This window comes from Abrus precatorius, unplaced genomic scaffold (genome assembly GCF_003935025.1).
Source record: "Abrus precatorius isolate BTA unplaced genomic scaffold, Abrus_2018 Scaffold3, whole genome shotgun sequence".
Taxonomy (NCBI): domain Eukaryota; kingdom Viridiplantae; phylum Streptophyta; class Magnoliopsida; order Fabales; family Fabaceae; genus Abrus; species Abrus precatorius.
The window spans coordinates 13,824,566-13,896,654 of NW_020874373.1; the positions used below are offsets into that span (position 1 = coordinate 13,824,566).

At 28.3% G+C, this 72,089-nt stretch overlaps 5 protein-coding genes across 17 annotated transcripts in view; 2 read left to right on the forward strand and 3 right to left on the reverse strand.

Moving 5' to 3' along the window:
* Positions 1-656: 656 nt before the first annotated feature.
* On the forward strand, positions 657-7,738 carry LOC113861615 (ELMO domain-containing protein A). 5 transcript variants are annotated; one of them, XM_027494558.1, is made up of 11 exons: positions 657-812; positions 992-1,067; positions 1,359-1,523; positions 1,637-1,739; positions 2,544-2,656; positions 3,380-3,448; positions 3,934-4,049; positions 4,716-4,770; positions 6,692-6,812; positions 7,178-7,314; positions 7,408-7,654. In XM_027494558.1, exons 3-11 carry the CDS (start codon positions 1,386-1,388, stop codon positions 7,504-7,506), a joined length of 951 nt encoding a protein of 316 aa, XP_027350359.1. In that variant the 5' UTR covers positions 657-812; positions 992-1,067; positions 1,359-1,385; the 3' UTR covers positions 7,507-7,654. The 5 variants fall into 5 exon arrangements, with proteins under 5 accessions (XP_027350359.1, XP_027350361.1, XP_027350362.1 ...); XM_027494560.1 differs by lacking the exon at positions 992-1,067 and having other exon boundaries at positions 679-812; positions 7,408-7,727; XM_027494561.1 differs by lacking the exon at positions 992-1,067 and having other exon boundaries at positions 734-807; positions 7,408-7,635.
* Positions 7,739-17,803: 10,065 nt separating this feature from the next.
* Positions 17,804-20,755, reverse strand: LOC113861785 (protein DETOXIFICATION 21-like). The gene is made up of 8 exons (XM_027494811.1): positions 20,447-20,755; positions 19,378-19,919; positions 19,196-19,282; positions 19,005-19,061; positions 18,677-18,915; positions 18,436-18,554; positions 18,256-18,342; positions 17,804-18,148 (listed from the first exon to the last, which is right to left on the reverse strand). The coding sequence occupies exons 1-8, from the start codon at positions 20,705-20,707 to the stop codon at positions 18,065-18,067; spliced, it is 1,476 nt and encodes a 491-aa protein (XP_027350612.1). The 5' UTR covers positions 20,708-20,755; the 3' UTR covers positions 17,804-18,064.
* Positions 20,756-24,245: 3,490 nt separating this feature from the next.
* On the reverse strand, positions 24,246-28,824 carry LOC113862940 (protein DETOXIFICATION 21-like). The gene is made up of 8 exons (XM_027496254.1): positions 28,446-28,824; positions 27,616-28,154; positions 26,760-26,846; positions 26,425-26,481; positions 26,109-26,347; positions 24,765-24,883; positions 24,455-24,541; positions 24,246-24,350 (listed from the first exon to the last, which is right to left on the reverse strand). The coding sequence occupies exons 1-8, from the start codon at positions 28,707-28,709 to the stop codon at positions 24,276-24,278; spliced, it is 1,467 nt and encodes a 488-aa protein (XP_027352055.1). The 5' UTR covers positions 28,710-28,824; the 3' UTR covers positions 24,246-24,275.
* A 13,372-nt stretch (positions 28,825-42,196) lies between these two features.
* Positions 42,197-47,916, reverse strand: LOC113861937 (protein GrpE). Of its 3 annotated transcripts, XM_027495052.1 has the most exons (5): positions 47,750-47,848; positions 47,456-47,715; positions 43,873-44,391; positions 42,560-42,813; positions 42,310-42,512 (listed from the first exon to the last, which is right to left on the reverse strand). In XM_027495052.1, exons 2-4 carry the CDS (start codon positions 47,696-47,698, stop codon positions 42,577-42,579), a joined length of 999 nt encoding a protein of 332 aa, XP_027350853.1. In that variant the 5' UTR covers positions 47,699-47,715; positions 47,750-47,848; the 3' UTR covers positions 42,310-42,512; positions 42,560-42,576. The 3 variants fall into 3 exon arrangements, with proteins under 3 accessions (XP_027350851.1, XP_027350852.1, XP_027350853.1); XM_027495051.1 differs by having other exon boundaries at positions 42,204-42,813; XM_027495050.1 differs by having other exon boundaries at positions 42,197-42,813; positions 47,456-47,916.
* Positions 47,917-68,840: 20,924 nt separating this feature from the next.
* The window catches only part of LOC113861340 (probable ADP-ribosylation factor GTPase-activating protein AGD14), an 8,402-nt gene continuing 5,153 nt past the window's right edge, over positions 68,841-72,089 (forward strand). For 4 of the 7 annotated variants that reach the window (XR_003504198.1, XR_003504197.1, XR_003504199.1 and 1 more), the window contains exons 1-6: positions 69,210-69,570; positions 70,063-70,124; positions 70,852-70,939; positions 71,030-71,091; positions 71,194-71,290; positions 71,624-72,025. Coding sequence is in view for 3 of the 7 variants with exons in the window: in XM_027494101.1 (XP_027349902.1) it covers positions 69,475-69,570; positions 70,063-70,124; positions 70,852-70,939; positions 71,030-71,091; positions 71,194-71,290; positions 71,624-72,025 (807 nt within the window). In the remaining 4 variants the exon portion in view is untranslated. Of the gene's footprint in view, positions 69,571-70,062; positions 70,125-70,851; positions 70,940-71,029; positions 71,092-71,193; positions 71,291-71,623; positions 72,026-72,089 lie in introns of all 7 variants that reach the window. The other 3 variants (XM_027494099.1, XM_027494100.1, XR_003504200.1) reach the window with 3 other exon arrangements.

The following is a 72,089-nucleotide window of genomic DNA, read 5'->3' on the forward strand; positions in this document are numbered from 1 at the left end:
ATAATCAGAAGGTTCTAATATTCTGAATGCTCTGAATCTGTAACATTTGTGATCATTTGACACCTCAGAGAGTAATTTAAAATAACATGTACAAGTTTGGAACTTTCAAATTAGGTTCTTTGCAGTACTCATTCAAAGTTATTAAAATTTTATTTCTAACTAAATTCTCAAATTAAAAAAGATACGATCTAACTGAGTTAAGGCACGCTAAACAGCAGACTTTGCCGTTTTCAATACAAAATATCAAACTGTACCTTCAGCACTTTGCTGCAAGTAATTTGTGACTTGTCTGTATCACGTCACTCGTAACGAATATTGTCAATGTCAGTGCTTAACGAGTATTTATATGATTAAGGGTGTAAGTATGAGTCAACCAGTAGACTTGAATAAATGAACCCAAATCAAATAAACTTGTTTTAGTTTGGTTCGGTTTTATAATAAAAATACGCACACCCAATTAAACCAATTCCACTTTATTAAATTCTTATTTATGATTATTATTATTGTTACATCTGTAAACATCTATAATAAATATAAATAATCAATAACAGTTGGTAAATAGTTTTTTTAGGAAGTGACACATAATATTAATACATATCAATAAATCACCAACTAAAATAGAGTATAATGCCCAATTTTAAGCAACTATAAATTCCATTCCATAGAAGCAAGAATTACAAGTTTCATTCATTTATTATTAACCCTTATTGTCAATGCATTTTCTTAAAATCGAATTGTTATTTTGCCTTGGCTCAAGTCAGTAGTTTGCACACCCAGAACGCGTTCGAGCTGGCCACGCTACTCTTGGTCTGGTAACACATCACAACACACATCATCCTTTCTATTCTTTTTTTTTTTTTAATTTATCCTTATCAAGCACGAAAAGCATTATCTTTAGCAACAGAATTAAGCAAACTTAATTTTTTTTAAACCCCCAATTGTTTAGTTTTGTATTTCCATTCAAAGATTCCTTTCCCTCCTTGAAATTCAGGTATTATTTATATCACCCTAATTCTGTTGATTCGCATTTCAAATTGTTCGGTTCGGTATCAATCGAGAGGAAACAGGTGCAATTTTTACTGTTATTGTTATTGGTAAAATTGTCACTTTAGGGTTTATGTAATTTCTTTTGTTAATTGCGTTCTGTGTTGTTGGAGTTCAATTCTATTAGTTCATGTTGTTTATCAACATCTGAAACGGATTAGAATAATGCTTGTGACAGGGGTTATTGAAAAATTATGGAGTGCTAGCTAGTGTGATGCATGAAAATGATGGATTTTTGTTTTTGAACATCGATGATAATGTTCTTGAACTTGATGGTTTTGGGCTCTTAAAAATGGTCCCTTTTTGACTTGTAGGCTGACCTATAGTAAAAAATCATATTCATGTCTTCAAGAACGTTGAGGAGAAGACTCCATCATGGGGATGTTGATGGCAAAAGGCAGGAGCATTTTGAGACTTCAGGATTAGATTCTTTGAGTGAGCCCTTGCTGGTGGAAGATGATTATATTGAAAATAAGAAGGTGTGAAATCGTGGTTATCTTTTTTTTTTTTCCTGGGCAGTGGGGTGGGGTTGAATTCATTTTTCTTTTATCTGTTTTTACATTTTATGCAGTTACATTTTTCTGTCATACAGATTTGTACTCTTGAAGATTTATGGGACGATGAGAGGAAGAAGGCACAGTTCCATTGGACATTCATATTTTCAAACCTCATTGCAGAATGGGCTCAGTGGTTAGGTATGTGCATGACTATTTTGGTCTGCCTCTCAGATACAATAAAGCTGGATATTATGAATAGTCGAGTAGTAGGTTGTATCACTTTTGTCAGTATATAGCAGTACCTCCCCATTTATTCGTCATGGATGGTTAGGCATGTGCTGTCTGACACATTTTCCCTAGCTTTCTCAGAGGAGGCCCTGCATTTACTGCTGAATATGATTCTTGTGATAATTGTTCAAACATTCTATGCTAGGTGTTTGTAAACATATTTTTCATTACTTGATGGTTATAGGGCGAACAAAATCCAATGCTTTTGTTACTCTTCAAAGTGAAAAAGGTCTATGATCTTTCTTTCCCTCGAGGTCTTATGTTTGGAGGAAGAATCAATCTTTGGGCTGTGAACTTTGCATAATTAAGCTCTATTTTAAGTAATTGTTGACTGAACTGATGGAGAAAGGTGATTGAAAATAAGCTAGGAATGGAGTTTGGTACACAATCACATGATGAATGGTGTAGTATTATATATTGGGTTTGAAATCTTATAAAGCATAGAGACAGAAAGGAACATTGCTTTTGAAATTTGTAGTTTTTTGAAAATACATGAACTTTCATTGGAGTGATTGCTTATATTATTAATTTCTCAGAACCATGTTTATGGTGCTTAGAAAAAAAGTGGACTTGTTCTATTGAGATTAGATAGTAAATGTCTTGGTTTCAAACGTGTTTTCTCTGTATCTGTCCTCTTTGCTGACTGGTGTACAAGTAAGAAGACAAAGCATGCAGCGTGTCATGATTTTAATGGTGATTTTTTTACCTTCGCAGCAAATGTTGTACTAGGATCTGGATCTCTTATTGGGCGTCTCTTATCTTTTCCTTCTACTGCTCTAAATATGCAAAATAATAGGATGCTTCCTTCATCTCTAAGCCCTCTGCAGGTATGTCTAGTGAAATCTTATTTTGAATGTTTTTACAAAAATCAAGTAACTGAAGTCTACTTTAATCCTTTGGCAAATGAATTCATATGATTTTAAATGCATTTTCTACAATACAAATGCCATAAATTTATGAACCTTATATGAAAGACAATTGATCTAAAGTGAGAATTTGATAGAGATTTCTCAGCACACCATTTGAATCAATCTCCATCAAACCCCAGGTAACTCAACCACCCCCCATTTGAAAATGAAATGGTTCCAGGGAAATTCTGATAATAATCTCAATTATATGATAGCATATTATCACTGGACTTAGTTTAATACTGCCACACCGTGTCTTGAATGTCTGTGGTAACACACAGGTGGCTAGTGGGCAGTGGATATTTCTTTGAAATTTAATGAAATGTATTTGGTTGGATTGTAAATGGAGAATTTTGAAAGAAAAACCTTTGAGATTTGAAAACCTATTCTCCTCTTTTTTAATAAATATGTTTACTCAAACATCTGATTTCATTTTGGGTCCTTTTTTGAGCTTCTGTATTATTTTTTTGAGCTTCTGTAGTATTTTTTTGTTGTTCTGATTGTTGTGGTGTTTATTTGTTTGTTGTTTATTTTTAGAATACAAGTTATTTATTGCCTCTTGTTGTTTATAGCTTCTAACTGTCTGCTTTTCTTATTTATAGCTACTTGTAGTTATTTCACGTGTATTTTATTTTTTTTTAGGAAGAAAGACTAAGAAACTTACGACAACGGCTTGAAGTCCCCTTTGATGGTTCTAAAACAGAGCACCAAGTATGTATTTAATGAATTTTTAAAACTTTCAAATCACTTTACTGACATTTGCTACTATATCCTGCATTCTAACTGTTTTATTTTTCACTTGTTCTGATACTGCTGTTGTCTCCATGAAGTGTACCTTTCGATATCGATAAACTGATGATCTATTTTATTCTGCAATCTGCATGCGTGATTGATATTCAATCTTAATGTGTTTGAACTGGAAACTAATAGTGGAACATGGGCATGGTAAATGCTTGACTTGCAAATGCTTGTGTATGAGGATAGACAAAATTTTTAAATTGAGTTGCCTCGCATGAACTGAAAAGTGGACAAGTGCAATGACTATTTGCTGCATGTCTATATAGTGCATAGGTATCTATTCTACCCATGGGATGCTTTTGTGAATCTAAAATATAAATAGTAAATAGAATGTGTAATGGACATTTTCTTTTATTGACAGTAGGATGACATTTTCAATTTTTGTTTTCTGGTTCCAGGATGCACTTAAACAACTGTGGAAATTGGCTTACCCTAACAGAGAGCTTCCTTCACTTAAATCAGAGCTTTGGAAGGAAATGGGATGGCAAGGTTCAGACCCTTCAACAGATTTTAGGTGAGTGATCAAAAGCAATATATTATACTTCAAAGAGAGAGGGTGGGGGCTTCAAGATGGAAAGGGTTTTTTATTCAGCAACAAGTCAAAAACTCAATATTATCTGAGACCATTAAGGCTTCGTTGGTTTAATGATAGGAACTTAGGAAGTGACTAAAGTTTTGAGTCTTTGACCCTCTTATGTCCTCTGTTGATTGCCATAATCATGGACTAACACACTGCCCTCATAGGTTGTACTTAATTCTAGATGTTTTGATAGTTTGATTTTGGATTTTGTGGGGTAGTTTCTTGTGTACTTGTGGAATAAATGGTTTCATATACACTCCCTTGGCATGTTCTTAATTCAAAAACACTTTCAAAAAGAAGATTTCAGGAACATTTGACTAATCTTTGTGTGTTGCAACACCTAGAAGAAAAAACTGTCCTATGAGATGCATAAGTTCCTTCATACAATATAATAATGAAACAGTCTGTACTGATAAATCATTTTTTTGAAAATATTTTATTTAGAAAATATCTCCTTGAACAAAATATTTTTCAATACTACTTTTGATCTTAAAAAAAATATTTACCTTAAAACTCTGTAATCTTTACTCAGTCAATTGTACTTTTTCTTTTTTGGAAATTATGAATTTGTTAATATGATATTCTAACCATGGTCTGCAGGGGTGGAGGATTTATATCATTAGAGAATCTCATCTATTTTGCAACAAAGTATCCAGTAAGTTTCTTTCGTTGCATTTGCATCCATGCCCATGTTGCCCTTTCCGAGTAGGTTTCACATTTCTTGTCAACTCATTATTATTTTGATCCTCCTTTTTCATTTTATATGCACTTAAAATTTGCTTATTCCATGGATTTATTTCTCAAGGCCACCCCCCACCCCAGTAAAAAGAGTGCGCTTATACTTTATTACTTTTGTGGTACAGTCTATTTACATCTTAACTGTCTTGTGGATAATTAAAATGGGCACATAATTGCTCTGCTTTGATTTAGAAATTACCAGATGCTTTATAATATTCCACTGATTAAGAAAATAAGTTATATATTTTATGCATATCTTTGTCAAGCTTATATATTATACACTATCTTTTCTGGAAAAAAGAATATATCTTATACAACAAAAAGAGGAAAATACTGGGAGGTGGATGAGATATTACTGTGAAGGAAGAAGCTATAAGAAAATGGACAATACTAGATGACACAGGCTTTCACACTGAATAGCTTCCTGAGGTGACATGCATCCACAGTCAATACTCTTTGGAGGCTAAAAAATGGAACAAAAATCAGTTCTCAGAAAATAGCGAGTCTAATAATTTTTTTTTAAAAAAAAAAATCCAACACAGCTGTCCAATCTCTCTGGATATCATGGAGTGAAGCTTCCTTAAGAAAAATCTCACTTGCAGAAGACCAAAGAGAAGCCATCAGTAAAAACAAACCTATCACATGTATCTGCAAGGGCAATTTCTATGGGAATTAACAAAAGCATATGTGTGGGCTATGAAACAGCCTTGCAAAAGCATACCTTCTACTCTACTGACATTCACTTGAAAATGATATGAAACACAGCTTTTGCCTATTATTCTTTCTGATGCTTTTCTAATAATCATGAAAAAATTGCTGAGGTTGAAAGGCAGACCCACTATTGACCTAGAACTCAACAGATTTCTCTATTTGAAAGTAGCCTTCTGAAAATGCAAAATAAATTGCCACCTTGTTCTGAATTAATCTCGAAACACATTTGGGGAAAATGGGAAATAGCTGTGCAAATCTGGTACATATCATTTTTGTCAATCCTATTGGGTATAATTGTCCAAACAAAGCGATCAGAACTTAGAAGAATTTAAGAATTAAAAATGGGCTTGTTAAGGAAAAAAACTCCTGATTATGAGAATCACTAAGAAGGTAATCTCTGACTCTAGATTCAGATTCTTAAAAAAATGAAAGCTTTGACGTATGATAAAACCTTGAAAAGCTTCAAAATTTTGGATGGGTGACTTGTAAAAAAGAATAATAAGAGGGAAGAGGAAAAAATTTTAGAAATAAAGTAAATTTCTTCTCCAAAATATCCTCTCAGAACTTAATATGGGGACCATCACTTTAACTCAAAGAAACTAGAGATCTAAATTACACAATTTCTTCTGCCAAATGATAATACTTCTGCTTGTAGCTTTGAGGGCATAACAAACAGTCACCAAAAACACCCAAAAACATATTCCCATTGTATTTGACAGCTGGACCATGTAAACACAAATGTAGGTGTTTCTGAATTCGTGTAGCAAATTACAGGCACATTTAAAGATAAAGTCACATTTGATTTAAAAAGACTTATTTTGAAAATTCTTATGTGATTTTGTTAGAACCATTAAAATTTATTTAAGAAACCTTTACGTAATATTCTTGATGTTGCACTGTTACATGTTCACCAAGTTTTTCTTGTGTTTGTGGTCCACTTATTTCTTTCAATTATATGTAAAATTTCCATTTACTGAAGTAGATTTTATGTTCATTATGCATATTTAAATTTTCTGCATCATACACTTGTTTGGGTGAACACAGCAGGTCTACACAATATGTTACACACTTTATTAAGTAGTATGATTTTGGTAAGTGAAACGCAATGCTCCTTGGCACTGTCATAGGATTCATTCCAGCGATTATTGCATAAACAAGATGGAACAAGGGCAGAGTGGGAATATCCATTTGCCGTAGCTGGAATCAATATTTCTTTTATGTTGGCGCAGATGCTGAATCTTCAATCAGGTAACATAACTTCTCTTAAGAAGAAATGCAGTGGTTGTCTTGTAATGATGGTATTGGTTGTCTTTTATATTAATAGGATCTTGTTTTCACCATGCCACCAGCCACCTTCACAGATCTAGGATGCATTTGGGAAGACAACTTGATTAAGCGTTTACTCAATAAGCTCTTTTTCCATGAGAATTTATCCTAAAATTTAACCATAAAACTTCTTTAAATAAGCTGAAAAATAGCTTATGGGAGCTATAAGCTCTTTCCATAAGTTCTTCCAAATGCCCCCTTAATATTATTTTGGGGGTTTCCTTATTTGTACTGAGTGTTGATGTTATATCATATGTAGATTAATGTGAGAACTGTTTTCTTCGCAGCATCTTCTTTGCCAGGAATCCGTTTCCTCCAGCTACTTGAGGAGGATGAAATGGCATTTGATATCCTTTATTGTGTTGCCTTTCAAATGATGGATGCTCAGTGGCTAGCAAAGCGTGCGACTTATATGGAATTTAATGTAATCTATCATTAAATTTTATTTGTTTATTGCTTATTTATTTTTATTATTATGTGATAGTCTCCTGATTCATTTATAATTTTCTTTCATTAGGATGTTTTGAAGTCCACAAGAACGCAGTTAGAGCGTGAGCTTGCTCTTGAAGACACCTCCAGCGTGAAGGATTTGCCGTCTTACAACTTGTTGAGATGATTAAGGATTGTCATTTAGTTTAACATTCTTCTCTCCTTTTTTATTTTGCAGAGAATGTTACATGAAGTGTATCTATCTAAAGCATTTGTCATAATATCTCTAAATAGAAAATGAAAAAGCAAGTGAAATATCAGATTAATCTTTCTGTCCATTTTCATCACCTTTGTATTTAAGCATAATGTATTTAGCATTTGGGAATTTTTTAAAGAAAAATTGTGTTCTCAATAATTACTCCAATTCGAGTCCATCATATCAAGTATGACACAGTTTGAGTAATGGAGTCGCCCCATTTGAGAAATGAATTTATACCATAATTTGCAAGCCACCCTTAGGTTTTTTCTTTTCACCACACTAATACAATTTTGAAATCTATTCACGGAAAAAAGTAATCCTTAAAACTTAATTATAAAAATGGGCTAATATTACGGTGCCCTTTATGTGATGCAAGAATAAGATGCGTCATATACCAAATTGTCACATTATGGTGTGTTAATCACCTTCAACGGGGTAGTTTTTTAAAAATTTGTGAAATTATATGGTCAAGATTACTCATTACAGTATATATATATTTTTCTAATAAATTTACTTCTTTTTTTAACTATAATAATAATTTTTCCCTTCAAAGGGCATCAGATTAGGTGTAGATATGCGTCACATCGCAGAATAGTATGGGGTGTGCCAATGATATAAAGATGTGTCACGTACTGATGTGGGTATTGGCAAGAGTCTGTTTGACAGCAATTTAAAATAACAGGCAAATTTCACTTTCTTCCACTTTGATTTCGACCATCTCGTTTTTAAAGGTAGCAAGTTGTCTCATTGATTTCTCTTGCTGTAGTATTAGAATGATATTTTCTGCATTATATTTCTTGATTTTATTGTTAACTTAAAATTGTGGCTATTATATTTTAATATAATACTTTTTATTTTTAAAATCTGTTTCTTCAGCATCGAAGTGGTGAGAAAAAAAAAAGGCAAATGTGATCTCTGTGTGGTAATGAAGTTATTTTTTACGTAAAATAACTATATAAGATTCATGTAAATTTTTTATTGAATTAAACGACTATGTTTTACAATATTTTCGTATATACCTACCAGCACTTATTCACCAGTTATTGTTTTCTACCTATTGGTCGGTAAAGTATTTTTCACTGTTATTTTTAAATAAACAATATTATCGTTGATGCAACGATACGGAGATGTTTAAGGTTAATAAAATCTGCGAAAGATAAATTTTAAGAGTAATTAAAGTGACTTGTTAAATTATTGAATAAATATATCAATGTCGTAGTAAACTGATTCTGTGAGTATTTTACGTTAATGTATATTTAAATTTTTTAAACCTATTTGATATTTTTAAAAAATCGTTTTCTTAGTAAATATGTGTTACGTTCAATATACATTTTATAATAAAAAAATGTTCAATTAATATGCATAAAAATATTAACAAATGATTTAAAGTGTGTGTATTTTTATAAACGTGTTTGTTTTATACTTTAAGTATGCTTATTTTTAAAAATAACATATTAATATAATTAAGAATGTATTAAAACAAATTTAAAATGCATGCATTAATATTTTAAAATGATAAAAATAAATTGAATAATTTGTGTATGTCTTGATAAATTTTTCAAACCTGTTTTATATCTATTTCATTTATTATTGTTCAATATTTGAAGTTAATATACAATATTAACTTTCATTTAATAGACTGCTATCTGTTAAAAAATTATTTAAAAAAAATAAATATATTTCATCATGTATATAAGTTGTGTAAAATTGCTGTTGAATTAAGTTGAATAAAATGAAAGTAAATAATGTGTATAGATACTGCTTTTTCTGATTAAAAGTGCATTCTCATTATAAGAAATATTGAAAGTAAAGATGAGTGAGGTGTGTGTTATGACTGTGAGTATCAATGTAGATGAATTAGTAAAAAAGAGTGAATATCTTCGTATTGGTGAATAAGAACGAGAGAAGATGTTAATGATAGTAAAAAGGGAGTGAGTTGTAATTTGATTACGTTACCCGTGGAATTGTCTTGCTCCCCAAAAAAGCCATTGCTGTCTTCTTTTCTTTCTTTGCATTGTAAAATCACTATATTTGTTATTGTCTTTTACTTTTTCTTTGCAAACATGCTCAATTTTGTATTTATCATTTCTCAGCATTCACATCATCAAAACCACAACCATTTACTTGTACCCTTTTTGTTTTATGTGCACTGTGTACGACGTGAAACACACACACATATGTATAAATAAAAGTTTCTTTAACTTTTTATTATCTAAGTCTAATTAAATTTAATCTAACATTTTTTAAAATTTTAAGGTTTATTTTAAATTCGAACTATTATTTATTTTTTTAATTTCATGATAACTTGTTCTTCTTTTTTATTTTATTTGTTTGTAATATTATAGGTTTTTTTTCTATTCTTTTGGACTTCAAGTTTTTTTTTTCTCAAGTTATGATACTATTTAAAAATTTTAAGAGTGAATGAGAACATTTTATTATCTAATAGAAGCAACGAGTATAAATATTTCAAGACTTTAAATATTTTTTTTCATTTTTATTAATATGAGTAGAGTAAGATATATAAACCGCCTAAATATGTTAAAATATACATGTTTAAATCATGTATATGCAGAAACAAAATTAAATTAGAACACTAACTTCCCATCATTTAAAATCAACTCGCACCATGCATAAACTTGTATGGTTTTAGTTTTTTAAATCCTAACTTACCTAAAACATGATGATGTTATTTTTTGAAGAGAGGAGTAGGTTTAGTGACCCAAAATAGATGAATGTGTGGTATTTATAAGGTTCTTCTCATCATAGAGTTGAAAACATGGAGACCTTTGTGAAAACATGAAAATTTGCACAAAATCAAAACGTTAGATTGAATGTAGTATAAAAATGGACCACATACAATTAACAAACTATGTTATTAAAAAATAGGATATAGAAATGGTGAGATGTGAATGAGTTTACACAATTTGCTAGACTCAAGAAGTTTCCAGGCCAAAACTTTAAAGATAAGGACTCAAAAACAAAATTGCTAATATTCTCCTACTTGGTCTATTTATCCTATTATCAATTATAACAAAAAATCAAATATATAAATCATGGTAATAGATCCTTTAATAGTGAGAATTATTCTTATGTATCACAATATATCAAGTCTCACAACACCAGCTCTTAATTAATGAAATCACATGTTTATTCTAGGAAAAATCTAAATGAGATTTCTCAAAATAAATGAACAAATATGAGCATAAAATAAATGAGAAAACACCAAACTGAATAAGCATTTTATCAAAATAATAAATGTACTTATAATTATTGTCACATTATGAAACTAAGTCTCATTCGTGCTATATAATCTTTAAAATTCTTTGGTGGTATGCCTTTAGTGAAAGGATCAACAATAATCAAATCAATGTTAATGTGTTCAATGACCACTTTCTTTTCCTTAACATATTCTCTAATAGCTAAATATCAATGTCGATGTGCTTACTTCGACTTTTACTTTTATTACTATTAGTCATAAATATTGCAGTAGAGTTTTCATACTACAACTTCAACAGCCTAAAAATACAATCCACAATTCTAAACCCAAATATAAAACTCTTCAACCATGGAACATGTAAGGTAGCCTCAAAACAAGAAACGAACTTAGTCTCATAGTGGAAGTAGCAATCAAGGTCTACTTTACATAGCTCCAAAATATAGCTCCATAAGCTTGCATAAAAATTAACTAAATGTAGATTTCTTTATATTAATGTAGCCAGCAAAATCTAAATTAGAGTAGCTAATCACCTCTAAACCATTAATTCATCTATACATGAGTATGTAATCTTTTTTTCCTTGAAAATATCTCGTTATTTTCTTTGCAATTTTCTAATGATCAACACCTAGATTACTATCGATTTTTTCCAAACTCCAACTACAAATGCAATGGCAGGTCTAATGCAAACCTGAACATATATAAGACTTCCAACAATTAAAGCATATAAAATATTTGTTATGTGTTCTTCCTCAAGGTTATTTTTTAGGCATTGACTTAATTCAAGTCTATTGTCCTTTATAATGGGATCTATACTTAGTGAACAGTCATTCATATAAACCTCACTAAAACCTTGTTGATATAAGTCTCTTAAGACAAATCCAAAATATCTTGAGATCTTTCTCTATGTATCTTAATACCCATGACATAAGATGTCTTACTCATATCCTTCATATCAAAGTTCTTTGAAATAAATTGTTTCAAAAATTAAATGAAGATATAACTTTATGAAATTTTAAATACCATTGGCAGAAAGCTTATTTTAATCCATATATAGATTTAATTAATAAGCTTGCAGACTAAATTTTCATCGTCACTAAAGAAAAATCACTCAAGTTGTATCATGTAAATCTCTTCTTTTATATCAAAATTGAGGAATGTTGTTTTTACATCCATTTGATGTAACTCAAGGTCAAAATGAACTACTAATATCATAATTACTTGAAGAGAATCTTTCTTAGACAAGAAAAAAAAAAGTCTCTTTGTAAGTTATTTCTTCTCTTTCAATGAACTCTTTGGCAACAAGGCTTACCTTATGTCTCTTAATATTGTCTTGTGTGTCTTTTTTTTGTTTTAAATATTTATCTATATGCAATAGCTTTTACACCATTACGCAACTCAACGTGATATCATAGAATCTATCTTATCTTTCATGACATTGTACCATAAATTCAATTCTTTAGAGCTCATAACTTGTGAAAAAATTTCAAAATCCTTTTTTACTCTAATATTATAGTCTAATTCTTATAAATACACTACACAATTACTAGGAATTGCTAACTTTCTTATTCTAGTAGATCTTAATGCTGCTTCGTTATCCTAATGAGGAACTTGTTGTCCAACCTATTACTAACAGGTTGTCCAACATTTACTTGTTGTTCTTCGTCAACGACTCAATTTAATTTATCATCTTTAACAATTTGTGAAACTTGAAACAGTGACCGTCTAACACACTCTTAAATTAGAAGGGTATGAATGACTATCATTTGATCCAGAGGGTTGAGTTTCGTAATAATTCCTTTCAAAAGCAATGTCTTAAAATAGATCACTCACATTAATTAAGTAATTTTCAAGAAACTTTACAATTCTAATGCTATAAGATAGACAATAGAATTTATACCTTTTGGATTTTTCAACATATCTAATGAAATACTCACCAATACTCTTAGGTTTAGTTGCTTCTCTTGTGAGTTATAAATTCATACTTCAAATAGGCATCCCTAAACGCAAATATGTCACAAACTAGATTTTTAACATTTGAATAACTTAAAAGGTGTCTTTAAGACAACATTTGTCGAAACTTTATTTAATATATATACACAATCATCTTAAGTGCTTCAATTCACAAGAATTGAGGAAGTTTTGCATTACTCCCCATGTCAATTAAAGTTTGATTCCTTTTATTTGTCACACCATTTTGTTCTGGAGAACCAAGTATAGTGTGTTGGACAACAATCTTATTTTCTTAAAGAAATTTTGCAAATGGACCAAATGTTTGTCCATTCTTTATGTATCTACCATAGTACTCTCCACATTTATCTGATCTCACAATCTTAATTTACTTTCTACATTGTAGCTCTATTTCAACCCTAAAAATTTTAAAAACATGCAAAACTTCATCCTTAAAATGAAGTAAATAGACATTTATCAAGATGATGAAGTATATTTGACTACTTGTATCCATATTTAGAGAATAAATATCTGTTTGAATGATCTCCAATAAATTTGACCTTTTCTTGGCACCAATTTAAACTTGTTAATTTGTTTACCTTTAATGTAATCCACACGTCTCAAAATCAATAAATTTAAAACACTAAATACTCTTTTGTTTACTAATTGTTTAATTTTTTTAACAAAGATGTCAATATAGAGAATTCCTCTTAAAATATAAGTTACGTGGTTAAAATAAAAAAAAAATAACAACAATAGTTATTTGTGACTATAAAATACCTGTTAAGCTAAAATTTTTTTATCATATTATAATATAACTAACTATTTTATAGAGTAGTGAATATTAAGTTTTTAAAAGAATAATAAAATAAAATAAAAATTACAAAAAATAATAATGTTAAGGTATATTAACACAAAAAAGAATAAATTAAAAAATGATTATATACGTAAAAATATTAGAATAGAATAACTATAACTAACATTATCTAGATTATTCAGTCATGTAAAAAAAGATATTTAAAAATAAGAGCAGATAATATGACTTTTATTCTAATAAAAAATTAAAAATAAAAGAATTTTAAATATTTTGATTAAAAAGATTATTGAAAATACATTCTCAGCATTGAAAGAAAATAAACACATAAGAATACAAATGAAAGGTAGCTTGCTGTTTGTACCTCAAAAGAGTACTGTGGTCCCTTCCAAACTCCGTCATGTACTTGACAATTCATCAATAACGACAACTCCACCCTCACAATTCGTATTCGATTGATCCACGCACCATGATAAATATTTTTCAATTAGTATCGGGCATCGATTAGGGTTCGAACTTGAATTTCACCTTAAGAATTGTAATTACAATCGCAATTTTATAGTCTAATTATATAAAATTAATATTAAAAAATTCAACTTTTAAACTTTATACTTTAAATAATAATTTTATCTCACTTATCTTTAAAATTAATTTACAATACAAGTATCTTGGTTTTAAAAAATGGATCAATTATAGAAAATTTGTAAGAAAAAGTACGCTGTTAACATTTTTCTTTTAAAAAAGTCTTTCTTGTCCACTAAAATTAGAAAATAACTAATTTCTATTAACCTACAAATATCATCAGTGTTAAATTTTCATTGTAATCTCAAAAGAAGTCTTTCTTATTCTAATAAAATTATGAGGTAAAGAAAAAATAAATAAATCAGTTTCTTATTTGTAAATGTGTACATGTCATCATTGTGAGGTGCCTTTTAAATGTTGCTAAAATTCAAAGCTATGCTCGAAGTAAATATCTTCACAATTCTTTTTAACCTTAAATTTAATTCTTCTAATTGAGAATTAGTTGTGACAAAGATAAAAACTCTACAACGATGTTCTGTAATTAAATTTAGTTGACGAAATTATAGAAATAATTATAATTGATTCTTAAACTTTTAAAACGTGTAAATTGGTACGAACTTTTTATATTAATCGTTTGTGATCAAGTTATTCTAAACGCTCCATTAATTAATTATTAGGTTAAATTATGTTGGCAACCCTTGAGCCATAGGAAAATTTATAAAAATGGTTCTTAAACTTTTTAAACTTATAAATATATCCTTAAACTTTATAATAACTTGTAATCAGGTTCTATTAAAGTGCAGTAAGATAAGTATCTACCTGCTTGAACTCTAACTTGTATTGGAGAGTCTCATCTCATCTCAAAACTTGGAGAAAAATTTACTATAAATTAGTCTAAAATAAAGAGTTCATTTTAAAAATTCATTGTTATAACTAAACTTTAAATGGAAGAAAGTCCATCTTATCCAAATACTCTTTCTTGTCACAACTTTTACATAGTTTGGCCATGACTTTCTTCAACGAGTTAGGGTCCAATAGTGAGCACTTGAAACTTTGTTTAATAAGGAATTTGAAAAGGAGAGGAGCTTCACACCCTTCTCCCAAAGTTGCTGAACTAGCTATTTAAAGAATCAGAGGTGGAGTTGTCATTCACTCATTCTCATACTTAAAATGTACCCAAAAAGCATATAATCATTACATCTTTAATACTTTGTACTAATAATAATGACAACAATAATAATAAAACAAAAAATTCTAATTACAATTAAGTGTAAAAGTGTATGATTGATAAATATATATAGGTCTTGCCCAAGTACTGCTATTTTAATGAGCAAGATAAACAAGACATCTATGGTCATGGACTTCAAAATATTTGTGCCTAATGTGACTACTAATTGTGAAAAAGATACTAGTACTAAAGTTATACTTATTTGTCATTTACATTTTCTCACGTTAAAAAGGCTTGCTTAAGTTATAGTACTTTGCCAAATCTGGAAGACACTAGTTTAGTTAATACTCTTAAAGAGGTAAAGAGTTGTTTGGCGAACATAATAAAATAAAAAATATAGAATATAAGAATTAGATGAAAATAAAATATAATAAGAAAATAATAAATTTTATTTTATTATATATTTAATATATACTAAAATACCAAAAAAATAACATTATATAATCATGTTTATTATTTAAGATAAATAAAAATAATAAAATAAGATATAAATTATATTTAAATGGAAAAATTATTCTTTTCTCAAAATTAATATGATTTCTAAGTATATTTTTTATTTAAATTTTTTTAATTTTTAATAAAATAATATATATATATATATATATATTAAAAATAATGTGTACATATAATAATAAAAATTTTATATTAGTTATAACAATTATTTAAATTTTTTATAATTAAAATTCTTTTTGGTAAGAAATTATAATTAACAACAAAAGTAAATTATTAAAAAATTTAAAATCATATTTTATAAAATGAGTAAAATATTTTTAAAATATACTTTTTAAAAATATTTTTTGTTAAAAAATGTTTATATAATATTTGTAAAAAATTTAAATTAAATTTTTAAATAATTATTTTTATAAAATACTTAAAAGGGTATAAACTATGAGTAAGAATATAATAGAAAAATGTTTTCTAACACATGTCACCCACTTCAAGAAAATAATTTGAACTATAAAAATAAAATATGATAACTTAACAAAATAACTATTTCTTTAACAAAGGTTAAAAATAAAATAGGATAAAATAAATTATATTATCATCTCCTTTTATCTCACCATTAAATAAATTTTAAAAATTAAAATTGACAAAGACTTTTAGGAAATCATCCCACGTTTTATTAGAAAATGAATTTGTTAAATTATATTTGATTGTGAGTACACTACCCGATATCTCATATATGCAATTCATTAGATCAATCAATTGACGCGCTCACCTTAGCATTTTCACTCGTGCTCTCTATTGGGTTATCTCTTATGGTTGATGAATATTTCAAGTAAATTTCTTTGTTCTTAGAAATGTAAGAAAACAATATTATGTTTCTAAAACTTGTGTTTGATGACATACTTTTATTTTTTGGTAGATGTTTTTTTTTTTTCCAAATATTTATGGATTAAGAAAGTTTTTAAAAAAAAGTGAGAAGAATTATAAGATATTTTCTTAAGCTCTGAATAACCTCTTTCAAAATGGGCTTAACGAGAAGAGAACAAGAGTGGTTTCATGGCAACAATGGAAGCATGGAATGTGGAACAAGTATTGTGACAGTGCATCTTGTTAATTGCATCATGCATGCTGAAGCAGGAGACACGTGCATGGCTTTGGTCTTTTAATAAACAAGCTTTTTTGTTTTCTTCTCTCTTTATTCTATACCCTTCCCATGCTAACAATAGAATTGCTATTTAAATTGCAAAAATTGAAATATGTATTTGTTCCATTTTTTAATTAAACAAATACATATTTCAATTTCAAAAATATGATTCAAATTAATTTATATTTATACTTCAATTATATTTAGCAAGTCAAAATAAATTTTCTTTTATTCAACTTAAACAAAATATTTATATATTTTGCATTTTCTTAGGTAAATATTTTAAAAAATTGAAATTTTCATTTATTTCTCAATGTTATAAAAAAATAAATAATTATTTCCTCAAACTAAACTAAATCAATCTCACACTAGGTTTATAATTAGATTATCATTAGTATCACATACGTGTTTAAAGTAAATGTCTGTAAATGCAAATAAAATTTTCAAACTTTCTTTTATTGTTACTCCTTCCTAGCAATTGTGAGTACTGTCCTTGCACTAATTACAAAATTTTAAAATTAAGCCCCAGAAACGTGTGCTATATTTGGATGAAGTAGAAAAAAATTAATTAATTACTTAAAAATAATGTAAGAAAGATATATATGAAAAATAAGATGATAAATAAGAAGATAAAACAGTAAAAAAAATTTACTCCTTTAGAATTTGGATAAATGAAAAAAGAGTAAAAAAAAGTAACTTATAAAAAGAATTCATAATAATAAAAAATTTAATTTTAATATAATATTCTTTTTTAACTATTTCACATTTTTATTATATTTTTAATATTCTGATATTATTTTTTTAAAAATATTTTCAATAAAATATAAAAAGATACTGTCACTTTTTCATACAAAATTTCAGCATTTGTTAGAAAAATTATCTTTTTGACTGGTCGAACAAAATATGCAAACAAAAACTTTCTTTTCATATATTTTGAGATCCGTACGTAATTTTTTTAGCTAAAATAAACAAACGATCCACTAAAAAAAATTATCGGTACGAGCGAAACTATTCAACCCATTACAAAAAATCATTGAAAGTGATAGAAAATCCACCAATTTTGATTTTAAGACCCGTGATTGAGAAATAACCACAAGTCCGAATTGCTATCTACCATTGTTTTAGCTGTATATCACAATACAAAGGACCCAACTTATGACATTGAAATTATTTGACATGTTTTGTTTCTCTTTCTTGATCAGTACTGTCCAGCTTGGACCACCTGCTAACACGACTTTGAGCTATGGTAACCTGCACAGCATTAGTTGAGCACGTTTAATAATATCAAATTATTATGCACTCTCAAGGGCATGTAGTAATTGGAAGCAATCTTAAAGGTAAATAAGTCAAATACATACCTGTTCATCCCAGTTAGTTTTGTAGGTGATTACTGTTAACACTATAGTTTGAATCAATGTTCCAAACAACATTCCAATCCAGATTCCCTACAGCAGTGGAAAAAGTTTGTTCAATAGATAAAGCAGCATAAAGATGATGTGCAATTTAACAGCAAAATGACCTATAAGTCAAATTATTACCTTGACTTCCAAATGGAAAACATTACCAAGCACAACCCCAACAGGAATACCTATGACGTAATAGCACCCAATATTCACATATGCTACAATGCTTTGCCACCCTGCTCCAATAGCTACTCCTGTTGAAATCACATAATTTAAAATTTAAGTGTATATGACAGATTAATGCAGTTTTTGTAATGTGAAAAATAATCAGTATTTATCAAAATACGTAACATAGAGAAAATGATGTAAATAATACCTGAGAGTACAGGTTGAACACTGTTGAGTAATATAGAGACTGATAGCAAAGGAGACAAGTCTCCAACAGCAGCGGCCACATCTTTATTTGAGGTAAATATGTAAGCAAGTCTTTCCCTAAAAAATAGGAAAAATAAAAATAGAAAGAACCCTATGGTGAATGATGTGAGCACTGTCACAACAATAGAGAACTTTGCAGCTTTGGCGCTTCCTTTTCCAAGCTCATTTGCCACTCTAACACTGTAAATTAAGTAAAAGTCAATCTTCCATGGTAAACAATAAACACACCATGAAAAGTAAAATAAAATAAAGGGGAACAATGTCATTACCTTGCAGCTGCCATGAAACCAAGTGATATCATCATTTCCCATCCATTGATGTTGAGACTGTAAATAATCAATGATAAAATTTGATCTTTAGCATGAAAAGAGCAAAAGTCTATTATGCATCAAGCCAATTATATAACTAACTACATGAAGTAGAAAGCAAATACAAATTTCAACGAGTGCAGAAGGGTTACCATATAGATAGAGCATCAATTTCAACCTCCGCATTTTCCATGTTACCTGTCAAAAGAACCAATATTGTGTTGTACCAGAGCTCAAGACTGTAAATATATGACAGCTTCAAGTTAGGAAGACATATATTCATTTTTGCTCAAGAAAACTAACAGTCATTGTATTTGCAAGAAAGAAATCACACCATAACATGGCACCAGCTGAAAGGGACATCTTGACAACAGGCCAAAGCTCTTTGAATGCTAAAAATGAGAAACCTTTCCAAGTATCAGAGCACCAACCACAAGTAACAAATATAAGTTGACCAATGTTGGGAATCCAGTATGCTAAACTTGTTGAAGTCATTGCACCAGCAATGCCAAGATTGAATTTTATGGTCAAGAGCCAAGAGAGGAACACATGAATAATTATTGAGAATGCGGCCAAGAAGGCGATAATGACATTCTTGCTTTGAGATTGAAGAAATGTTTGGCAAGTGAATGAGACGATGAAAGCAAACATAACCGGAATTGACCAAAGAGAAATGGTCCCTGCAACTTTTGCTATGCTTTCATCTTGGCCTAAGAGTGTCAAAATTGGGCTTGTGAAGATGAACACAGGAAGAAGAATAACTGCAGTTAGGAACAAAACTATCCACGATCTTTGAAGATACACTCCCATCATGCCATATTCTTTTGCACCATATGCTTGTCCACATAGTGTTGACAACGCACTAGCCATTCCTAACTACAAATCCCATTATACAAATTGTTAATTTGCGTTATCATAATAGCATTATATCCATCGAATAAATTATACCTGTAGGCCATACATAGATCAAATAAAAATATAAAATATTTTATAAAATGAAAGGGTACCCACTCCCACATATACGATTTTAAATATTGTTATAGCAAATATTCACAAAAGCTGCGACCTTTACAATAAAATCTATGCTTCTCTTATAACCCGACTTTTATAATCACAAGAATCACTAATATCACGCCAAAAGCAATTTTTTATTTCTGATTAACCCAAAAAAAATAACTAATCATAAAATTGATGAAACAGGGGAATAATCTCTCTTTGTTTTTTCTCAGGCAGAAAACAGAACATTTAAAAAAACAAGAATAACATACTGACACGGCAAAAGGTCGAGAATCAGAAACGCAGTCTGCAGATAACATGATACAACACAAGCATGCACAAATTGTTAAAAAGAATTATATTAAAAAAATAGTGAGAGCAAAAAAAGTTGTGAGAAAGAAAGATACCAGAATACCATTGGCGAAGCGTATAAGGACAGTGAATACAAGAGCAAAAGCAGCGAGTTCGGTTGAGCCAATATGACCAACAAAGGCTTGGCTTATAACATTGATACCAAAGGTAGAGAATCTAGTGAATATGGCTGGGGCAGCGACAACCCACATAACTTTGCTCTCATTCCACATCCTTTTCAGCAATGGTAGTTCCTCTTCTTCATGTTCTTCCTCTTGCGACGTTCTCAACAGCTTCTTCTTCAGGTCTTCCGCCATTATCGAACTGAGACGCCTTGGTAGGACTCTAAAGATGTTACGCCTCTTTCTATTGGAAAGGAGAACGAGTTGTGGCTTTATTAATAAAGTGGATTACTTTGATACTGACCAATCACTGGGCCCCACATTGCCCAAAAACACCGAACCTTTGGCAAGTCTACGATTCTCGGGACGGGACGGGGAGCTTTAATAATTCAAAATTCAGTTTTCATTTTAAAATACTACAACCATGTTAACATATATTCAATACGAGGTTTACATTTTTTCTTAAATATATTTTTAATTCATATATTCAGATGTATTTATTTTCATTTTTTTAGTGTTGGTATCTGCTTTAAAAGATTTAAAGTTAAATAATACATTAAAATTTGTTACCACGGTATAATAATTTAAGGTTGATAAGAAAACATGTGGGGTTTTTAGACGGAGAAACGTGTTGTGTTTTGGGGTGTTGTAGTGTGGAATTTAGGCGTGTAGAGGCAATATTGAAGAAGCTGGGTGAGTGAGATCACGCATGATGTCATTGTCTTCGACGAGCACGACATATGCAGGACAAGGATGGCGGCTCAGTTACATTCCTACTGCTCTGTCTCACGCCATCTTTAAAATAGCCATTCGTTTTCGCCACCGCGTTTGAACCAGGGAAAAGGCATCAAAAAATGCATATATAAAAACAATGTTAATTTTAAAGAAGAAGATCATTTTTAAAATATAATTCCCATTTTCCCTTCTTTTCTTGAACCCTGGTAATAAAAGCACAAAGCGACAACGTGTGTATATAAACTTATGCTTTTGCATTTAAAAAATCTAAACTTGGTGTTATTAAGCTTTTAAAAGACACGTGGGTTATAAACTTATGATAAGAATGTAATTTTGAATAATTTAAGTCAATTCCCCCTTATTTGAGAATAATAGTGGTTCACTCTAGCAGCGTTTGGTTGCAAAACAAAGACATTGAGACATAAACACAAAAGTACACATATTATGTTTAGCTAGTATTTCATTAGAAAAACAAAAATACAAAAAACATATAATTCGAGAACATCAGTGTGTTTTCTAAAAAAAGAGACATCAGTGTCTCAGTTCCAAAGACACATATGGTAAACTTATAAAAATAAAAATAAAAAAATACTAGTGTGTTTATTCTTATTGTTTCAATGTCTCTTTTTTCAGTGTTCAAAGACAATAATAAAAAGTTGTCATCTCTGAACCACAAGTGTTGCAATTATTTTCTCCTTGAATTTGCAACAATAATTTATATATATCACTTTTCTTTATTTAGCTCAACACTTCTTTTATTGTGTTCACAACATAATATAAAATACACAACTTAGCATCACAAATTTATTTTTTATTCATTGGGTACAACAAATAACAGAATCATTAACATATTTACTCTTAAATGTTAGTGAAAGAAAATATTTCTTTGATTATACAAAATAAAATCAGTATACAAAAATGCAAAGGAAAAGAAAAAGATAAAAAAAAAACCAAAAAATTGCCGTAAGAGAGGTACACAGCTAGCGAACACACTCTTGTTCCTATACACTTCCGTGCACAAATTGCATTCTTAATAGTAGACAACACCAAAAATTATAAATTGGTATTTAATAATAAACTTTATTCTATTAATTGAAGTCAACTACATCAGTCACACATGATTAACTTTACCTAATGAGATAAAAAAATTAATTATTATTGTTATTTAAATTTAAAAATACTTTTTTAACTCAAAACACAAGTATTAATTTTAAATCGTGTTTGTAACCAAATTTTTAATCCAATTTTTAAACACTTGTTTAATCATAAATTGCTTTTTAAATTTATTTTTAAACAATGAAAAAATAAAACTACACTAATTATTCAAAAATATACAATATGATTTTGTAAGATTTTATTTGAGAATCTGAAGGGAGCAAGGAGAAAAATATTCAAATGGTAAAAGTAAAAAATATAATAAAAAATAACTTAAAAATACCTAATTAAAAGTTTCATAAAACCTCTATTTTTCGCTTAGAAAATCTTAAATGAAAGTTATTCCGTCCCTGCATCCACGTAAAGAATAACAGAATGGCCTTCTTAACCGGGGTTCTAAGGTAGTCCATTTTCTATCCTTAATTAAAGTGTTTCAATTATATTTTATAAAATATATATTAGAAATACATATATTTCTTATTTTATAGATATAAAATATATTATTTTTATTTCACGGAGCTTATTGTCCCAGCAATGGAAAGCTGGAAAGTGGAGCTTGTGGTGTGGTTGTGGACTCATCTACTGATTGAAATTGGAACCCACTTTTTATGCCTGGTAAACTGCTGCAAGGACCAGCAAAATAATTTAATTTAGACGAAATAATTATTTATTATATTTTAAAAAATATAATAAATAGTTTTTCTAAAAAATGAATTAAATATGTACAAAAAATTACTTAATTTTATCTAAAACGAAAATGTAAAATATAAAAATAATTTTAAAACTTGATTTTGGTTGTTCTTGGAGAATGGCGATTGTCGTAAAAATCCTTTGATATCTGCTTTCGTTTTTTTGCCGGCTAAGATTTGAATTGACGTGCTGGCCTCCGCAAAACGACGTCATATCATTATTCTTTTAATAATACACATTCCCCTGTTTAACATATTTTCTTTTAAAAGAAAATAATTCTTTGATAACACAAAACACATTAAATACTTTCTTAATTTAGTAGTTAGAAGGATTTGTAAAATAAATTATTTAATAATATGGAATGACCCAAAATAGCAGTGGAAGGAAAAGGACTAGAAAAGTGATTGTTTGTTCTTTCCTTTAATTAGCATTAAATTAAATTTAATACGTACTAATTGCGTGAGTTGTTACTATCTCTTAGACGCCCACTTTAATTATACTATAAATATTCGTTAAATTATTTATGGGTTCTGGTGATTGGCAGAAAGAGCTAACATGATATCATTTATAACAATGGATGCGAATTGAAAAATAAAAATAAAATAATATTGAGAAATTGTGGTATCCATTTCACGTGCACACCAACACCACCTATCATACAGACAGTGCTATGACTCACTAGTATAAAACATTGGGGCAGTGTCTGTGTGAGGGAATAACAAAATTTTATATATAAATAACTTTTTTTTTTATTTTTTTTAGCCCTCTAAAATTTGAGTCATGTGTAATTTAATCTTTAAATTTTTAAAAGGATATATTACCTGATATTTTAATGTAAATATAACATTTAAACGTAAAGTTTAGGGTTTAGGTAATAAACTTTATAATAGAAGACTGCTTCTATTTGTTGAAGGGCATCATTTGAACTATAAGAAGAACAGCCCCTGAAGATATTCAAGTGATTGTTTGTTCCTCGAAAGAGGAGAAAGAGAATTTAACCCACGATTACTTAGTAAAATAATAAATAAAGAGAATAAAACAACGTGACTTCATGTGTTGAACAATTCTAGAAGAAATTTATCTGTGAAAAGAAAATAAAATGGGAGAAATTCTAGCAAAAGTCTACTAGTATATATTTATAATGAAGAGAGAAAGAACAAAAATATAAAATGGTAGATACTGTTTAGCTTGATCTGTGGTTTGATTCTTCGTTTTCAACCACAGCCCATTTGTTAACACGATTTCGAGCTATCTCTACCTGTAAGATTCATATATATATATATATATATATAAATAATAGCATCTTACCCAAAACATGGAAATTAAATCAATTTTACAATCATAGATATATATATATATTACCTGCTTGTCCCAATCAGTTTTAAAAGTGATTGTAATAAGCATCACAGTTTGAACAAATGTTCCAAACAACATTCCAATCCAAACACCCTGCAAAAGTAATACATATGAAAAGGCACTTGTCACATAGACTAAGATTCATTATATGATTTTATTTTGCTTCAAAAGTAACACAATTTAAAGTTCATGCAAATAAAATGATTTTAGTCATTGATTATCCCTCACAAAAGTCAAGACAAGATAGCTATCTTAGTTGTTCTTCACAGTTGTGGAAAGAGTTAGTATATGCAATTGCAAAAGATAAAATAGTTACCTTCACTTGCAAATGGAGAAGGTTATCAAGCACCACTCCTACAGGGATACCAATCAGGTAATAACAGCCTATGTTAACATATGCTACAACGCTTTGCCACCCAGCTCCAACAGAGACTCCTATTAATAATTAATATTTTTAATTGTACAATTAACATCATGCAAACAAATATAATAATAATTTTGATTAATTATGTACGTATCATTTCAGTTTTGCTCCAACGAAAAAAACAATGAACATAAATTATATTTGAGTGTTTTTCAGAAATATATTTATCTTGTGATTTTCGCAAGATCAACAACTAATTTTATCCGTCTATTAATAATTTTGTGGCTTTACAATAAAAAAATTAAATTGAATTTTAGAGTCAATAATATAGGTATTTGAAAATTCGTTCTTTTTGTAAAAAAAAAATAGAATCAATTATAAATAATTAAAAATAGTTATATTGGTAATATTAAATTTATATATATACAAAAGATAAAATATCATTAGAAGACATATTCGTAGTTATTCATAATTATTTAGAAGTTAGTTCATTTGTATAAAAAAAAATCATAGTCATATGTTAAATAAAATATATTTTAAAATAAAAATATAATTTAAATATCTCTCAAATAATGAGAATATAATTTTCCCTTAGTCTTGAATTTATATAATGTAGGTGGGCCGGAAAGGTGGTGAATAATTGCCACCAATAATCGATATACATACCCACACTTGGGGAAATAAAACTATAATTAATAAATGAACTAAAAGAGCAAAATATTTAAGACATAATAATAATAATAGTAAAGATATTCATAAAATAATTGAATTTAATATAAATTATAAAATAAAAATTAAATTAACTGGAAATAAAACAAAATTAAGTCCATAAAAAATTGGGTTTATTTTAGAAAAATGATTCCATTTAATTTAAAATCAAACTTATATGTATGTAAATGTAACTTCATATAGAAAAGTTACTTTTTACTTGTATTTATATATTTATAAAATGGTAATATATAAAAATATTTTTTTCATGATTTTACTCTGAAAATTATATCTTATTTTTATGTTCTAAAAGATACATTTTATGATTTTTAATGTGTTGATAAATTTATTAGTTTTAATTTAGTTTAAAGTTATTCTCGTGTCTCATAGTTTTTAATATATAAATTACGTTTTCTATAAAATATAAATAAATTGAACTAATCTAATCTAAACCTTGAAAATGTACAAACCAAATTATCTAATATAATCTAAACTCTTTTCAATTGATAATATGATTACTTTTTATCTAAAAAAATGGATTGGAACTAAATTATGAGCACCCTTTATAATAAAAAAAGAATAGAATACCGGAGAGGACAGGTTGGACACTGTTCAACAAGATGGAAAATGAGAGCAAAGGTGATAAATCAGCAACTGCTTGAGCCACCAGAGGGTGTGGAGTGAAAATGTAAGCAAGTTTTTCCCTCAGCAACAAGAACACCAAGAACAGCACCAACCCAATGCTCAATGATGTCAGAACTGTTATTACAATTGAAAATTTTGCACCCTTTGCGCTCCCTCTTCCAAGCTCATTTGCAACCCGGACACTGCAATTATACTCAATATCCACCCAATCATTCTAACATATTTTAAACAAAAATGAGATTATGAAAAAATCAAGTACCTTGCTGCAGCAAAGAAGCCTAGGGCTATCATCATTTCCCACCCACTAATGTTAAGGCTGCAAAAATCATACAATGATACTATGCTTTATTATGTTAACAGTTCAACTTCAATATTGTCAACAGATAAGGGGACCATATATCCCTTAAATCTTAACATGAAAGGGACGTTTCTATTGTAACTTCTAAATATCTATCATCATTTTTATTTAAGCCTTGTTTGTTGAACATAAACTTTTTCTCTTTTATAACTATGTTAATACTAAAGACATTTTAGAAGCAAAAGCAAGAATGAGGTATGGTACTGGTCCAAAAGAAAGGTACGAGACATATTTACCATATGGCAAGAGCATCAATAGAAACCTCCGCGTTTTTCATGTTTCCTGTTAGGAGAATCAAAACTGTGTTGTACCAGATCTCAAGACTGTAAAAGAACCATTGCTTTTTGTTAGTCCTACATATCTCTATTATTATCACTGCCATGTTTGGTTTCTTATTATAATGCATCAAAATTTAGGTTCACAGAATTTTTCGTATTTTCAAACTTATGGGGTCTTTCTTGTTTTCTATGCAGCACAGAATTATTGTCATATGGGACGCTTTCATGAATTTCACTAAAATTGAGTAATGATGTACCTTAGACACCACTTTGGAAATACAGTAACCAGACCTTGGACAGTTTAGTTTAAGAAAATGTTTACTTTTCTAATTTTAAAATAGATTTTTAAAAATTTATTTAAGAAACACTATAAATAATAAAAAATAACTTTACTGTTTTAAAATTGATTTTTGTAAGTAATCAAAAAATAGAAATGAAGTGATATTTTGATACTCACAAAAATATAAATAGAAAACATTTTCTTGGACTAAATGATCCCCTATTTTCCTAGGTCTTGACAGTTTAAACCAAAATGTTTAGTGCATGCTTAGATTCATTTATTTGAAAATACATTTTTTCAATTTTTTGTAAGAATTTTTTGAAAATAAACAATTATTTTCCTAAAATTTATCCAAATCAAACATGCACTTAATTACTAATGGATACCATATTGTTTATTTTACAGTTTTACTAGTGAGCAGATATTATGACATTGGGCCAGAAGATGAGATCCATGTTTTGGAAATATGTCCTGTTCCAATACAATTTATAAATAATCCCAAAAATTTATGATGTAAAATGCTTAAATTCTTACCATAACATAACTCCAGAAGACACCGAAAGCTTGACAACAGGCCAGAGATCTTTGAAGGCCAAATATGAGAAGCCCTTCCATGTGTCAGGGCACTTATTCATGATATACACAAGTTGGCCCAAGTTTGGAATCCAATGTGCCATAAGTGTTGAGGTCATAGCACCATTGAGCCCAAACTCATACTTAACAGTTAGAAGCCACGACATAAAAATATGAGATGAAATTGAAACTCCTGCTAGGTAGGCAATAATCTTGTTCTTGCTTTGTGCTTGTAGGAACATTTGGCAAGTGAATGACACAGAGAAAGCAAATACCACACCTATTGACCAAAGAGAAATGCTTCCAGCAACTTGAGCAATTCTTTTTTCTTGGCCTAGAGCCTCTAACAATGGAGTTGTAAAAATGTAAATAGGAAGAAGAAACATAGAGGTCAAGAACAAGACTATCCAGGATCTTTGAAGATACACTCCAAGCATTTCATACTTTTTTGCCCCATATGCTTGCCCACAAAGAGTTTCCAGTGCACTTGCCATTCCAATCTACAATTTTCATTTGAGAACATTTGAACTATGTGAATTTTAGATTAGACAGAATTTATTGGCAACTTTTCATGTACATTTTTAGTACTGTTTTTCAATTACAATTTTATTTCGGTAGCATACATAACAAAAATTGTCATTTAAGATTGATGCAAATCACTAAGATAAAATTCTAATTCTAATTTCAATTAAAAGATCATATCAAAAGTATCTAATGAATTTTGTGTGGATTGAATTTGAGAGGAGAAAAACTAGATACACAGAATTAGGTGAAGGAAAGAGAACGCTTACCAATACACCATTTGCAAACCTGACAAGGACAGTCATAACAAGTGCATAGGCTGCTAGTTCAGTGGAGCCAATATGGCCAATGAAGGATTGGCTAACTACAGTGATTCCAAAAGTTGAAAACCTTGTGAATATGGCAGAGCCTGCCACCGCCCACATCTTCTTGCTTTCTTCCCATACCCTTTTCCTCAAAGACTCTTCCTCTTCAACACCCTCTAAAGAATTGTTTTGCTTATGTAAAAGCTTCTCCTTTATCTCGTCTCCCATTTCCTCTACAACTATGGAGCTGCCAATGCTATTTTGACACCAAAATAATTCACATATTGCAATAGGTCATAGTCTCATTCATATAAATAACAAAATCACTGGACATTAATTCAAGACCTTATTGAAATATTGATTAAGAAAAAGTATTAGTAAAAGAAATAAAAATAGCATCCAATCCCCCACTTAAAGTAAGAAGGGGGACACCAATATCTTTTTGTCCTAGACATATATAGTCGCTTTCTTCGGTAAGGACACACGAGGACAACTATGCATGAACCTGCATGCCTGCTACATTTTATTGTTATTAATTCTTCCCATCTTTCTCTATACTTTTATTTTGACTAAAAGATCGCCATTGTAATTATTCTTGAGAAGATGTTAACATGTATCCTTATTTTAGAGGGAAGAAAAGGACTTTTATGGTGAGCATGAGTCATCATAAACACAAAAAATGCTATGATTTCTCTAATTATTCGTAGTATATCAATCAGTAATGATATAAAAGTTTACAAAATCAAAGTATTTTTTTTTTATAAATACATCCAAAGGCATTTAAAGTGTCATGCAGTACCCTAAACAATACATATCCAACGTGATTACAATACAACTATCATTTAGAAGTGTTTGTGCTCTTAGGTGTTGTCACTAGAAACACCAAGACAATGGTGGGCTTATTTATTTATTATCATTTTTTTGTTTGCAAATCATACCACATGCATCTAGCAAATGTATTTATTGTAGGCTTGATTACGTTGTTTTTTGTCTTTCAAACATAGACTGTATGCGATTTAGTGTCTAAGCATATTTCAAACTAATCAGATTTCTTTATTTTCAAAATTGTGTAAATTGATCCCTCTTTTGTTTTGTTTCTTCTTGAGGCCCTCAATTTGAGGGGGTTTTCATAAAATTAGAATATGGAATAATTGTAAAAGTTGAAAAAGAAGAAATCTACTGAAAAATTGATAAGATTTGATGGATTTTATAAAATGTGATATTAAGATTTGAAAAAGGAAATTTTCTAAGATATGTTTCAGTAAAATTTGATATTTTAATCAATTATTTTTGAGAAAAAATGTTTGATTAATTTAACTTATACAAATTTGGATAAAAGAAAAATATGAGAATTTAAGAGTTTTAAATAAAAAAAAAATGACCAAAAATAATTAAAAATAGAGACTTAATTAGTTCAAAAAATAGTTAAAATAATTCAACTTATAAATAATTGAAATTATATTGTTTTTATTTTTTTAGAGTATTGAGAAACTAATCTCTCAAACATGTTTAAGCGCTAAAAAAGTAATCCTCAATATAAAGATTGAATCTAATTGAAAATGACATATACTGTATACTAAAGGATCCAAACCCGTTTCAGTGATTATAGTAATTGTTCTTTCGTGTTAAACAAAGTTGAATGACAATTTTAAAAAATGACATAAAAACAAAGAAGATAATGGAAGATGTAGGAACAATTCGAATGAGAAAGACAGATAATATTGAATATACTCACTCTGAAGGTTCAGTATGACTAATTAATTAATAAAAAAGAATGTTGGTATTAATGGTTTCCAAGGTGCTGTTCCTTATTTTATCATTGAAGTGTTCAATGATCAGTGACGTGACAAGGAAAGATAAATAAAATAAAATATAAACAGTGATATAAATATTATTCAAGTGTAATATTTCTTAAAGAACAATGATAGTATTAACTGGTAATCAAATTATTCCTTTTTTTTTAACAAACTAAAATATTTTTTCATCAATATAAATATAACAAACATATATTTTTTTGTTTTCCATTTTGATGTGAAACGAAGAATGGAATTCATATAATATTGCATAAACGTAAACTGCAAAAAGCTAATAATGTCACTGTCTGAGGACAATGGAAAAGAATAAAACCTTATCTTTGCAGAAAGCTAAAAGATAAATATATACTCACAGCACTTATAATGTTTTCTATGTCGTTTAGTTATCATTAAGGAGGGCGTTGTAACGTTGGAATATGCTTTGTCGCTCTCAATCCACCGTAAAGCATTTTTGAAAGGATTTGATTTATATAAATAAATAGAATATAAAGGCTAAAAAATATCTTTTAAAAATAAAATAAGTTAATAATTAAAACGGAAATTTTGTAAAATTAAAAATTTCAATTAGATGTACCTAGAATATTGAAAGCAATATCTGTGGAGAGAGCTTTCTGGATCTCATTTCTGATGGGAAAGCAGTGAAGAATCTTTCTCTTTTTGTGATCAACTTGAAAGCAAAAGCAACCCAGACTAATACGAAAAGGGTACTTTATGATTTCATCACCTTTTATTCTGATGCAATTCATGTGTTCAAGTTCTGTATATAATATAAAATGGACAAGATTTCGTCATTCTTAGCTCAATTGATACACAGAAATCTTCCTGTACAGGTAAAATACTTTCCTCTTTAAAAGATTTCGTCATTCTTAAAAAAAACAAAAAATGATAATAATTAAAAGATTAAATTGTTAGCTTCATCTTTCGAATATATATATATATATATATACCAAGAAAATCATTCACCTTTTGAATAAAATATGAAATTAATTGACCTTGGCAGTGTTTCTTTGTAGCAAAGCAAGGATGGTGTCAGTCTTCGGTGTCATAAGTCAAATGGGAGAATGATGAAGCGAATATAGAATGAAAGAAACGGAGAAAAAAATTAGTGTCAGATTCTTTAGAGAATCTTGAAAATTTTTAAAAATGATTTGTTTGATCATATTTAAATTGAAAGTAGTTATTTGTGAAAAGTTGGTGTGCCTTATTTTTAAAAATTGACTATTGTTTATTTGTAAAAAGATTATGTATATAAAATAACTAAAATTATTCTTTTAATTTTTAAAAATGTTTCAAACAAGTCTTTTCTATTAAAAATTAAATCTATTGATATTTTTTATCTTTTTTTTTTGTCACATTTCATATACATATATATAATATTTCTATTGTCTCTGTTATTATATTGAAGGTTCCTGGCTAGTAATGGTATTAGAGCCTAACGGTTATCTGATTATGAGTTTCTCAGGGTTTATAGGTTGAAAAGCTGACAAACACTTACCGGAGAGACTATATCAACAATCACTCCTGTCTGTAACAATGCCACAAACTTTTGATTTAACTCAGAGCCTAAAGTCTATGTTGAAAAGGGGGATAAATGTGATAGTCATCATAACCAAAGTGAGTAAGACCTTTACAATTATGAATACAACCACAAAAAAATACCAAATCCTCTTCTAGTTAAATTTCTCCTATTCTCTTAAACTCACCAATCTCATTACCAAAAACTTGTGTCAGAACTGCTGCTAACAAATTAGAAAATTTGATAGAATATACATATGTTCCTGAAGATGCACAAGTTCAAGAATCTATAGCTCCTTTGTTAAGTCCATACAATGTCTTCAGAAGAAAAAAGTCTCTGACCAACAGGATCAATTTATTGATCCTCAGAAAACAATCTCCCATTAAAGAGTATGTCCAATCTATCAGAATGGATCAATGTGAATTACCTGCCACTTCAAAAGAGCAATATATTGATCTTCAGATCCCTAAGACATTTATAGATCACTGGAACACTGAAGGATATACTACTCTACACTTTAGAGCAATTAGATTAGTCCTATCTCTACATGGTAGGAAAAATCTTCCAGTTACTGCCAGAATTTCTTTTCTTGATACCACTTATATCCACTATGAGCATGTTGTCATAGCCACTTTGCTAACCACCATTCATGCTGGAAGTGTGGTTCTCACTATTTTCCCAAACTATAATGTCTCTTTGAGAGACAAGACTCTCCCAACTAGGTTGAAGGTTCAAATTCAACTTACTGGAGTTGAGCAGATTGAAGAAGCTTTATCTGCAACTCTTCATCATCAAATGATTTACAGGCTACAGAATCATGCTTATGATCTTTCTCTTCCAAAAATGGTTAATAACAATCTTTTTGTTATTGCCAACAGAAATGAGGATGAAGTTCCTTCTATCATCCAAGTTCCCAAACAAATTCCTAGAGAAGAACTTCTCAAGCTAATTCCTCTTGAGTGGACAACCAATTATGAGAAGATCAGGAAAAACAATAAACCAATTCAGTCCTTTGAAGCCACTTTCTGAAGATCTATAGATGGTGGTGTTCAGACTATATTTAAAAAGTCAGAAGATGAACCTAGCAAGTCCTCCAATTGTTTTCAATCAATGATGGTTATTCCAGTTGAGGGAGAAGACAGAATTCCAATATATAGTTTCAGATCTGATGGATCTCCTATCTTTTCAGATAAATTTGATGGTCATTTCATGTGGGATGTTAATCTTTCTATGTGTGATCCTGACTGTGATTGTTGGATACATACTGGTGATACATCTGATGAAGAATAAGATGATGATGAAAACAATTCAAAGAAAAAGAAAAAAAAACTTTGCAAACCACCTCCTTAACCCAGAAGGAGAGACCCTAGATTTACTCCATGGGTAGGAATAAGGAGAAAAAGAAAGCCTCTTCCAATTTATGAGGAAGCCCTTGAAATCTTGAAAAAAGAAGGACTTTTATCCAAGCCTCCTAGTGATCCTGATTTGATCACTTGGCCTTCTCCTCCAGGACTTTGCAATTCTTTCATCTCTTCTTCATAAAAAGTCCAAGGTCTCATTCCTTGCATGATGTTTTCAAGATATGAGGAAGAATTTCCTTCACTTGAAAGGAAAGTTGATCCTGTCACTAAGGTCAATACCAGGCCATTAGTGATACCCTCTGAAGTTCAATCTGATGGAGTTCTGAAAGCTCCATCTCAGGCTCAAGAAGTTTTCAACTGGAAAATTAAGAATTTTCTAGCCCAAAACAAACTTTTAAAAAAAATGGATGGAAAAATAGACCAAACTACTGAATCTGTTTACAAGAATGATGAAAAACTCCAATACCTTTCTGATAAACTCAGAAAGTATTACAAAGAATCTCAAAAGCAGATTGCTAGATTAGAGATAGATATCTCGAAACTGACTGTAGAAAAAGCCGTGTTTACTGGAGAATATGATAAAAAAAAAAGATAAAGAGATTAGGAGACTCAACGAGTAGATCAAAGAAATGGATGAATTGATTGCTGCAAAATAACAAAATAGGGATCATGAACTAAATCCCCTTTATACCACCTTCTGTTCAATTGACTTATTATTCTCCTTTCAGCCCATCTTCTTTTTACTCTAGGTAAACGTTCACAGCATCGTCAGACTCTCTTCCTTCATCTTATAGGTCAAAATCTTAGCCTATTCCCAAAACCTCAAAAGAAAAAGGAAAGATGAGTATTTCTTTTTCAGATATTGTTGAAACTAAAGATTTAAGTTCTTCAGATGATGATCAATCCCCTCTTCCAAAGAAATCCTTAAAAACTAGCCCAAAAAAGACCTTTTTCCAAGGATTAGTAACTGAGAGAGAAAATATTACTGAAGAATCTGATTCTAGCTTATCTGAAGAAGATATAACCACTGAATTCTCTAAAACTTCCAATCTTGATTCCTGGAGCAATTCAGAAATATCTGAAGAACCATCTGAGACAATTTCGATAGAAACATCAGAAATATCAAAAAATGATTTTATTCACATTACTTGAATGATGATGGTTCATACTGCTGAGTCCAACAATCTTAGAGGATCTTTTTATGATTCTTAAGAAGATGAAGATGAAGAAATAAATAAAACAGAAAAAAAGGCTCCAAACTCAGTGGAGGTCCTTATTTTACTCTTGATGATATTTCTCCTCAGCACTAGAGGAAAAGATTACTCGATTTTGGCGCATGGCTTGATACAAAATTCATGAAGACAGATGTTGATTCATATAAAGTCATTGAAGAATTTTATTGCAAAACGACTGACTCTCTGAAAGAGTAGTACCACAATCTTGGAAGTGTCAAACAAGACCAGTTTCATCAATTATCCAATACACATTCTGTCCTTGGAGCGATACACCAAGAGTTTGTAGGAGATATGAATCTTTATCATAAGAAAGTCAGGCAAGACTATTTTGAGATGAAGTGCTGCTCATTAAAGAAAAGTCATCTGAATAAGCACCACAAAAGAATGGTGGAGAGTTTTTATCTTCTCAATGGATTCAATGAATCAAGTCTCAAAAACACCTATGTTGCTTATCTTCTTCAAGAATTACAACCTGAAATTCACAAAATGATTACGGCCCAAGGAAGAGACTTAACTAATTTGAGTCTTGGACAAATCTACCAGATGACTATTGAAGCTCTTGATAAACTTTGCAGACATTTGTTTTTTACAGATGTCATAAATCAAAGATCAAAATCCACAAAAGCCTGCAAAAAGAATTATCTTGAGATTGGATACAAAGACAAGAAATGCGTCTGTTCATCCAAAAAGAAAGGAAAGATCAAGAAGTTTTCGAAAAAGAAGAAGAAAAAAATAAAAATTTTCAAGAAAAAATCAAAAAGAGGAAAAAACAAAGGCACCAAATGCTTCATATGTGGCAGAAGAGGGCATTTCGCCAAAAAAATGTCCCAATAAAGATGTCAAAACTCAAAATTTGGTAAATTATTTAAGACTCCTCTGATAATTCCTTAGACTCATCTGACAAAGAGAGTGGTTCTATACCTCTTTATTCTACCCAAGAAGTCAATAGCCTTACTCCAACCCCATTACAACCTTGTGTTGAAGTTCAACTCCTTTCTTCAAAATTTGCTACACTCATCAAAGCTATTGCTTACATAGATATTGGAGCATAAAGAACAATGATAAATTCAGACATTCTTCCCAAAAAAGTCTGGAGAAAAGATTCCTCTTTGTTTGTAGCTGCTGATGGGAAACTTTTCAAAACCAATTTGGTCTCAAAAATGTCAATTAGTATTAAACTTTTTCCATACTGTATAGTTTGGATGAAAGTTATAAGAAGTCATCTTCCTAACAAGGATATTCTTTTTGGTATGGATGCATACTGTCAGATGGAAAAACTCCAGATATTACCAAAAGGAATAAAATTCAAAAGAGACTTCAAGTTATACACTAATATACTGAAACTTTATTCTCTTGAAGAATGCCCACAAGATTATGCTGAAATAAAAAAGAAACTCAAAGAATTATATGCGGAAGGACATGAGAATTTTTCTCATCCAAATCCAATTTGGCATAATCCAGAATTCTTTATTCAGCTTCCTTTTAAGCTCAATGAAGATATCAATCCTACAAAAGTCACTCATCCTGGAATGAGTCCTAGTGACCTCCATTTGGCTAGGCAAGAATGCAATGAACTATTAAGGCAAGGATTGATTGAACCAACGAAGTCTGAATGGACATGCCAAGCATTCTATGTGAAGAAAAGGTCAGAAAAATTACGAGGTAAAAAGAGGTTAGTAATTGACTACAAACCATTAAACCATTTCCTCAAAGATGATAAATTTCCTATTCCAAATACCTCTTCTCTTCCCACACTCATAAAAGAAGCCATGATTTTTTCAAAGTTTGATTTAAAATCTGGTTTTTGGCAACTGGGGATAAATCCAGCAGATAGATGCAAAACTATTTTATGTATTCCCAATGCTCAATATCAATGGAAAGTATTTTCATTTGGTTTAAAGGTTGCACCGTCTTTATTCCAAAAGGCTATGACAAGAATCTTTGAGCCTATCTTAGACAGTATTCTCATTTACATTGATGATGTTCTCCTATTCTCCAAAGATAAAGAATCCCATAAGATTCTTCTGAATAAATTCTTTGAACTTGCTAATCATCATGGAATCATGTTGTCTGAGAAGAAGATACAACTGGCTCAATCCCAAATAGATTTTTTAGGAATACATTTTTCTTAAGAAAATTATCAATCTCAACCTCATATTGCAGAATAATTGCTCAATTTTTCTGATGAAAATTTCACTATCAAATAGATCCAACAATTTTTAGGGGTCTTGAATTATATTAGGAATTTTATTCCTAATGCTGCTAAATATACAAGTTCTCTATCAAAGCTCTTAAGAAAAAACCCTTCACCATGGGGTCCAAAACATACTGAAGCTATTCGTCATTTAAAACAAATAGCTCAAAATCCTCCACCATTAAAAATTCCTCGAGAAGAAAAAAGGATCTTACAAACTGATGCCAGTGATCATTATTTGGGAGCTGATTTGTTAGAGGAAATAAATGGAAAAAAGGTTTATTGTGGATATGCTAGTGGACAATTCAAAGAGTCAGAAAAGCATTATCATACTACATTCAAAGAAGCTCTGGCAGTAAAAAAAATGAAATCCAAAAATTTAATTTTCATTTAAGAGGACACAATTTTGAAGTTCAAATGGATAATTCCTCTTTTCCAGCTCTTCTTGAGTTCAAAAATAAAATGCATCCTGATCCTTAAATAAAGCTTTTGGAGAGAAGTTTAGAAAGAACTCATGATATATGAAAACACAAGTTTTATTTTCAGTTCAATCTACCTCTAAAGGGTAAGAGTTCCTCAATATATAGAGGATGAAAAGCAAACATAATTATTACAAGAGACAATTTTGGATAAGAATTCAACCTTTTATAAAGTGACTTTGAGCAAGCAAACAAAGAAGAAAACTTTTAATACATATGAGTCACAGTAAAAACATAATACATAAAGATGTTTTATTACATAAAGTTACTTTTTAGATATTCTTCAGTCCTTGCAGATAGGCTCATGACTTGTAGACAAATTTGGATCATTATCAGTTCTCCATCCTTCCTGATCCATTACAGATTTGTATGGATCCTGAGAGTCTATTATTGTATCAATAACATGTGATGATTCAGCTTCACTTATGACATGACTTTCTCTTTCCTAATTTCCAAAAGTATGCTGAAAGAGATCAACGGTGGAATTACTTGTTGGACTTTATTCCACATATTTTGATCATGAGGATCTAGAGGGCAGATAATATCCATAGATTTTAACTTTGTACATGTGGAGTTTACTTTGATCATTTCTTCCTGGACTTCATTTTCAGCATGAAGATGAGTAATCAGATCAACCTGATGAAATGGTGGTCTTTCCAGTTCTGTTATATCCCTTATACTTTTATAAGTGTTCCAAAATCTAACTTGATTTTGAATATAAATTAATTTAGAAACTAGATGTTTGAAATAAGGTCTATGAATAATTACTACAGTAATATTTTTTGAAAACTCAAGAGGAGGTAAATTAATTTCTTTCCAAATACAGAGTCTCTTCATTTCAAACTAAATGTCTTTCTTCCAATACTGAATAGGTTGGAACCAAATTAAGAATTTCCATAACAGGAATGATTCATGCTGAGAATTATTGAGAAATTCAAACATCTTGAATGTGGAAAAGACTATGCGATAATGAAATAATAGAGTGACACCATAAATACCAAAGGTCTTCTTCAATCACAGGAAACTCCATTAATAAAGCAAAAATATTTAGATAAGGAGCATCAGGATGGAACCATGAAGGTTTTGGTTTGACACCATGGTTATGAAGAGAAAGCTAGATAATGGAACATATGATTTCGAACAAAATCCTTAATGTATTCTATAGTGAGAAAATCATCATTATTCAACTCAGGTGGAAAGATCTGAAGACGTTGGTAACTTGAACTTGCTTCAGCTATATTGAGTGAAAATATTAGTGGATAACTATGTGCAGAGCTGATAATGGAGATAGACTTTTTTGGTCTGAATAATATATCAAGGACAATATTCTTTTCTCCTTTGAAATGTTTAATAGTAAAATCATACCTGGAGAACCAATTCTTAAGCCTAAGAATTTGAGGATCATGAGACATTTTGTTTTTAAACTCAAGAAAAGCTAGAAAAGAGGAATTATCCATTTGAACTTCAAAATTGTGTCCTCTTAAATGGAAATCAAATTTTTAGATTCTATTTTTTACTGCCAGAGCTTCTTTGAATGTAGTATGATAATGCTTTTCTGACTCTTTGAATTGTCCACTAGCATGTCCACAATAAGCCCTTTTCCCATTTATTTCTTCTAACAGAATAGATCCCCAGTAATGATCACTGGCATCAATTTGTAAGATCCTTTTTCCTTCTCCAGAGATTTTTAATGGTGGAGGATTTTGAGTTATCTGTTTTAAATGACGAACAGCTTCAGTCTGTTCTGGACCCGATGGTGAAGGGTTTTTCCTTAAGAGCTTTGATAGAGGACTTGTATATTTAGCAGCATTAGGAATAAAATCCCTAATATAATTCAAGACCCCTAAAATCCCTAATATAAGCTGAAGGAAGAGAGTATAACGATGCTGTGAACGTTTCCCTAGAGTAAAAAGGAGATGGACTGAAAGGAAAATAATAAGTCGATTGAACAGGAGGTGGTACAAAAAGGGGATTTAGTTCATAATCCTTATTTTTGTTGTTTTACAACAATCAATTCATCCATTTCTTTGATCTGCTCTTTGAGTCTCTTGATCTCTTTATATTTTTTATGATATTCTCCAGTAAATACGGCCTTTTCTTCAGTCAGTTTCGAGATATCTAACTCTAATATAGCAATCTGCTTTTGAGATTCTTTATAATACTTTCTGAGTTTATCAAAAAGGTATTGAAGTTTTTCATCATTCTTGTGAAAGGATTCAACAATCTGGTCTATTTTTCCATCCATCTTTTTCAAAAGTTTGTTTTGGGCTAGAAAATTCTCAGTTTGCCAGTTGAAAACTTCTTCAGCCTGAGATGGAACTTTCAGAACTCCATCAGATTGAACTTCAGAGGGTATCACTGATGGCCTGGTATTGACCTTAGTGACAGGATCAACTTTCCTTTCAAGTGAAGGAAATTATTCCTCATATCTTGAAAACATCATGCAAGGAATAAGACCTTAGACTTTTTCTGAAGAAGAGATGAAAGAATTGCAAAGTCCTGGGGAGGAGGCCAAGTGATCAAATCAGGATCACTAGGAGGCTTGGATAAAAGTCCTTCTTTTTTCAAGATTTCAAGGGCTTCCTCATAAATTGGAAGAGGCTTTCTTTCTCTCCTTATTCCTACCCATGGAATAAATCTAGGGTCTCTCCTTCTGGGTTGAGGAGGTGGTTTGTAAAGTTTCTTTTTCTTTTTCTTTTTCTTTGAATTGTTTTCATCATCATCTAATTCTTCATCAGATATATCACTGGTATGCATCCAACAATCACAGTAAGGATCACACATAGAAGGATCAACATCCCACATGAAATGACCATCAAATTTATCTAAAAAGATAGAAGATCCATCAGATCTGAAACTGTATACTAGAATTCTGTCTTCTTCCTCAACTGGAATAACCATCATTGATTGAAAACAATTGGAAGACTGGCTAAGGTCATCTTCTGGCTTTTTGAATATAATCCGAACACCACCATCTATAGATCTTCAAAAAGTGGCTTCAAAGGACTAAATTGGTTTGTTGTTTTTCCTGATCTTCTCATAATTGGTTGTCCATTCAAGAGGAATTAGCTTAAGAAGTTCTTCTCTAGGAATTTGTCTGGGAACTTGGATGATAGAAGGAACTTCATCCTTATTTCTGTTGGCAATAACAAAAAGGTTGTTATTAACTATTCTTGGAAGAGAAAGATCATAAGCATGATTCTGTAGCCTGTAAATTATTTGATGATGAAGAGTTGCAGATAGTGCTTCTTCAATCTGCTCAGCTCCAGTAAGTTGAATTTGAACCTTCAACCTAGTTGGGAGAGTCTTGTCTTTCAAAGAGGCATTATAGTTTGGAAAAATAGTGAGAACCACACTTTCAGCATGAAGGGTGGTTAGCAAAGTGGCTATGACAGCATGCTCGTAGTGGATATAAGTGATATCAAGAAGAGAAATTCTGATAGTAACTAGAAGATTTTTCCTACCATGCAGAGATAGGACTAATCTGATTGCTCCAAAGTGTAGAGCAATATATCATTCAGTGTTCCAGTGATCTATAAATATCTTAGGGATCTCAAGATCAATATATTGCTCTTTTAAAGTGACAGGTAATTCACATTGATCCCTTCTGGGGGATTGGACATACTCTTCGATCAATAAATTGATCCTGTTGATTAGAGACTTTTTTCTTCTAAAGACTCAATATGGTGATTATGACTTTAAGAAAAAAAATGTCATTGTTTTTGTCTGCGCACAAAGCTCTATTATTGATCCACAAGAGATTCTTGAGAGTAAAGTAATGTTTTAGGTGATGGAAGAGGAGGAACAATACAATAAATGTAAGAGAGGAAGAAGTTGTTTTAAGAGTAATCTCATGGCGATGAAGTTGGTAAAATGCATGTTGAAAAATGAGGAAAGAAGACAAAGAAGAGGTGGAGAAAAAAGTTAAAATCTTAAAAAAAATGAACAATATACAAAAACTTAGAAGACAACAAACAAGATACATATCATAAAAAAAAAATTAACAGAATTAATATTTTAATAAAAAAGACTCATTGAAAAAAAAATTAGAAGTTAAAAAATTAAATCAAAATAAAGTTTGAAGACAAAATCAAATTTAACTTTTAAGTTAGAAGAAGAAAATACTAATTTTATTTATAAAATAATAAAAATTTTATAAAATATTATATCTCTTTTTTTTCAAGCACATTTGGCATGATACTAGAAACTTGTTTTGAGACGTTTTTCTTAGAGTAGATCTAGATTTGGATGCTCAAGTAAGATTTGGAGTATTCCAAAATCTCGGAGATGCAACTGCAAGAAGACAAATAGATAGTATTATAGAACATTCTGAGTTTTATAAATATGGTTAATTTAACCTCTCAGTCCTGCTGCATCAGCCCCTTGATTTTGAGATAAATCTAGAACTACAGATCTTGGATAAATTTAGTTTGGTTTAGATTTTTTTTTTTTAAAATGCAAGATGCTTTCTTTACAGTCATTGTGTATATTTCAAAATATACATTATATATTTAAAAAGTTACGAATAAAATATTAATTTTTAGATTATATAACATTATAAAAAAAGACAGATCAATAAAGTTTGACATTGATAAAAGATTATTGAACATAAATAAAGCAACGCCTACTGAAATCAGTAAAATATCATGTCACAGATGAAATAAATAATACATTAAAAACTAAATATTAACTGTAAGGAGATCAAATTAACAAAAAATATGGTATAGCTAAAATAAAAGGTTATCGCATACACAAGTTGCTTAATTAAGCTTATCCATAAAACAAGTTAGTTTGCATCAGGATGAAAAACTGTTCAAGCACTCAACTTTGTGAAAGAAAAAAGGCATGAGTACTGGAATAGACCTTTTATACAATTCTATGGCTGACTTATAAATTTCATTACGAACATCTTAACGTGGGGATGAATATCTTGGTAAAAAAATGTAAAGAAAATGTGTGTTTTCCCCGAAAACCAGTACCATCAAAACAATGATCACATGTTCTGTTGTGGACAACAAATGGGCAAGTTTATCTAGTATAAAGTTTTTGAAGAACGAAAACACAATCGTCAAGTAATCGTCTACAAAATGCTTTAAAGTGTATCAAAGCAGCATTGAATGTCGCTTAACTAAACAATTAATTACGCAATATTCGTCCATTTCAAAAGTGCTGGAAAACGATGAAGACATTGTTGTTATAAAACTTTTGATCAAATAATTAAAATGCTCACACTACGATACTTCTAATTCCAGGTGCCTAGCTCTTAATAATTTTGCAACTTACTCTCGTTTCAGCAAAATGGTACCACTGAAAATTTAGTCATCCCCACAAAAGCCATGCACGGACATAAAATCCGAAATACAATGCAAAATCTTACAATACTGACTTTCTTTTCAAGGAAATTTCGGTAGAATATTTCTTGGGCAACTCTTATGTTGCTGAAGATTAAACTGATATACTTTTGCAAAACTGAAAGCAAGCAAAAGGTTTGACCTTTTATGCAGACTCTGTTTCTGTGCCGCCCTCATCCTCTTTACTGTCAGAAGATTCAGTTTTGGCTTGTTCTTCTTGAGGTGCTTCCTGTTCAGGCTTTACAGGTCCAGGACCAGCTGATACCTTCACCATTGATGGGCGCAAAAGACGGTCACCAAGTTTAAAACCCTTTCTGAATTCTTGAATTATGATGCCATCCTCAAATTCAGTAGAATCCTCACGCATGATTGCTTCATGTAGCTTTTGCAAATAAAATGAAAATAATTTATTAGAAAAACCCTTGCTCATTTTTATCAATATCCTCTACCTTCAGAAACTACATTATATAATTTCATGAAAATAGACCCATGCATCTAGTGTTCTGTTCAAGGCCTTAGCTGACACAAAAAATGAGTCAAAGCATCTTACAAGAAACCAACTGAATATAGTTCTCTAACTAAGATTATGTGACGAAGTTCTCATACACTTTTTGCTACACAGCCTACTTTTTCCTTGACCTTTGTGATGCAGTTTTAAACTCGCGAAGTTGGCTCGAAATAATCAATAATTGCTTTGAGTTAAAAGCGTATCCAGGTCTTCAGGAAACCTGAACAAACTTGATAAAATGTTTGAAAATGTTCAGCAAGGACACGATTGAATTTCGAGCCAACAAGTTTGCGTGCCTGCATCAATCATAGATGACAGCATTATGCCAAAAAATTGAAAGGTTGGGTCTAAAAATATTTTTAAAAACTTAAGATATTTTTTATGGAAGTGAAAAGAGACTTGAAATCTCAGAACAATATTGCAATAATCCAAAGACAACATAAATTATACTGCAAAGGTGAACACAACTTAAGAGCAAAGTGTCCACTAACAAAATTGATAATTATACTGGTTGGTGTACAACAAAGAGACGTATCTTCTAGCACTAAGACAATGTAATATAAAATGTTTGATGCATTCTAACCTTTAATTGCAATTAAATTTATTATTTTTATTTAAGACAATGTAATATAAAATGTTTGATGCATTCTAACCTTTAATTGCAATTAAATTTATTATTTTTATTTAAGACAATGTAATATAAAATGTTTGATGCATTCTAACCTTTAATTGAAATTAAATTTATTAGTTTCATTTAAGACAATGTAATATAAAATGTTTGATGCATTCTAACCTTTAATTGAAATTAAATTTATTAGTTTCATTTTCAGATAGAATATAATCACCTGCATGATAAGATTTTTTTTCCTTTGAAAAGTCGGATATATTGGAATTTTACTATAAATTGAAATGGCAGAATGCTGATTAACTTACCAATGGATCAAAGGGTCTTCCTACTGTGTCCACTGGTTCAACTCCAAGTGAGGTTAGAATTTCAATGAACTGTTTATATATGCTCTGATAGCTGTTGTTTATTTTCTCCTCTGCCTCTGTCTCCACCTTAATCTGGGCTTTTGCTCTCTCAAAATTATCCACTACAGGCAACAAACTCTCCACAACTTCCCCCTGAGCATTTGTGACCAGTGAAAGGCGATCTCTCTCTGTTCTCTTCCGAAAATTGTCAAAGTCTGCACTAATCCTAAGAATCCGATCCTTTTCTATTGATAACTCTTCAGATAATGAAGCTATTTTTCCTTCAAGATCTGTTTTCTCTTCTTCGATGGATTGTAATGATGATTCCATCTCAGCAACTCTGACTTCATCATTGTTAGCTAATGCTTCTTTGTAAGATTGGAGTAACACTAGGAAAGGTGAGGCAGGTGTCTCATTCACATCGCTAACCTCATTATCATTTGCACTGTCCTCTACACCTACAGCGCCATCTGAAGAGTCCTGTTACATTAGTGTATCAGAAAAATGGGGTGGGACAAGGAACTAATAGTAATACTAAGACTTCAAATTCCGAATGTCAAAAATATGTATTTGTTAAGGGTGAAATCACACTTGGAAAGGATTGGGTGGGGAAAAAAATCTGAACCAAAAAGGAAAAGGTGGCATGGATCCCAAAATCTTTTAATGAGAAATCCAGAATCCATTGTGAAGAGTAAAATGTAGTAAAAAACAAACATCAACTGAGGTTTTACATAATTAATATGTGTTTTAAATTGGAGAATATCTTAAACTATCCTAGAGGATTACTTTACCTATTTCCCCATCATCTCTCAGGATTGGCTACCATATTTTCCTCATCTCATGATTTGTTTCCCATTTACTTAGGATCATGATTAGTATAAGGGTTAACACTACCTTTTATAAATATATCATCACATTGTAAGAATTTACATAATATAGGGATAATATCAATATCTTATATCTATTCTCTATTCTCTATTCTCTCCCTCTACACCTAAAATATGGAAGGGACTAAATTAAAATAAATGTACATATGAAAATTGAGTAACAAATTCTTTACATATAGGAACTAACTTACAAATTTTTTACATATAAGGATTAACTTACAAATTCGAGTCAAGGGTGTTTTTGTACATTTGCGAGACACCTTTGAGTTGCATCTCGATTTTGATGGTGTTGAGGAAGTGGAGAAAGGTGTAGATAAATGCACATGCCATTCTGCTGCTAACAACCCCAATGAGAGCACATTCAAGGATGGAAAGGATTTTGATGAGGGATTGAAGTTGGGGGTGGATAGGTGTGAGTGAGAGTGAGGGTCAAGGTTATGAAATGATTGAGGAGAGAAGAAAATTTAATGAAGATTGTTGAGAGTTGGTTGAGATTTGAAGATAGGAAGCTAAGAGAAGAAGAGACTCTAGCCTCCATTGAAGTTTACACGAAAGAAGAAGAAAAATGGAGAGAGTGGAATTGGAAGTGTGGGTAAGGGTGAGAGTGATGAAGTAATTGAGAAGAGAAATTTGATAAGAGTTAGTTGAGTTTTGAGAATGGATGGCTAAAAGAGGAAGATAGACCAAAGAGAGTGAGATTGAGAGAAGCAGCAGCACAAAAGTTAGGGAAAAGAAAATGACAACGTCATCATTTTGTTTATTCGTCTCTATACTTTACTCAAATTTATATGTTAGTGTTTATATGTAAAAAATTTATAAATCAGTCCTTATATGTATATTTATATCAATTTAATCTCTTGCTTATTTAATATTGTTTACTTTAAACTTAATAGCAGGGACTAAATCAAGAATAAATGTAAGTATAGGGACTGATTTACAAATTTTTTATATGAAAAGACTAACTTACAAATCTGAATCAAATATAGGAACTACAATACCATTTAAACCTAAAAATTATTAATAGTGAGGTTATCTTTATATTTTCAAAATATTTGTTTAATTTTGGTAACTTCTGTCTCTGGGTAGTATTTTAGGTCAAATTTATGTTGATTAAGTGTTCTAGTGTCTTACTTGTGAGGTTCACGTACTCTAAATGAACATGAATTAGTAATAAATAACAAAGATTACAATTAGGGAGTTGGTTTGTTGTAAATTGTGCCTAGGCCCTGGGAAGTTATAGTTTAATAAGTGTGATTTGGAATTCCAAAGGGATTGTTTAGGAGAGGGCTTTTAGAGGAGAGAGGAGGGGAGGGGGTATCTTTTAATTTTAAATTAAGAGAATTATATACATCATTTATAATGATAAATGCATGATTAATATATTGAGTTAAGTTTATGTTAATTTATCATTTTAGATGCCTTTTATTTTAAAAAAGTATTAATTTAAAATACATTTATTTAAAATAGAAAACTTTTCCTCCCCTTTCCAAACAACTCCAAGATATGTTTGGAATTGAGTTTCAGAGAAAAGGGGAAGAGATGACAAACTTCTTCATTTCTAATAATTATTCTCTAATTTGGTATTGTGTAAAATGAAGGAAATAAAATAATATATTAACATAAACTCAATGTCTCAAGCTTCTTCTTCTTCTTTTTTTTTTAATATACATAAACACTATATAACTCATGAATTTTATTGACTAAATCAATCTTTTGTTTCTTACTTTCTTTTTATAAACATTATATAATCGAATTAAAAAATTGGCTTTCCTTTTCTTTTTCTACAAAATTTCTGTCCTAAACATAACCTAAGAGATAAGGTAAGACAATCATGGATGAAATCCGTATGGTCTCAGCACACACTATCAGAGCTAACCATCATCCTCTTTCTTTATCATCAAGAAGAAAAAACCCAAGAACTTTACCACTAGTTTCCCTACATTGCAGTACCCTCAACTCAAACACTAATTAGTAGCATAACACTTAACATCCAAACTTCAATCTTCGGACAATCTTCCAAGGAATTATGGTTCTAGTAGACAGTTTCTGCGGGGCATAAGCGTGCAAAAGTTTCTGCAGGCCAAACAGAGATTGGTCCTCAAGTGCAAAAGGCTTGACTGCAAGACCCACCCATCAAGCAGGGGATGAAAGTCAGCCTTTGACAGTACCGAGTGGAAGGACTGTCACTCAACGGGTAAAAGTTACTCTAAAGATAAGAGACCTAATCTCCCCCAAGAGCTCACACTGGGGCTGTAGTATGTTCCAAGGGAGGTGGGTTGATCTAACTTAAAAGAGTTTGCTGCAAGACTACACCAATAATACTTTTGAAGGAAGTGGATGATTCAAATTTGGCTTAACTCAACCCAAAAGATACGTCAAGGGTGAATAATTGCCCAAATCATTATATAGGATCTTAAAATCCACTCCTCACACTCTCGTATCAAATCAATTTCGATAGTTAAAAATTTATAATCACAGTAAGGCTATGTTACTAAAGACATTTTAAAGTTCACCGAACAGCCTCTATCATTTCAACACGCAGCTCGCTAAAAAATATTGCACGCAAAAAATGCTAAAAAAATTCAAATCCGTTCCAATTCCTCAGCCAATAAACCATCAATTAAAAACAAGAGACAGAGCGAAAGAGAGAGACTAACCAGAACCTGAACCTCTGGTTCCTGAACTTGCGGGGCCTCGGTGTCGCCATCGAAAGCGAAGGGAACGAACTTGCCGAACCGTAGGGATGGAATGGTAGGGAACCGCAGAGAGTTGATGGGTGAGGGTCTCCTCCTAGAGGCGTGTCTGAAAGACCCAACGGAAACGCACGAGGGTTTCGGGGACTTTGAAGAAACGCTGCATGACGGTGGCCGGAAGATGGGAGTTCTGAGGACAGTGGCCATGGCGAAAGAGAGAGAGAGAGAGAGACAGACAGACAGAGAGAGAGAGAGAGATAAGGGGCAAAGTGGCGAATGTGGAAAGCTGAACAATTGAAAAAAATGGTGGGAAAGTAATGTCCGTTTGATGGGTGTGTTATTTAATCGGACGGTTCTGGTTGAATCGCATTCGTTTTGGAGGAAACCCTTGTTATATGAAATATCTGGAACAATCTGCGCCGTCTCTCCGAACTTAATTTTAGTTCTGTTGTTTCCATTTAAATATTATCTAAAATGTTTTTCTTTATGATTAAATTAATAACTTAGAGATTTTTTTTTCTTTAGTTCTAGGAAATTTTATATAAAATGGAGTAATATTAATTTAATGTCTAAATAAAATTACTAACCCTAATTTTATCTTTGAAAAGAAAAGTACTTAATAATTTCCCTCCGCTAGTAATTGGCAATTGAAAGGTTAAAATTAAGATTATATAAAATTAATTAAGATTAAATTATTATTTTAATCTTTAATTAGTAAATGTATCCATACACAAATTTATTTTTTTATTAAATTAATTTATTTTAAAATATAAAATATATAATTTAAATATAAAAATAAAAAATATAATAAAACAATTTATTTGTTATAATAAATTTTTATTTAAAATTATTTAAAACATGTATAATTTAGTATTTTTTAAAATAAAAAATTAACATAACATATTTTATTTTTAAAATATAAAAATAAAATTTATATTATTTCATAATATCATAAATCATTTATTATTATATAATTTTAAATAAATAATAATAATAAACTTTTCAATATAAATTATAAAATTTAAATAAAAGACTTTATAATTTTTTATTTATGTATTTGTTTATATTTATAAAATTAAGTTTATATGATAAACTATTGATTTATAATTATAATTTAAAATTATTACTAAAATATTATTATATAATTATTAAAGCATGATATTATATTTTTTTAAAATAACTTATCAAACTAATATATATAAAAATAAAATTGTATTTATTTAACTAAAGTATAAAATTTTAAAAATTTGCTTTCAATACTAATATATACAAAACTATACGTTAATATTTAAAAATAAAAATATAGTAAATTTTTTATATATAAATAAAATCACTACTAAAATTATTGTAAATAAAAATTAATAATAATATAATATATATTCTGAACTAAAATATTATTTTTGATTAAAAAAATATAGAATTAAGTTTTTTTAAAATAATTAAATTATTTTATATTTTTATAACTTAATAGAATTAATATTAATTGATATTATAAATAAATTAACTTTATTTAATAATTAAATATAGTAAAATTATGTTGTTTGAGTCATAAAATTAAAATAATAAATTTACTAATTTTTATTATGTAATTTTCTTAATTTCTAAAAATAATTAATACAATTTATTTATCATTTATATTTTAATAAAAATAATTATTATCATTTTTAATAATATATAATTATCAATTCTAATAAATATTTTTTAAAAACAATTCAAAAGTAATAAGTACAAATTAATTATAATAATAATTCTTAATTATACAACTTATTATAATTAATTTCAATAAATTTTTATTTAATATATTTTTAAATTATCTTATTTTATTTTATATATAGTATTTTTTATGTAAATTTATAATTTTATTAAAAATATAATTTAACAATATATAATATAAACTAATAATTTTGTAAGTGTAATTTTTTTACTTTAAAAGAAATTTTAGTTTTTGAAATATATATTAAATTATATATTATATTAAACTAATTAATAAAATAATTTAAATATATAAACTTGTCTTTTTATTATAAATTTAATTTAACAATATATAATATAAACTAATAATTTTATAAATGTAATTTTTTTATTCAAATTACATTTCAATATTTTATATAAATATTGAAATATAAATTATATTAAACTAATTAATAAAATAATTTAAATATGTAAACTTATTTTTTTATTAAAAATTTAATTTAATAATATATAATATAAACTAATAGTTTTGTAAATGCAGTTTTTTAATTTAAATAATATTTTAATATTTGAAATAAATATTGAAATATAAATTATAATAAATTAATTAATAAAATAATTTAAATATATAAAAAATTATTAAAAATTTAATATAATAATATAATATAAAGTAATAATGTTATAAGTGTAATTTTTTAATTTAATGTATATTTCAGTGTTTGAAAAAAAATTATTAGAAATTTAATATAATAATATATAATATAAAATAATAATGTTATAAGTGTAATTTTTTAATTCAATGTATATTTTAGTGTTTGAAACATATATTAGATTATAAATTATATTAAACTAATTAACATAATAATTTAAATATGTAAATTTATCTTTTCATAAGAAATTTAATTTAATAATATAAATTATAAATTAATAATTTTATAAATATAATTTTTTTAATTTAAATTACATTTTAGTATTTGAAGTACATATTAAAATATAAATTATATTTAATTAATTAATTAATTAATTTAAATTAATATCATTTAAATTTAAATATAACTTAAAGTAAAGATATTTTTATTTTAAATTTTTTATATATACAACTATCAATTGTAATAAATTCTTGTTAAATATATTTTATAATAAGTATGATTAAATATAATTTTAATTTGTAAATTATGAAAAATATTATAATTAATTTTAATAAATAATAATTTAATATAATTTATAGTATGAACATTTATGTTATCACTTGTAACATAGTATAATTATCAATTCTAATAAATATTTTTTTAAATATAATTCAAAGATAATAAATATAAATAAAATATAATTTCAATTCGTAAGTTATACATTTTAAATTTTAATGCATAAAGTAATAAGTAAGTGCAATCAATAAGAGTAATTTTATAGATTCTAAATTTTAATATGATAAAATATAATTTAAATTCGTAAGTTATACATTTCAAATTTTAATACATACAGAACTAAGTAAGTTCGGTTAATAAGAGTAACTGTATAGGTTCTAAATTTTAATGCATAGAGTAATAAGTAGGTGAAGTTACGTATATAAAAATAACTTTAAATATTTTAAAATTTAATGCATAGAGTAATAAATAAGTGCAGTCAATTTTATATAAATATATATAGATTTTGTTATCTTTTTAAGTTTATTCTCAATTTAATAAAAAAACTATTTTGGTTACTAACTTATTAGAATATATTTTATATGAATTCTTATTATTGGCCAATATTAATAAAAACTAATTAAATTATTTATATATTGTTATAAGTTTAAAGTTTACATGTTAACTAAAACATCATATGTCATAAGACAATTTTTAAAAAAGTAATTATAAAATTTATATTTAAGTTCACTTCTTTTTATATAAGATCCTAAAATGATTATTATTTTTTTATTTGTCTAAAATCTTTGTTAATGTCTATTGTCTAACCTTTAATATTGGTATAATTAACAATTTTTAAACTAAATTAACATTTAACATATCTGTAAATACTTTTTTTAAGCTTCATAAGTAGGCAGCCCATGGTAAGAAATGGAAATATATCATGAGTGATATAACATCTTTTTATTTAGAGTCACAAATAATAGATTTTTGTTTTCTATCATTTGTAAGTTGCATTGTTTTTCCTTTGATTGTCATTGATACTTAGTGTGAGTAGTGTTTTGTTCTAATAAATTGTTGTTTATTTTTATTTTTGTATATTACTAAAATAAAATATTAATTTAATTTTTATAATTAAGTTCATATAATATTTTACTATAACCAAGTATAATTATTGTTGTAATTTATTATGCTAGTAAAATATTTGAAGGAGTGTAATGTATTATTAAGTTTGAACATAATAAAAAAAGTAATTCAAGTTAAATGAGGATTAATTTATATAAATTAAAATAAAAAATTTATATAAATTTGAAGGTTGAAATAAATGAAATTGTATCTTAAGAGAATTTAGAAATGTTGAATGAAAATAAAAGTTTGAAAGTGTTAAAAATGTAGAATAAGAGAAAGAAGAAAAAAAAAGAGTAATTAAAAATAAATATTATTTGATCAATTATCATTCTTTTAAAATTATAAGTTTTCATATATCATTTAAGTTAGAAGTTTCAAAATTAGTAACTAACATTATAAAGTTTGCTACAACAACAAAAAATTTAGAATAAAAATAGTTAAAGCAATTATTCTTAATTTATACTAATATTGTCCCCTCAAGCTCAAGTAGGTTAAGTAATTAAAAATTGATCAATTATTTAAAGTTTGTGTCTAAATCTTATACTTCTTAATACTATTGTTTGAATGTCAACAATTTGATCACAAGCAAGAACATGAGATATAATAAGACTTTTGTTTATATCTTTCTTTTTAACAAAATAAATATCTAACTCTAAATGCTTTGTTGGGGAGTAAATAATAGGGTTGTGAGCAAGAGATATAGTGTTGAGGTTGTCACAAAATAATAGGTGTTGGAAGAAGAGATTGATGTCATAAAAAAATTTTATACTTGTTGTCGTGCTACATTATCTAACCTATGTACTAGAAAAAACTACTAAAATATGCTTTTTTAGACCACTAAAATACAAGATTAAGCTCAAAATAAATACATGGATCAAAAGTGGATCTACAATCATTCAAAATTGATTCCTTATCAGCATCACTAAAAAATAAAATCATTAACTATTTAGAGTTAGAATTAGGTTTAAAGTGAAGAGTACCTTTAAAATATCAAATGATATGCTTTACAAGTTTTCAAGAGATTGAAAAGCCTTATTCCCACTAAAGCTAATTTTTGAACATATAATGATGGCATATTGGAGAATACACACTCTTGATATGTAAAGATAAGGTTCCTAATCAGTACTAAAATTAGAAAGTTCTTTACCTCCAACAATAGGTGTAGCTATGCTAACTATTGACATATTAATTTTTGCAAGATTATGAATATATTTTGATTGAGATAAAAAAAATAAAACATTTACAAGAGTTTTTACTTCTATTTTTAGAAAGTAGTCTATGTTACCAAAATGTTTTAAAATAAAGACATAATTTAACTTTCCTATAAGCTATTGAATTTGATTAAGAGAGTTTCCTATGATGAGAATATCATCTACATAAACCATAGTGTAGATACAAAAATTTGCAATGAAAAAGGACAAGTCACACTTGCATATTTTAAATTTAAAGTTGTGAAAAATAGTTGCAATTTTGTCAAACCAAGCCGTAGGTGCCTCTTTTAGATCATAAATAACTCTATCAAACTTGTAAACAAATGACTTATCTACTGCTTCAAATTAACCTTAGAAATTGAATCATGTAAACATTATCATCATCATCATCAAGGTCACAATTACGAAATGCATTATTGATATTCAGTTGTTGAATAATTCCTTTATTAGTTAAAGCAAGAGTAAACATTACTCTTATTATTGCTAGCTTCACAACAAGAGGAAAAGTCTTAGTATAGTTAAAACTATATTATTAATAAAATTCTTTTGTAACAAGATTGTCTTGTACTTATTAATGGAACCATTAGAATTCTCTTTAACTCTAAACATCCATTTACATTCAATAATTTGTTTGTTTGTTAGAAGGATGCTTAGTGACCAAATATTATTATATAATAATATTGAGTGTTCAGCTTTCATTGTCAAATGCCACTGAAAATTAAAAAGAACTTGTTTAAGTGAAGTTGGATTAACATGAGTTAAAGGAAGAGAAGGAAAGCATTTGAATTTGAAATTTTCATATTTTGAGTGAGTCTACATCGGGTGAGTGGAAGGTAGTTTAGGAGGTTGACTTATTTGCACAAAGGATAAGGGGTTTTGTTATGTAACAAGGATAAGTTGTCTTGTTGGTAGAAAGGATAAAGGTCTCTATTATAAAATAAAACTAAGATCCGAGTATTTTGGTATGCAATAAATGTCTCTTTTTTTAACAAAGATGTGGATTCAATATTTATATTAGTTGAGATAGGCATAAAAGCCCTAGTGATCACAAATGGTGAAGGTGATGATGATGGAAATGAAATTGAAGTGGTAGTATTGCTAGAAAACAATAATGAATATAAAAACTAAAATTCATTTAAAAGAACATCTTTGGAGACATATATGCTCCCGTCAAAAGACATAGACAATTTGTATTCTTCGTGTAAACTTGACTACACAAGAAAAATATTTTTCTCATACTGACATCACAATTTTGTAATAAAAGAAAATTCTAAAATGAAAATAGTTAAAGAAATTATTAATAGTTTATACTAATAAAAGGTGTTGGAATAATTTCAAGAACTAACAACAAATGAAAGAGTAAAGAAGATAAAGAGAGAATTAGAAAAAGGCAATTGTTATCATACTTAAATGTAGGTCTAAATCAAAACTAGAATAACTTAAATGGTTAATTGCATACAATTGAAAGATATGAGTTCTAATGGATCGGATTAGGACTTGAATTAATTTAATAATTATTTTCTCTTATCAATAAAGGATTATGTTAGTTATGACTTACTTTAAATTATATTTCACCTAAGAACTTGAATTTTATTAGGTTTGAATGTGTTTGGGCCTTTTAGTGTGGGGAGCCTAATTTATGTTAGGACAACCCATTTTATGTTAAACTTAAATTTTTATGGGTTGGTCATTTATACATTTTTGTAAATAGTTTTTACCTAATTTTAAAAATCTTAATATTTTTGATTTGCAACATAAGCATCTATTTCTTAGGTTCTTGAATAAGTCAATCATATTTGATCTTATTAAGAGACCAAACTTTTGTGGTGATAATTCTTTCTCATAATTGTTGATTGATTGTAGCATTGTCTTTTCATTTTTATATTTCTTATTTTAGTTGTATTTTATTTTGAAAGCATAAAATATGTTTGTTTATCTCATATTTTATATAATTTTTTTTAAAATTATTCTTAAGCCTAATTTATTTTTTAAAGCTTGTTCATTCACCTTGTTTTAGAAGCAGTAAATTTTGAGTTCCATAGCATCCACATGCCTTTATTTTAAACACAATTCTAGTTTAATTGGTGTAATAATTTGATTAAAATTATAATTTTTAAGCAACATCCATGAAGGTTGTCATAATATCAAGTTTAATTGTGACATTTTTTTTTAAAAAAATAGTGATTTTCAAATATGCAATAATGAAAAATTTGATTATATTATTAATACTTTTAACCAATTATCAATGACAATAATTAAATTACATGTTAATATTAAGTTGTGAATAATTCAACAATGTTACTTGAACCAAATGCTTTTAGTCATGAACTCCAAAGAAATATGAATGCAATAGCCTATAAATAGATAATTTGTAAAAAAATAAGCTTTTATAACTTAAATCAACTTTAAATAAGTTTTGAAAAAATATTTCTTTTTTGCTTGTCTCAAAAAGATTAATTTTGATTTTTAAAAAATATTTGGTTTTTAAAAATTGCATAGTAGAAAAAAAAAATACTTTTGTATGAGAAAGACTATTTTTCACTTATAAAAGGATATTTTATTTTTAAATTATTAATTTTATTTAAAAAGTAATTTTTTTGTTTAATTTTTTATTATAAATATTGAAAAGAACATTTTTTTTAAATATATACGTCCAAACAATGAATAGAAGTATTTTAAATTTTAAAAATTTAATTTAAAGTAGAAGAGGGTTATTTAAAAAGATTACTTCTCTTATTTCAAAAATAAACTCACTCTTATCTAATATTCAAGTTAGCATTATTACTAAATAAATCTTTGCGATTCAAATAGATCCTTGACTTAATTAATACTAAATGGTCATTGCATAATTTAAAAAAAATAAATTCACTCTTGCATAAGATTCAAGTTAGTGATCAACAAACTCTTACAATCTAAATAATATTGAAGGTAAATCAACTATTTAATTAACACTAATTAGTGAGTGGATTCTAAAAAATTATTTTTATTTATATATTTAATTATTTTTATGAAAAATAATTTCAACATTTACACATCCATTAAATTTGAATTTTTTCACTAAAATTATTCATACAAGTTATTTGCAATTACAAAAACAATAGTAAAATAACAATAACTATAATAATAAAATAAAATAAAGTATATAAATAAATAATTTATATAATATTTTATTTTATTCTTTATCTTTTGTATTATTATCGTCGTCAAAGAATCGAACAAAGAAAAAATAAGAAAAAAGTGAAAAAAAAGTTCAAACCTAAAGCTTCAAAATAAATTTAATTAAACTTATTTTTTTATCTCTTTTTGCAATGATAAAAAAATAAAATAAAATAACATATCAAAAAGATTGGAGTATATTTTGAAAAAAATGATTTAACCATATTGAGAATTTTATTTTATTTTTAGTTTTTGAAAGTTTTACTTTTTCTTTTTAATTTTTATTTAAAAATAGATTTTTTGTATTTTATTATACTTAAAAAAATCAGACTGAGAATAAAATCAAGGTGAAAAAATATTATAACACCATATTAAAAAAATCACACAACTAAAAGAGTAAAAAATATAAAAAAATATTATTAAATATGTTATTGTTAAGATTTATTATTGTGTCATAAGAAAGAGCTAAAAGAGGGTGAAAATACAAAAATAAAAACAAATTTCGAAATAAGAACAATCATACAATAAAAAGAGTAAAAATATAAAAATAATTGTTATCTAATCTTTGATTTTTGTTAAGTATTTTTCCTACTTTCTAAGCTTTAATCTCTATTTTTCTTATTTGTTAGTTTTCTAAACTTTAAATTACATTACTTTTTTTTATCAATTTTTTTAATAATGTTTATTGAGAATTGTACTTTAAGAATGAAATTTTTTCTTAGAATTTTTTTTTCTCTAACTCTCTTCTCCCTTTTGTTATTTTTTTGAAGGACAATTTCTCTCATTTATAATTCTTTTAAATCATTTTTTTATTTATTTTAAAGAACTTCCATCATCTCTTCTTTCTTATTTTTTTTATTTTTTTATAACCACTTAGATAGTTTTTCTTCACCATCCTATCTAATCTCCTAAAATATTTACCCATTATCTTTGATCTCTGAATTTTTCACAATCGATTTTTATCCATTATTTTACTCACTCATATTTTACAATTTAAAAATTTTAAGTTTTGAGTTTTTTTTAAATCAATTTTTATCCACTATCTTTTTCACTTCCAACCTTAAAAAAAATTAATAATTGTTTTTAATATTTTTGAATTTCTAAAATTTTAAATTTTATTTTATTATATTTATTATTTTAAAAATAATACCAAATAAAATTAATTATTCACATGTAACATTAAACTTTGGTAGAATTTCAAAAGCAAAAACTTTAAATTAATCATGATATTAGAATATTGTAGTTTAGCTTTTTGCCAAATAACCAATTGCAAAACATAATTAGTATCATGACAAAAGTTTATGAAAAGTGTACATAGAAGTTATAAATAATACACATCTCTTATCAGAACAATTTTCTTAACAATATATTAAGTAAATATATCATTAACCTTATAATTTTTTGTAAATGCTACTATCAAATTTTTACTTGAAGTTTGCTAAGATAAATCATATGGGAAGAGAGAGTTTTCACTTTGATAAATTCTCTAAAAATGAACTATTTTTCTTTGAATGCATCTGTCTCTTTAGGATGTAAGTTTTTCGTCACCACCCTACATAATTAAGATCATGCTATCATTAGGATTATGATTAAAATAAATTAAAATACATCAAAAAATACTTTTTCTCTAAGAAAGTAATTTCAATATTTTATTATATAATTTGCTCAAAGATTAGATACAATATTATTTAAATAATTATTTTTTTTTTATCAAACAACAACAAAAATTATAGAGAATTAAATAATTTGTTATTTCTCTATCAATATTCTTTTATATCTATGGTTAGATTATGTGTCCATTATGACTCTCTAAATGCTCTATGAGGTCTATTTGGAGTAATATATATAAGCAATGCTATTTGCATTTTGTTCAAGTTCAAGGCCATGAGAGTATAATATATTTTTGGTGTTTTAAATTTCATAGTTTAATAAGGCTATCTTAAGGTAACAAATTCAATTTTGATCATGAAAGTTTAATTATTATTCTAATTTAGATTATACAACTTGATCATTTCTTAAGTTGATTATTGTTTGTGACTCATTGTTTCTAATATGTTTAGATATTTATTATGTTTAATATTTCAAGTTAAATTTAGTGATGTTTATGTCAAAATAGTCAATATGATAAGAATAATGCTTAAAATTAATAATAAAGCATTTAAGTGTAGAAACTTTAATTCAATAATTTACTTAATAGCTTGAATGAAAAATGAATTTCAAGACATCTTTAGTATTGAAATAAGAGATATCGTGATTATTATAAAATAATAAATAAATGAGGCAAAAAAAAAACTTAAGAGCTAAAAAAAACCTTAATCAGATGTCACTTAAGAATTACAAAGTGTTTTCAGTATTATTGACTTAACAACTTAAAAGAATTCTCTTTTTACTTTGTATCAACATAGAGAATTCACATTTTATTTTTAATTACTCAACTCTATTTCTCCTTAACAAATATAGTAACGACATCCAATAACATCTAAATTTTTTATTTAAAAATAAATAAATTTTATAGTGATAAAAGGAAAAATAGAAGACTTTTATTCTATTTTATAGCTTAAAGAATTTAATAAAAGTAAACTTACACTTCTATTCTAAAATTTTACAAAATTTTAAAAGTGTTTAAAACTTTCAAAGAATAATTTTGGGATTTTAAAGTAGTGAATAAAATAAAATTTAAATTTACACCTAATAATTTATTTGGTTCACATTATATACAGATAAGTCTAAAACATAAGCAATAACACTTCTCAAGAAAATAACTTTTATTTTCTAAAACTAATTGTGAATTACTATAAAATAACTAATTTATAATATTATAGATACACTTCCAAAAATTATTAATTACAACAAATTTGTAACATTCTCAATTTTGTGGTTCTTGTATTAAAAAATAAGAATTTTGATGCAGGGTATCTCGCTGTAGCGAGAAAGAGCGTCAAGAATCTGGTGTTCTGATGCTTTCTTGCTACAACTAGAATTTCTCACTGTAGCGATGATGCTCTCACTATAGCGAGAATCTTTCGCTGTAGCTAAAATGATAGACAACAAAGAAAAATTTGATCTGATTTTTTTGCTGTAATAAAAGAAAGGCTCGCCGTAGCGAGAATTTGTTCATTATAGTGAGAATATCGTGAGTCAAGGAATATTTAAGGGCCTTCAATATAAAAACCTTGGATTAGAATCCAAAATCTTGACCTCCACTCTCTGATCTCTCACTTTCTTTTCCCAGAAACCCTCATCTAAATTTCAATCTTCCTTCGAATCTAGGCTAGAGAGCTCAATCATTCAGATTTAAGTAAGTTTCTTATAGCTTAGTTCTCCAACTTTATTCTTATTTCTATATTTTATCCGATCTAATATTTTGTACTCTGTGATACTCAAGGAAACCTTAACCCTTAAGCCAACATCCTCTATCGGAACATTGTGTCTCTCCTTTGAATTTTTAGAAAAACTCGATCTGAGAGACTCATTTCCAAGTAAGGAGAGTTGATCTCAAACTCTAAGTCTTATTTATGTAGTTTAACGTAGAAAACTCAATTACTTGATTCTAAGTAATAAAACTGTAAGGTTTTTTTTTTGTAAAATCATGATGTAGAAAACAAATTTCTTATGAGAAAACCCCTTTTTGAACCGTAACTTTGGTATTTCGTTTTGAATAATAGAACCCCAATGATTTTCTAAATAGTATTATTACAAATGAAATTTTTGGTATGAAGAACCAATAATTTAATCCAAAGATCATTTATATAAAATTTTATAGTAAAAAGATGAGTAACTAAGCTTTTAACGAATTTTTAAGATTTTACTATTATTTATGTATGAACAAGTAATGTTGAACTTTAGGATATGTGACCTTATTAATGCTGAGAAAGTGTGTATGTTGGATTGTGTAATTGGGCTGAGTTTGGAGGTGTCTGACCTCCGGCACATTGTATTGATCTGTGTGGTGTGAAATTGTTTAAGGATCTTCTGTGTTAGATGAATATTTGTTGATGAATGAGGTAGGTTGAAATGGGTGAAATTAAGTTATTGATGAAAAGTGTTATATTGTTCTCAAAATTCAAAGAGAGAGTTTTATGTATAATAGTAAATGATATGACATGATGAAGAAATTATAAGAGATGTAATTATAATACGTGAATAAGATAGATTGATGGATATTATTATGATATATCGAAAGGTATACTCATTATACATGTATTGTAATACATTAAGTTATATGATCAAGACTTACTTATTATGACACGTTGATCCATAAGAAAGATATAGAAAAAAATGAGAATAATATAAGAAATGTTGAGAATAAGTATAGATAGTTACAGAAATACACTAGGAGTATAGAGTTCGTAGAAGATTTGGGAAATCTTGGAGAAAGGAGGGTGGTGAATGTTAATTGTAAATGGGTGCACAATGATTTGCTGAAATTAAAAGCATTCACATGTCACACACTCATTTCTTGACGAAACTCCTGATTATATCTTTGCTAAAAGAGGCCGGGTCAGCATACGTGTATCTGTGTTGCTGCGACTAACCAGCATCTATTTATGTTATGAAGTCCTCTAGGGATCATAAGGGCAATGAATATGAAAGTGTAATGAATGTAAAATTGTGATGAACATAAAGTAGTATAGAGATTGTATTATTATAATATATACATTGTAACATATCGATTAATGCAGTTACGATATGTGTTGTAATACATCGACAGGTGTGATTAGGACACATGTATTATAAAATATTGATTGATATGATAGAATACATATATTATGACATACAATTAATGTAGAAAATATATGTCATAAATAATTACAAAAATGATTGATTTGTTAGATGTGTGCTCTGCTCTAATAATGATTTGTGTGTCTTGAGTGTTATTGTTAATTGATATGTGTTGAAAATGTGTTAGCCAATATTTCTTGTATTATATAAATTTTATGTCAAATAAAGAGATTTGGTAGGGCGAGAGATACGCACCATTACTAATATTTTGAGGTAATGAAAGTGAAGAGATAAAGAGGGCTGGTCCGTTTTAAGATCATAATCCAGTGGTATTGGAAGGAAGACTGCTCTGTAGGGACTAGAATAGTTTGAGCAATTATAGTATTTTCTCCTAATTACATTTCATGTTGACCAAATTATGTAAATATTTCTTTAATGTCAAACATTAGAATTTATAATGCTATGGTGAATTTTGTTGTAATAAATAATTTGGAGATGTTCTTAATGATATTCTAAGTTTATATATATATATATATATATATATATATATATATATATATTGAGGATTTTATATACTTTGTGTCGCAACCGGGGTCATGACGGGAGGGCGATGACAAGGAGTCGCCACCAAAGTTTATTAAAGAAAACGTTGAAAAAACTTTTGATAAAAAAACTTCGAAACCAGATTTGGGCTCGGGAGTCATTTACGTATAAGGAAGGTATTAGCACCTTACAACGTCTGTTGGATAAAACAGCTACTTTCTAATTAATTGTGCAAAATTTTATTTTAACTTCAAAAACATTTATTTCACTCTAAAAGAAAATAATTAATATTTTTTTTACTATTTTTAAATTTATTATTATTATTATTTTTAGATTTATTTCTAATTTTTACAAATTTTTTGAGAGATTTTAATTTTATTTCTTTTTTAAATGATGAAATACAATAAAAATTATTTGAATTAAAGCAATGAGTTATTTATAAAAATATTATTCTTTTCTTTTCGTTTTTTGTTTTAAAGAAATATATAGTAAAAAAAGTTATCATAACACTTTATTTTTTATTTTTTATTTTCTATTTCCTATTTTTTAAAATAAAATAAAATTTTCGTTTTTTTTTTATTTTTATAAAAAAATGTGCTAGAAATTAATCTTAGTTTAAAACAATTTTAAAAATATTTTGAACCTGAAAAAAAATTTAAAAAAAATTGGACTTGACAGGTCAGGTTCCCGCTCCTACGTATCCTCCATGTGCAACGTAGGAATCAAAGCTACCACGTAGTTTTTTTTTTTTGAAAAATTGTATTTTGGATAAGTTTCAAAGATTTTCTGTCTTTTTTTGTTTTTTTTTTAAAAAACTTGATTTTTCTTTATTATTTTTTTAAAGTAAATCCACTCCTGCACAAGGTTCAAGTTAGCACACGGCTACTCAATAAACCTTTACGATCCAAGCAACGTTGAAGGTGAATTCTCCACTCTATCAAAATTACTTGGCCGTTGCGTGGACTCAAAAGACTCTCTTTTTTAATAATGAAAAATTGATATGCCTTTTAATATGAGATTTTTGCACGCGAAAAAAGAAACAAACGAGAGACATACAGAACAAATAAACAAATACAAGAGCAAATAAAAATAATGAGTAAATAACTCTTATTCAATTTAGGAAATAAGTTTTTTTTTGTTAGGATATGCAAAGAAATTAGGAGTTTTAGAATTTATGAAAAGAAATAATTTTTAAGGTTTTGAAAAAAATTAAATTTTTATAATTTGCAAAATTGTTAGGGTTAAAAAAAATAGTTTGTTTTAGACCTTGCAAAAAAAAAAAAATTGAATGATTTTGGGTTAGAAAAACAAATATTATTTTTAAGGTTTGCAAAAAAGAATAATTTAGAGTTAGAAAAAAATGGTTTGTTTTTAGGGTTTGCAAAAAAAGTAATACTCGGAGTTAGAAAAAAAAAATTTCATGGATTTGGATTTATTTTTTTGTTAGGGTTTGACTGAAGGTTTTTAGGATGAAAAGAACATTAGAGTTTTTAGGTTTATGAAAAAAAAAATAAGAGGGTTTATCATTAAAAAAGGGTTGTTGGAGAAAAATTAGATTCTTTAGAATTTTGCAAAAGGAATGATTTTTGAGGTAGAAAAAAATTTAGTTTATTTTTTACAAAACGAACAAATATTTCATGTTAAAAAAATTAGGATTTGCAAAAAGAAAAATTTTAGAGTTAAAAGGAAAATTAAAAATTTTGTAGGTTTATAAGAAAAGAAAAAGTTTTTAGGTTAGATAAACTAAGATTTGTAAAAGGAAAACATTTTAATACAGATGAAAGAAAAAACACATAAAGGTATGATGAGTAAAAGAAAAAAAGAACAACAAAAGAAAAAGGAAATAGTAGTTCATACCGAATGATAAAGAGAAGTAAATTATATTTTTGTTGACTCATTTGTGATGACTAAGAGTTTTTGAGTCGACTTTTCCTTCAACCTTCTAGAAATGTTCTTTCCAATTGATCTCTAGGACTATGTTTTAACTCTCAGTTATTTTTTTTTAGCTCTTTCCTCTGTTTCTCGAGCTCTCTCTCTTGAATCTCCTCTTTCTCTTCGTTTCCTGAGCTTTCTCTATTAAATTCGCTCTTTTTTCTCTCTGTGCTCTCAAAGTATCTCCGTAAAGAAAAGAAAAGGTGTCCACCTGCCAAGTCTCCCTCTCTGAAGACCTAAACTTCCTATTTATAGGCATTTTCTAAAACCCTAGATCCTAATAAAGGCTCTCTTATTTTTCGATGACCAGTACTCAGTTTTTTTTTTCTTTTTTATCCATTTTCCTAAAAATCTACTAACTACTTTGACCATTTCTAAATCTGATTTTACATTTAAAAATTGAAAATTTGAATTTAAATTTTAAATTAATTTTTTATCTATTTTCTTAACCTCTTAAAAAAGAAATTATTATATTTAATTTTTATTTTAAAATTTATTTTTGACAGGGACCTAGATAAAATTGGGTATTCACACTTTGGAATCTTATAAAAATTTTATAAGAGAGATGTAAGTTTTGTTTTTATTCAATTCCTAAATCCATGAAATAAAACAAAATTATTCTATTTTTTCCTTTATTATAAAAATTTATTTAATTACCTTTATATGAAATTAAGGATGTTACAAAATTCATCAAAGTCTTATAAGTTCTAGAATTAACACTTAAAATATTTACAGAACTTAGTCAATTTAAAATGTAAATCTCATAAAATAGAATAATTTTGTTTTATTTCAATTCTTAAATCCATGAAATAAAACAAAATTATTCTATTTTTTCTTTTATTACAAAAATTTATTTAATTACCTTTATATGAAATTAAGGATGTTACAAAATTCATCAAAGTCTTATAAGTTCTAGAATTAACACTTAAAATATTTACAGAACTTAGTCAATTTAAAATGTAAATCTCATAAAATATTACAATACTTCAAATTACTCTAAACCCTACAGAGTAATCTTTTCTTCCAATAGAATTGGACTATGATCCTAAAACATATCAATCTTCCTTTTATTCTCTTCAATTTTGTCTCCTGAAAATGATTAGTAAGAGTGAGTGTTTCTCATCCCACTAAATCTCTTATTTGATAGAATAATTATATAATACAAAAAAATATTGTCTAATGCATTTATAACATACCTTGATTAAAAAGAACACTCAGATAAGACAAATCATCATTACAAAAGAGCACATACAATGAATCAATCACCTTTGCAATATTTATAACATGTATTTTTACACTAATCTGTATGTCATAATATATGTATTTTATCACATCAATTAATATGCTATAATACATATGTCTTAATCACACCCATCGATGTTTTACAACACATATATCATTACATCAATTGATATGTTATAATATATATATTATAATCATGCAATTTTTATACTACTTCACATTCATCATACTTTTGTAATCGTTGCCCCTGGGATCCCTTGAGGACTTTATAACATAGATGGCTGCTGATTAGTCGCTGCACACAGATATAACGTTTATCAACCCAGTTCCTTTTAGCAAAAGTGTTGGTCAGGGGTTTAGATAAAGAAATGAGTGTAAGACTTGTAGTGTCTTTTCCCTCTATTTTCATTAATTATGCTCATTACATAGAAAAGCATCAACCACCCTTATTTCTCCCAGCTTTCACAGTCGTCCTCGTCTTCCACACTCTCAGTGTTAACTATCTATACTTATTCTTAACATTTCTCCTATATTTTCTTTCTCTTTCTCAGTATTTCTCATTTTATTTCCACATTCTTTTTATTGGTTAGCATATCATAATATGTGAGTTATGATTTATGTAAATCCATGTATTATAATACACTTTTCGATGTACCACATTACTTGTATTATAATCACATCTCTTAATCTGTTTTGATTCACGTATTATAATCATGCATATCATAATTTTCTGATCATGTCACATTATTCACTCCTGTACATAATCCTTTCTTTATCCAAAAACATTCAAACATTTTTCATCAGCAACATAAATCTACCAATTTCAATATACTTTAACTATCATACCACATCTATATATTTGCTATATCATCTAGTATAGAGATCATTACATAATTTCACACCACACAAATCAATACAATGTGTTGAAGATCAGATACCTCTGGACTCAGATCAGTCATACAATTCAAAATACTCACTTCTCAACATTAATAAAGTTGTCTATCCTAGAGTTTAACATAATCTAATATTCACAGTATATCTATTATTTCAAAAATATCAAAGAGCAATCTTAACTATCTCTGAACACTATTTACTAATAAAATTGTGATATTTCTCAAAAACGGTTCTTTCCAGATGTTTTGTTACAAATTACTTTTAGCTAGTTCTGACAATAATCAAGAGTTTTCATGTCAAAAATTGCTATTTCTTAAACTTAAAATTTTAAGAAAAACATTAGTATTCTATGGTTCTAATAGAAAAACTTAGTATTTTTGAACTAAGATACCAAAAAGGAGTTAGAGTTTGGGATCAACTCCCTTACCTAGAAATGAGTCTCTAAGGCCAAGTTTTCCTAGAGATCCAAGGGAGAGGCATAACGTCATGAGGGAATATATCATCTTAAGGGTTAAGGTTCCTTTGAGTATCATAAAACATAATACTTTAGATTAGAGAAAACTGAGGAAAAGAAGTGAAGTGAGAGAACTAAGTTCCAAAAAACTTACTTGGATCTATATGGAATAGACACTCGAGCTCAGATCTAGAAGAGATTCAAAGTTCGGAAGAGTTTTATTTGAGAGGAGAGGGTCAGAGAACAGAGAGAATGAGGAGAGAAGGCTGTTTGGTGAGAAATGAACGATTTATATGCGTAGTCCACCCCTCTAGGTTTGTGCGTTCTCGCTTGAGCGAGCCTTACTCTGACTTGGGCGAGAAAACTAGACAGTGGAGTTATCCCTTTTTTTGCTATTCTTACTTAAGTGAGATAATTCTCGCCTGAGCGAGCTTCATCTCGCCTAAGCAAAAATGGGTCCAATGAGCACCTTATTTTTCCTACGACTCCTCGCCTAGGCAAGTTCCATCTCGCTTGGACAAACTACTTCTCACTCAGACAGTTAGAGCAACTTTATCCTATCTCATTTAAGTAAGAATCATCTTACTGAGCGAAAATGCCTCAGAGCGCCTTCTTTTAGAAAATTTTATCTCGCTTGAGTGAGAAATCTTACGCCACAACTTCATATTTTTTATTTACGAGTAACAAAATTGAGGGTGTTAAACATCTTACTTAAGTAGTCTTGCACTTGCACTAATCTCCTTATTAATGATGCAACTGTTTTAACTATTTTTTGAACCTAACTTTTGATATTTTTTGTTCTATTTCTAATTTTTTTCATGTACTTTTATTTTATTATCACTACACCCGAGAATAATTTAAACCTTTGTTATTTTTGTACATGTCTTTCTTCTTTCTTTTTAAATAAAGAAACTCTTTCAAATAAATGCCCGGTTAGAATGGCACCTCATAGAAAAACAAATAGAATAGAAACATAGAAACAAAGTGCACTAGTCCTCCTTAATGTCATTCCTTTATGAAAATTGTAAATGGCTGGCCCAATCCATTCATTGTCAAGTTAAGTTGCATGGATTAGAGATTTTTTATTTATCTATTGTTATACACTTTACAAGTTTATGAATCCATTATTATTATTTTCTTGTAACATCTTTTATCAAATTCGTGTTGAAACAATTGTCATTTTAATCATATTATTTTCTTATAGCTTAATGTAAAACATTTGAATAAAAAAGAAGCATTGCTACTACTCATTTTCAAAAATAAAATGGCATTTTATCATTTAAAATATGAAAAATGAATTCTTTTGAATCAAATATAATGACATAAATATACTTTTCATTATTTTTAAAATTTAATTTACATGCTCCTAAGTAGAAAGATGAGAATTTCCTTCATATTCTTTTATACATGTAATCTCTTAAACTACCAATAATCAAACATTAATTTCTTTTAAGGTGTAAAAATTACATCAATCAATTTTATGTCTTAAAACAATATTTTTCTTCGCACATAACCATAAATCAAATAAATGCTTAAACTATTTACTAAAATGTTAAATTTTATTTAGGCTAAAATATCTAAACAAATTTCCATCCAATAATGTGGTAGTTTTTTGTGAGTATAGTAGAAGAGTATCTTCAATACTATATTGGTTTTTACTTTGGTTTAGGTAAGCAGTTCTAAACCTCTCTTGTCATTTCACACGCAATTGGGATATTAGCTGCGTATCAAACTTCCCTATATTCCAATCCAAGACACATAGATATACCTAACCAAGAAAATATTTTGAAAATTTTCAAATTGGCATCTACCACTTTTCTACAAATAATATTAACAACAACTATTGCATCTACTGCTATGTCACTTCAAATATGATACCATTGAGTAGTTCAAACAATATTCTTTTACATTCTTTAAACTTTCACTCATTCTTTAAAACAACATCAATTGTTTACATTGTTTTATAGCCTCTAATATTTAAATTTGATATTTTATTCACAAAATAAATAATTAATTAAAATCCTAAATTATTCTAATTAATTTTATTTTAATTGATATTAAAGTCAATTTGTTTTGAGACATTGTTAAATTTAAGTAATTGTTTTTAATTTTAAGCTTAATAGACTTATTCACGCTAAAACAACATCAATTGTTTACATTGTTTTATATATTTTAAATGTCTAATGAGTAATTCATATTTATAACGGAATAAATGTTAGTTGCTTTGCTTTATTCTAATATATAAAATGTGAAAAATAAAAGATATATTTTAATCGTGATTAATAAAAAAATTCCTATAATAAAATAAATTAATAAAATAGTTATTAATAAAAAAAAAGTGAATCACAAAAAAATACCAAACTTAATTTTAAAAAAAATAATAAATATCTATTCTCAATATTAATTATATATGGATTAAATATTAATTTTTAAATAAAAATATTAATAATATTATTTTAGAAATGTTTTTTTTATTTTTAGAAAAAAATATTCATAATTTTTAGAGACCTTAAATAAAAACCTTAATTGCCTTATTCTTAAACCAACCCTACTTAATGAGTAAATATGTACTTTTTTTTGTCTTACTCTATTTATATTTCAAAATAATTACAGTCTACTTACAGTTTAAAATTTATATTCTTTCCATACTGATTATAATTAACTTTGAAATGTACATGCATTACTTTTAAATAAGGAACAATTATCATTTAACAAGCGTAAAACCGCCTAAATTAATATAACCTTATTTTAAGGAGAATTAAATTATTAACATAAATTTTAAAAGTTTTAATAATATGATGTATTATATTAATATCAATTTTTTTAACTTATACAACATTATATATAATGAAAATTAATAATATTTTTTTTAATTATAATATTTAATAACATTAATATTTTAAATTAAATTATATAATACCTACTAAAAAAATTATATTGATATTTAATGTATTGATAAAAATATATCAATATTCTATATTAATGAAATTGTTCATCAATATAACATCATACTGTTAATGCTAAAACTTTATAAAATTACAAAATTTTTGGTGAATAAAATATATAATTTTTAAATGCTTTTCTCCACGCGCAATTTTCTTAAATATATTTTTCAGAAAGTAATGACAAAGGTATAATGTTTATTTTTTCTAAATAAAGAATACAATTAATTAAAAAATAAAATTACAAAAAGCGGTTTAATATGTTTTAGAAATATAAAATAAAAACTGGAAAAGAGAGCTTGAGTCCATTTCTATGTTTAGTCAGTGCCTGCTGGATTCTGACTGGAATCCTCAAAGTGGGAGCCCCTTGTCCCCTTATTCATTAAAAACGCCTCATTTTTATGTCAATTTTTTAAAAACAAGTAAAATTTTAATATTTTTAACTTAAATTCTTCATTAAGAATTTTTTGTTCGAGTTAGATAAATTTATTAAATTGAAAAAATTCTCACTGTTAAAGAAAAGATCTCAAAAACTCATTTTTAGTTCGAATTTTCTAAACAAGTTGTAAATTGCAGAAGTAAAAGCGAAAAAGATTATAACGTTGGAACTTCACTGTTTCCGTTACACTTGAAAACTCATCCCTGTACACATGAAACTCGAATGCGATGAAATCTGTTTAAAGAAAAATAATAGCAATAATAGCGTTTAACTTATTTTATTTATTTCAAATAAACCAATTTTTAAAATGAAACGTAAATGCATGTGTTATTGCTCTCTTCTTCTGCTTCACTAGAAATTACAGTGTTTCGCGAACACTAATTCAGATCGAAGTCAACTCAACGTCGTCGTTTTGGCTTTGCAGAGCTCTCCTACCGTTGTTGAACTCTTTGCGTTGTTACAGTTTCTAGGGTTTTCGGTTTCATTCTGGTGATTGTTTCGGATATGGGAAGCAGAAAGGAAGAAGAGAGGAACGAGAAAATCATCAGAGGTCTCATGAAGCTTCCGCCGAATCGAAGATGCATTAACTGTAACACTCTGGTAAAATTTCCTGACTTTTTATTTTATTATTTTTTGGGTTAGTGAAAGTGTGTTTTTGGTTTCAATTTCTCTTTGTTTTGAGGTTTCGTGTAATGTGGTTAATTTTCGAAGTAGAAACCTTTGTGAAGTGAATTGGTTCCATTGAAATGAAGTTTTGAAGTGTTTTTGGAAGTTGAGTTGGACGTTGAAGTTTTCAATTCTTTTAATTACGCTTTTGTGAACTGGATCCTCCAAAATCAAAATGAATTAGATGAAATTAGCTCAATAAGTAAGTGTTTTTGTTGAAGACGTGATGCGTTCGAGATTTTGTGGGTAATTGAATTTTTGTTTTTCAATTTAACCTTTGATTTTATTTTCCTTCGAGAGCTTTTCAGGCTTTTATAGTTTTTTCATCATTACTTTTGAGGGGTTCTTGATTATTTATGAATGTAAGCACTTTTCAAAGTTATGATTCCCAGTTAATTGACATGTAACTTTATTTTATTTTTGCAGGGTCCGCAATATGTTTGTACGAATATTTGGACCTTCGTTTGTATGACGTGCAGTGGAATACAGTGAGTTCCTTTTCAACTTATTAAATATATTTGCTCTAGTTCTTTCAGTTTAAAGAAAGGTGACTGTATAATTGTACATTTAAGTCATATGATTTTGTATTCCCAGGATGATTTTAGGTGTTCTTATGGCTAGAATTTATCATGAACGTGTGAGATTTTTATTTGCTTTTAATATTGCTTAAAATTTTCATTTCTGAATTAGATAATGGACTTGTAATTAGAGAAAATTTAAAATCAAATTGGAATTCTTTTAAAGTTCCGTTTTACTTGTGACTATGCTTGATGCATGATAAAATTGGAAAATGAGGAGGCCACCCAAGTAATGGTAATTGGTTTTAAAGGAAATGCTGATTTTTTATTTAATTAATTCCATGTATTCACATAAAATATAACCTGGTAACTAATTATATTCAAAGCTATAAACCTTGATTTTGTTTCTTGAACTACATGTTCTATCTTCTTCACTTCTTTATGAGGTTGTATGCATATTTTTCATGCTTTAGGGGTAATAAAGTATTTATCTATTTTGGTAAGTCATGACATTTTGTTGAAACTGAATTAGTGGACTTTTTAAGTATAGTAGAAATAATGACGTTTGAACGTTGGATCTCATGTAAACTACCCAAGCCCATTACCATTAAACCAACCCTAGTGGCTTGAAGTAGTGATTCTATTTGACTATAATGCACAAGTCCTTAAATTAATTGTTTATCTTTATGTCATGCAGTCGTGAGTTTACCCATCGTGTGAAGTCTGTATCTATGGCAAAGTTCACTTCGCAAGAAGTTGACTCTCTTCAAAATGGGGGTAATCAGGTACAATGGCGGATTATATTCTTTTCAACCTTTGGATCCACTTTTATTTCCTTGTTAAAAAAAGATTTATCTGTGATTATTTCATTTCAGCGTGCAAGGGAAATATATTTGAAAAATTGGGACTTCCAAAGGCAGCGATTGCCTGATAGCAGGTTCAGTTTACTGTTAAGATTATAATACCAACACAATATTTAGTTATCTACATATCTGAATATATAACTCCTTATGGGACACATCATGTTTTTATTTTGCAGTAATGTTGATAAAATAAGAGAGTTTATAAGGAATGTATATGTGGATCGAAGATATGCAGCAGCTAAGTCTTCTGATAAGCCTCCAAGAGATGTGCAGGCAATATACTTTTAGATGTTTATTTGTTTAAGTTCTGGTATTATTTTTTTGTTTGATGGAGTAGGATATGTATGAGCGCTTCTTTGTTCTAAGACATTAGAAATTTTCTTCAACTTAATTCAATTTTAAATAAAGTGATAAGATTGGTTTTATTTCTTGTTTGTTGCTTATAAATATTTAATGGAAACTTTCAACATTGCATTGCATTGAGGTTAAATGTTCACAATTACAAATGAAATCTACTAGACATAATTACTTGCCCCAGTGTCCTTAAATCAGAATTTTTACTCTGTAGTTTAATGATAAACATTTTATATGTGCAACTGGCTGTAGAGCCCTAGAATTCATGAAGATGATACAAGGCGTGCCAGTTCGTATCACTCATATTCTCAAAGTCCTCCATATGATTACCAATATGAAGATCGACGCTATGGAAAACAAACAGCTGCACTGACCAGGAAGCCTGGTTCAGATAAAGTTCGCTATGAAGGAAAGATAAGTAGTATTATTTATAGTCCTGGTCGCTTCAGTGATCATGCATATGATGACAGATTTGCAAATGAGGGGTCTGGTCCCAGAATCTCAGATTTTTCTGTGTCTAATGGTGGTGAGCAATTCAAATCTGATGTTCAGCGTTCTGGTGGCCATTCAAGTGAAGATGTGTGGTCTCATGCAATAAATACGTCTCTGGAAACTAACTCCAAGAGAGACGCAGACAGAATTCATCATCCACAGGTTTGTTTCTCTTGTTCTTGTTCCATGATATATAGAAAGATGTGTGCTTGCTTAAACATGATTT

Bases quoted from the DNA above. Each gene is read 5' to 3' on its own strand.
- LOC113861615 (XM_027494562.1), top strand. From the start codon at position 1,386: ATGTCTTCAAGAACGTTGAGGAGAAGACTCCATCATGGGGATGTTGAT. The intron at 1,740-2,543 runs GTATGTGCATGA...TTACCTTCGCAG, and splicing joins AGAATGGGCTCAGTGGTTAG to CAAATGTTGTACTAGGATCT. The intron at 6,817-7,175 runs CATAACTTCTCT...TGTTTTCTTCGC, and splicing joins CTGAATCTTCAATCAGGTAA to AGCATCTTCTTTGCCAGGAA.
- LOC113861785 (XM_027494811.1), bottom strand. From the start codon at position 20,707: ATGGCGGAAGACCTGAAGAAGAAGCTGTTGAGAACGTCGCAAGAGGAA. The intron at 18,555-18,676 runs GTATTATTTACA...TGATTTCAACAG, and splicing joins TGTTCAACCTGTACTCTCAG to GAGTAGCTATTGGAGCAGGG. The intron at 18,149-18,255 runs GTATGTATTTGA...AATGCTGTGCAG, and splicing joins AAACTAACTGGGATGAACAG to GTTACCATAGCTCAAAGTCG.
- LOC113862940 (XM_027496254.1), bottom strand. From the start codon at position 28,709: ATGGGAGACGAGATAAAGGAGAAGCTTTTACATAAGCAAAACAATTCT. The intron at 26,847-27,615 runs GTAAGAATTTAA...GTTCTTTTACAG, and splicing joins TCTTCTGGAGTTATGTTATG to TCTTGAGATCTGGTACAACA. The intron at 24,884-26,108 runs GTATTCTATTCT...AATTATTAATAG, and splicing joins TGTCCAACCTGTCCTCTCCG to GAGTCTCTGTTGGAGCTGGG.
- LOC113861937 (XM_027495050.1), bottom strand. From the start codon at position 47,698: ATGGCCACTGTCCTCAGAACTCCCATCTTCCGGCCACCGTCATGCAGC. The intron at 44,392-47,455 runs GTTAGTCTCTCT...CTAATGTAACAG, and splicing joins AACCAGAGGTTCAGGTTCTG to GACTCTTCAGATGGCGCTGT. The intron at 42,814-43,872 runs GTAAGTTAATCA...TATTTGCAAAAG, and splicing joins GAAGACCCTTTGATCCATTG to CTACATGAAGCAATCATGCG.